This window comes from Malus domestica, chromosome 05, assembly GCF_042453785.1.
Source record: "Malus domestica chromosome 05, GDT2T_hap1".
Classification (NCBI taxonomy): Eukaryota; Viridiplantae; Streptophyta; class Magnoliopsida; order Rosales; family Rosaceae; genus Malus; species Malus domestica.
Genome location: NC_091665.1, coordinates 15,310,163 through 15,365,731, shown reverse-complemented (window position 1 = coordinate 15,365,731; position 55,569 = coordinate 15,310,163). Strand labels below are relative to the sequence as shown.

The 55,569-nt window shown below is 34.7% G+C and overlaps 2 protein-coding genes and 4 long non-coding RNA genes across 10 annotated transcripts; 2 read left to right on the top strand and 4 right to left on the bottom strand.

Moving 5' to 3' along the window:
- Positions 1-2,507: 2,507 nt before the first annotated feature.
- Positions 2,508-3,795, top strand: LOC139195902 (uncharacterized). Its single transcript, XR_011580975.1, has 2 exons — positions 2,508-2,818; positions 3,197-3,795. It is a non-coding gene; the product is annotated as an uncharacterized lncRNA (long non-coding RNA).
- Positions 3,796-4,357: 562 nt separating this feature from the next.
- Positions 4,358-5,701, bottom strand: LOC114825212 (uncharacterized). The gene is made up of 2 exons (XR_003773866.2): positions 5,210-5,701; positions 4,358-4,897 (listed from the first exon to the last, which is right to left on the bottom strand). It is a non-coding gene; the product is annotated as an uncharacterized lncRNA (long non-coding RNA).
- A 10,251-nt stretch (positions 5,702-15,952) lies between these two features.
- Positions 15,953-25,895, top strand: LOC103425866 (uncharacterized). The gene is made up of 15 exons (XM_008363970.4): positions 15,953-16,421; positions 16,794-17,199; positions 17,297-17,474; positions 17,569-17,708; positions 18,149-18,998; positions 19,156-19,256; positions 19,812-19,956; positions 20,053-20,121; positions 20,218-20,263; positions 21,337-21,701; positions 22,761-22,840; positions 23,564-23,699; positions 24,467-24,641; positions 25,256-25,338; positions 25,433-25,895. The coding sequence occupies exons 1-15, from the start codon at positions 16,322-16,324 to the stop codon at positions 25,556-25,558; spliced, it is 3,000 nt and encodes a 999-aa protein (XP_008362192.1). The 5' UTR covers positions 15,953-16,321; the 3' UTR covers positions 25,559-25,895.
- Positions 25,896-25,979: 84 nt separating this feature from the next.
- On the bottom strand, positions 25,980-27,654 carry LOC139196400 (uncharacterized). Its single transcript, XR_011581272.1, has 3 exons — positions 27,447-27,654; positions 26,885-27,365; positions 25,980-26,795 (listed from the first exon to the last, which is right to left on the bottom strand). It is a non-coding gene; the product is annotated as an uncharacterized lncRNA (long non-coding RNA).
- Positions 27,655-36,299: 8,645 nt separating this feature from the next.
- LOC103437345 (uncharacterized) lies at positions 36,300-38,606 on the bottom strand. 2 transcript variants are annotated; one of them, XM_008375815.3, is made up of 4 exons: positions 38,387-38,606; positions 37,606-37,958; positions 36,934-37,041; positions 36,300-36,859 (listed from the first exon to the last, which is right to left on the bottom strand). In XM_008375815.3, exons 2-4 carry the CDS (start codon positions 37,936-37,938, stop codon positions 36,581-36,583), a joined length of 720 nt encoding a protein of 239 aa, XP_008374037.1. In that variant the 5' UTR covers positions 37,939-37,958; positions 38,387-38,606; the 3' UTR covers positions 36,300-36,580. The 2 variants fall into 2 exon arrangements, with proteins under 2 accessions (XP_008374037.1, XP_070678391.1); XM_070822290.1 differs by lacking the exon at positions 38,387-38,606 and adding an exon at positions 38,221-38,323.
- Positions 38,607-51,247: 12,641 nt separating this feature from the next.
- Positions 51,248-55,086, bottom strand: LOC114824795 (uncharacterized). 4 transcript variants are annotated; one of them, XR_011581269.1, is made up of 6 exons: positions 54,854-55,043; positions 54,634-54,757; positions 54,441-54,536; positions 53,185-53,260; positions 52,216-52,293; positions 51,248-51,463 (listed from the first exon to the last, which is right to left on the bottom strand). It is a non-coding gene; the product is annotated as an uncharacterized lncRNA (long non-coding RNA). The 4 variants fall into 4 exon arrangements; XR_011581270.1 differs by lacking the exon at positions 51,248-51,463 and having other exon boundaries at positions 52,040-52,293; positions 54,634-54,736; positions 54,854-55,086; XR_011581268.1 differs by lacking the exon at positions 51,248-51,463 and having other exon boundaries at positions 52,040-52,293; positions 53,519-54,536.
- Positions 55,087-55,569: the final 483 nt, after the last annotated feature.

Below are 55,569 nucleotides of genomic sequence, written 5' to 3'. Positions count from 1 at the left end.
ACACAAAATAGATCATTGATAAATTGGTATTGAACTTTATTACTATGAGTCTTTTTGGACTCGTTTTTGCACACATTCCGTCTATATATTTTAAGCTGTTGGATGAATAAAATTATTTATACCTAGTTTTGCATTATCGATTCGCTTAATTGAGGCCGTTTGATGAATTAATATTTTTTACCATATTACGTACTACCAGCCTTAATTATCGTAGTAATTATTTTGAAGAAATATATTATGAGTTTAGAAGATGAGGCTGAAATGTGTAGAATGCGCTCTGGTAGACTTTATCGCATTCAGTTGAGTTAATCCCTTGATTCCTTGAATAGAAAAAATCAATGTGATATGGGACACACAGTAATTGGATCATACTCATATTGGGAGGCTTTATCCCTGGATAGATAGTGTAACTCACGTGGAAACAGTGCACTTTGTGTATTTTGTCTTCAAGTTTATCCCATGTTCAGCATGCGTGGTTACTGGATAGATTTGCACTAAGTGTTAGTTCACATTCAAGTTACTTCATCAGAGATTGAGTCAACATATCAAGATGATATTCTATAAGCTAAGATTACAATTGGACTCTACACAATGATCAAGCCGTCAAGTAACATGGTGCTCTATAAATGCAAGCTTGTTGGGAATATAGAAAGAACCTTCAACTCAACATACAAACAAATGTTGTATGCGAAACCCTTTCACACCCCTCAGAAAAATACTAATTGCTATACTAACTCGTCAACACAAATTCAGTTTGGTTAAACATCACTGGATTGACAAACCGACACAAATTCAATTTGGCTAAACATCATTGGAGTCTTATAATCAGCATGGTCTAAGAGTTTCTTCAATTTGGTTAAATAGTGTTTTCTCCTCTTTTGACTGATTATCTATTCCAAGTCTTAGACAACAAAGAGTTTTTTATTCTTTCGCCGATCGATGTCACTTCATCATTTTTCTCGCTGAAGTGGGTGTTCTATGATTGGTTACTCAAAAGTATCATTTAGAGTTCAACATTCAAACGGTCGAACAACATTCACCATAAAGACGCTCATCTCCTTTGAGTATTTTTGTCCCTATAGTTTGATACTGATTCGACGCACCTATATTTTTACCAATATATGTGAAGCGGCTGAACAAGATCCAGAGGTTCGTAGTAAGTTGCATAACCTTGTGTTCATGTTATAGAATCCAAGGCTAAGATTGTTTGTCTCGGCGGCCGAAGTTGCTCGATGAAGAAATTGGTAGCGTGGTTCATGACTCCACCACATCCATCTTATTCGCTTGGTAGCGAGTTGGCACGCCCACTGTTGAGCAAAAATTGTACACCTAGTGTAACAAATGATCCACTCGGCACAATTTCACCCTCGTTTATTTTTTTGAGTAGGGTTATATTAATTTGAGTTCGACCCATTCTAGACTATGAGTCTATTAATTACAATCCTTCTTTAAAAAGGAAATACCCTTTAATTCTAATATGAATAAAGTGTAGCTTGGGAATTTGAGTGTTTGTTCAATTTTATGGTTGTACTTAGGCAAAGGCCTATATTGCTTACGTACCCTTTTGAGGGATCAAGTCACTTGTAGTTCCTTGGAATGGATTTGAAATTCATAAAGTGAATGACCAAAAAAAAAAAAAAAGGATTTTGTGTTTGGTTTAGTTAGATGCTTTTAATTTGTTTAAGTGAATTTGGTTGAATGAACCAGGGATTCGATTTGGATTTGATGGTGAATTTGGTTAAGGTGAACCAGGGATTCTATTTTGTGTTCGGTTTATTTGGATACTTAGGGATACTTTGGATGCAATCCCTAATTCTAAACATTTTTTTATTAAAACCTTAATGGTATTCAAAGTTTGATCAAAGTTTCTTGACTTTGTACACCTCATTATATTACTATTAATATTTATATTTTTATAGTTTTGACATTAATTGTTTGATATTTTATGAGATTTATAATCCTATAAATTTAAAATCCCTCATTATAATACTATTAGAAATGGTTACAATAAAAGAATTCAAACATTTTGATTGAATAAATGGATAAAAACTATGTAAAAGTAAGAAATAATAAATGGCAAAAGAATGTATCCATAGTGTTAAAAAAATTGGTACATTTTACAAAAAAATTGGTACATTTTACAAAAAAATTGGTACATTTCGTATATGTACATTAATAAAGAAGAATGGGTACATTATAAATAAATTAGGGTACATATAAAAGATTAAAAAATTATGAGTACAAATGAATTTTTAAAAAATATAGGCCCTAAAAGAAATTAATACATGGGTACAAAATAAAACTAAAAAGAAAATACTACAAATTTAAAAAAATGGAACTTTAATGAAAAGAGCTTGAATCAAGATTAATTTAATAAAAAACCATCCTAAAGTTTTCTTTAATAAAAAACACCTCAAAATTAATCATGAGGACAAGAGCCCCAAATTTCATACGGGCTGGATTATAGAGCCCAAAATGAACAAAATTAAGTTTCCAAAATTACCCCAACGGAAGCCAGCCTTAGGTGAATTAAATGAAGGATTGTTTGGTACGGATATTCTAGCAGATTCAGAGATTGCCTTGTCATGGTTTCCTTTGAAACCAGTTCCACCTAAAGTTTCAACCAAAATACCAGATCAAAATTGCTCTCGCACCAGCCATCGTTGCAAGCTCGCTCGCTCCCTAGAGTCTTCCATTCGTGGTTGCCGCTATTTTCTACGATCTTCAATTTCAATCAAGATGGTGCTTCAGAACAATAATCGATTTGCTCCATCCACCAGCTGAGCTTGAGAAGAGGAAGCACAAGATCAAGAGGCTTGTACAGACCCCCAACTCTTTCTTTATAATATGGATATTAATCGATGGATGCTTACGCTTTTGGGTTTTGTATTTATTCTTATTCCCTCGTATTTATTCTTATTCCCTCAAATTTTGGGTTTTGTATTTTTTTTTTTTTTTTTTTTTTGTCGAAAGATGAGTTTTGTATTTAGTTTGTTTAGTTTTGAATGTTAAGTGTGATGATACTAGTTTCGAATGTTTTGAACTTGAATAGGATGTCAAGTGCCAGGGGTGCTTCAACATGTGAATTTTTATCCTTTTTTGCTGTTTTTGTTTAAGTATTTATTAAATATGTGCCAGGAAATAAGAGTATTTATTTGTTGTTTAAAAGTGAATGTAATCGAATATGTTTGTGCAGAACCACTATGCTCAGTCACTCGCAAACAGTTGTGGTGTGTGGGACCTGCCAGACTGTGTTGTGCCAGCCTATTCCAAAGGGGAAGGGACAGAAGGAACACAGTTCAAGAACTTGAAATCAAATTGGTAATTTGATGTAACGTGTCTCATTCCCTTCTTTCTCCTCCTCAATGTCGCTTCTTCATAGTCTACAAATCTCTGTCCACGCATAATAAGGCCCCGGTAATGTCGCAGACCACATGGGAATAGCAGCCGAGTCCCACCACTTGGAGTGGTCTATTGGTATCCCAAACAGCTGAGGAAGATCTGGTAGCAAGCGGAAGAAACCCGAGATCATCATTAGGATGCTCTGCATGCATAACCATTTAATTGAGGATACACCAGGAAGGATATACATGATGGGAAAGAGAAGGGGAAGCTTATCAAGCATTTGAGTGTATCTCATTACCATGATTCCAGCTCATGTTATAATACCCATTAGGAAATTTAATCTTTAGATTGAATAAAGTAAAAGAAAATGAAAATATAGAATGCAGAAGAAGAAAAAAGACATATAGAACATGGGTCCACTAACTATTTATGAAATTGAACACGAGCACACTATTTTTGAAATTGACTATTTATGAAACTGAACATGAGTACACTATTTCTGAAACTGACTATCTATAAAACTAAACATGGGTACACTAACTAAACACAGGTACACAATTTCTAGAACTGACTACACTGTTTCTGAAAATAATTACACTATTTATAAAACTGATTATTTATGAAACTGGGCACGATTACACTATTTCTGAAACTGACTATTTATGAAACTGAACACGGGTACACTATTTCTGAAATTGACTATTTATGAAACTGAACACGAATACACTATTTTTGAAATTGACTATTTATAAAACTAAACATGGGTACACTAACTAAACACGGGTACACAATTTCTAGACCTGACTACACTATTTCTGAAACTAACTATATTTATAAAACTGACTATTTATGAAACTGAGCATTAGTACACTATTTCTGAAACTGACTATTTATTAAACTGAACACGGGTACATTATTTCTGAAATTGACTATTTATGAATCTAAACCAGAATAATACATATAATATATAGTATAATTTATATATAACAAATATAGTATTATAGCGCGTCAATTGAAAGAAATCAAATTGCGAATATAATTTCATGGATTTACAACTCAAATGCAACTAAGACTATTTATGAAACTAAGCCAACACTATTTATGAAACTGAACACTACTTATGAAACCGAAACAACACTATTTATGAAACTGAACATTTTCAGATGCAAGCTTTTTGGACATCTTAATGACCTCTTCCTTGGGACTGAGAAGTAATTGCCTCTGGCAGTCCATAGCGGACTTATCCCTTAAATCTCGGCAAAATTCTTTTCTTGGATAATCTTCTCCTGTTCCAAATCACTAAGGGCAGCAAGATAAGCCTTCTCCACCTCAAGACCACGGGTTTTCTCTGCATTCATTTTCTCATCCCAAAACTTCTGAATGTTTTCCCTATCGAGCATTTCGGACCTGATAACTTCCATCTCAGCCTTCCTTGCAGAATACCAAGACAAATCCCAGAAGGAAGGAATTGGAGAAGGCAAGAAATCAGTCTCTCTCTCCTCAATTCAATTATGCAGCTGATGCACATCTTCCAATCCCTTCCTTCTTTGAGCTACACAAAGTCGAAACCAAGAAACTTTTTCATGAGTAAATATGCCTCGGTTGTTGTTTAGCTTGGTTCAACGAGTAATACATTTGGTAAGTAAAGAGTAGATAATGTAATCAAGCTTAAGAAAAAGGGGTTCAAAGGATACAAAAATATTCCAGCAACAAACTCGTTACCTCAAGCGCAAATATAATTTTACTTTTTGTACTTCTCATTATGAAAAATTAAAAACTCATGGTTCATGCGTATTCTGTACTAGTATATAACACGAATAAATCGAAACCTACTGCAAAACATTAAGAAAACAAAATGGAGTACCTGAAGGGGAGGTGTAGTGGTCTCAAACAGCAAAGCATCAGGCTTGTTAACAAGAACATAAGATTTAGTCCACAAACAGCTCAACCCACACGGACACGAATACAAATTATCCAAATTATCAGTAATCCAAGTCCACACCTTCACCAACACGCTAACATGCTCCAGTTTCGACTCCCCCCATTCTGATTCGCAGTGAATTTGTTGCAGAACTGCAGCTGCTTGTGCTTCTCTTTCAAACGGGAGCAACCCACTTTGGCACCCCACTTCCTAAATGCGCCGATTAAATGGGTAAACGGGTCAGGTGCGGAATTCGAGGAAGCTGCATAAGAAGAGGATCGAGAATGCGCCGCTCATCATGAAGGCAATGTTGAAGGAGTTGAAGGGCTTTAATTGCATACATGGGTTGGTTGCAATCGGCGGCAATTTTAGCAGTTGTTTGTTATCTTTCTCCTCTCTTAAATGATCCAGCTATGAGATTTTCGAATGCTTCGCAAATTATAGTTTCATGACATGAATAAACTAACGGACAAATAACAAACAGAAAAAATAAAAAATCATCGGGGGTAAAATTGGAAACACATTAGATTATTTTTGCTGGGCCATGTTGATTGGACTGATTAAGTATTGGGCTTTGTCCTAACCATTAAATAAACTTATTATATGATTTTTGGTTAAAGTCTAAAGTTTTGAAGCCCTTTTCATTAGTTTTCATTTTAAAAAAAATGTTGCAAATTAAAAGTGGGTACAAACTAAAAATATAAATATATGATACAAAGTTTAGGCATGAAACAGAAATATACCATATATAATTTTTCTATCATTAATTAAATATACAATGTCACGTGACGGTATATATATGGGTACAAATACAAATAAAACTTAAAAAAATATGGGCACAAAAAGAAACTAATATATGGGTACAAATTAAAAATAAAAAGAAAATTGGTACAAATTAAAAAAATATTTGCAAATTAAAAATAGGTACAAACTAAAAATAAAAATATATGATAAAAAATTTAGCCATAAATATAAATATACTAATTGTAACATTTTTAACACTAAAAGAATATATTTAAAAATATAAATATTTTATTATTCAAATAATTAATGATGTTATTAATACCCAAAGACCTTGATAAAAAATTAAAAATGAATAGAATTTTAATCAATAGAGTAATAAAAAGAAGGATTTGAACCTAATTTCTCCTTGAATTTATTTAGATTACCTACATACTTAATTTGCCCTAAACCCTTCACTAAATTTTAGTAAACCCTAGATTCAGAGATAAGTTTAATCACCTTATTCTGTGAGTTACGCAGGATGAGGAATTTGAATCGTGGAGAGACATCATGGACATACCCTCCTTCACCAGTTTCTTTCTTTTTTCGGCCCCTCCTTCGCCCAAATCTTATAAATCGCGAAAAGCTGGCCCCATTTCTCAAAAATAGAACTTCTCAATCAAACGAAAAGAAAAAAAAAAACGTAATGTATATCATTGATTCAATTACAAAAACAAAAGGAAAAAAAAAGTATGTAGGTACTTAAATAATATTATATGCTTACTAATATTTTTCGTGCACCATTACGTTTCTTGGCTTACAGCAACAACATGCATATGTTACTGATGAGAGACAAAGCCAACGAGAGCAATGGCAGGATCAACAACGTATGAGACATAATTCAATGAGTTCAAGGCAAAGACACGTTTATTTAGCATGGTGACGATCCAATTATCGTGTTCAACAAATTCATCGTTCAAACATAATGTTATTTGGTGGCGGTACCGATCAAGTTCAACACCCTAACATAGTACAATTCAATGAAGGCAGTAGCAATCATGTTGAACGACTCAACATAGTGCCGTTTGGAGAAGGCAACAACAATCAAGTTCCAAGAACAATGCGCTTAACTCATATAAGGCAAATTGCCCGATCAAATAGGAAACACTTGCCTTAGGATGGACTCATTCAAAGTTTCACTAATAATGGTAATTGCATAAACTACCATAGTACAACTTTGAAAAAGATAACTAGCAGTATCATCATTACTGTAAACACCACTTATTACCTTCCATTTCATTTTATTATAACAGAAAATACAACAACGCAATCATTCAATTTGAATACTCCAATGAATCATTTTTATCCACCCATCATCAATGAAGGTATCAGTTTTTGAATATTAATACCTACAATTTCAACTATGCTCACTAAATCATAAAACACCTTTAATGTTTCCTTTTTAAGCAGATGATTTGAATCTCATTAATGAAAATGAGATCCAGCCTAACGAGGACGTACCACCTCAATAGCATACTATGAGAACAATGCCAATTCATAATTGTGCTAGAAACCTTAATGAAAACATCGAAATCCCAAGATTTCACATGCCAAATCCAACCACATGTCCAGTGTTAGGGATTTTACCACACACGCAAATGGGTTAAAAACTCCTATATTACTTGCAAGAATGACAAGGTTATTGTAGTATAAACGGATCTCGCAATATCGCTCTCCACAGGGATTATTAAATAATTCGAAACAAACCAAATTCCAATTAATTATTGTAAAATAGATATTTGAGATAATTGATTTTTATGACCTAATTTAATAAAACGAATTTAATTAATAAAAATAAAACAATCTGCAATATTAAAGGTGAAAGAAAAAGAAAAGTTTTGGAGAAATCAAATTAAGAAAGCACTAGGGTTTCACTATCACCTAGCAATCCTATGAACTTTTACCAATCACTTATGATCTACACATGCCACTTTGAAGGTTAGGTTTTCCTAATTTATATTCTACTTGGAACCTCCAACATAGAACGTATATCTACCATGCAACCTGTCCGGACGTTCGGATCAAATTTGAACATGAGAGACTCATTATGGTTTATGAAAACCCTTTGAAAAACCATACAACCTTTAAGACGTGGTATTCATCTTAAGTGAAATTACAATTATTAACCACAAGAAGCCAGCGTCAATTTCAGGGAACCTTCCGACCAAAATTGCATCAAATTACTTTTCTAAAGATCCTAATGGTGATAAGATATTAAGACAATTAGATAGTTTTAACCACGGTGATTAAGAATTCAAAGTATGCAAGCAATCAATCATAAGCAATTAAATAAAAATTACATATTCATGCTAAGGCTCCAGGCTTAGCCCTAGCAAAAGGAATTAGTGATGCATATTCATAATTGAAGTCATATAAAATATTATTAAGAATAAAAGGAATGAAAACACCTTAAAGTAGAAAATCTCCAAGAACCCTAGCAATTAATCTCTGTCTCCAAAGTTGCATAAAAGAAAGCGTCGAGAAAAACTGTGGATGACAAAGCAATATATGTTGCTATGCCATCACACAAACCCTAAAAACCAAGTCCTTTATTCCAACCAGGAAACTAAGAATAATAATAAAATATCTTAGAAAATAAAATTCTAATTAAGCTAGGAGAATCTGCCAAGTAATTGTCCAGCCACGTTTTAGTCTCAATATCCTCCAAATCTGGCCCATGATAGCTTGTTTTGAAGATTGGGACATTCTGAACATATCTCTAGAAGGCCACGAACCCATCCGAGGTCATCTTGGACTCCAAAACCGCAAGTCAAGCCCAAAATATCACTATTCCAACACTGCGCATTGCTCCTTTATTTTATTGCCAAAAAATCATCGCTTGGTAGACAAATCTGATATTTTGATACGATCAAGCTAACTGACTCACGAACGTCCTCCAACTAGAATTACTCTAAAATTCCTCTATTCAATCATGTTTTGCTCCAGAGAAAGTCGGTTGTCCTATATTGAAAATATAAATCAAAGTATCAAAATTCTACCAAATAATTACCAAAACATACTAAGAATAGGGTAAAATATACAATATGAAATTGACTCATCATCCAGATTGTCATGCTCGTTTGTTCTCTCATGAAACATCTGAAATGTGTTGCTTACGTGGAAAGCTTGCTCTACCATTGACATTGTCCCCTCCTGAGATGACTGAGCTCTTTTGCAACCAATCTGCCGAGGGAAGACATTTTAGGCAGAATATCCGAGCTTACAACCACATTTTTGCCTTCACTTTAATGGGAGTTCATGTTGACGAAAACCTAGCAACAGGAAGATGGGTATTTACACATTTCGTGCTTAAGGTTCCATATATCAAAAGATTGGAAGTCTCTTGCCTATTAGAGATAGTAGACCGAGATTCCTACAAATGTATATATATGACACATCTCATGAAATAGACTCAGATGAGAGAAAGTGAAGCACAAAACAGAGATGTGGTTGAAAAAATCCAACAAATCTTGAATCAATATAATCCATTTGTGCAAACATTTCACCACCTTGTGCAACGTCAAGATTTGCAAGGTTGTAGATTGATTATCAAGGAACAGCCCGCGAATCAACGACAATATTGTATACCGTCTGCATCTTAGGTTGCTGCAATCATAGTAGGTGGTGAAGGATCAGAGAACATTAAAGGTTGAGACATTGTTGTGCAAACTACAGATGGTCAACTTAAGAGTATCAAAGACTGTGTAGGCTATTATGACCCCTTACAATATCCATTGTTGTTACCTTATGGAACGTATGGATGGGATGTGAATACTTGAAATAACAACCGCAAAAAAGTGACGTTTGTGACTATTATTCGTATGTTCTTCAGGTAACCTAAGACCTTCATCTCTATCAATACAATATTAATTTTTAAAACTTATATTATGTTGAACAATGAATTTTATCATTTTAGATCCGTCAACACGATAAATCGCTTCTACTTTGTGGTGGCCGCCTATTATAGGTATATGTAGTTGACAACTGCGTAAAGATCGAATCACAAAAGCTTAGATGGATGTGTGATAATCAACACACAATTCAATTTGAATTTTATCGAGGACTACAAGACTCATTAATTGCAGGACAAAATAATGCAGGTAGGAAGCTAATCAGTTTATAATTAAAACATATATTCTTCATGTTCATGTTCAGTCACATTAAATGAGACTTATTAATGGGTTGAAACAAAACAAACATATTTAGACTTATTAATGACTTATAACAAAACATATACAGGAGATGTTGGTTGTTCTAGGACTATATTACCATATCTTTTGTTGGTAGTCCCCGTGACATGTATCAAAGGTATCAAGATACAATGACTTTGGTTCAAAAATATGGAAGACCAGATATTTTCCTAACAATGATATGTAATCTAACTTGGGAAGAAATAAGTGATGAACTAGTACCTGGCCAAGCACCACAAGATCGACCAGATTTGTTTACAAGGGTTTTTCGTGCAAAATTTGAAGAGTTGAAGAATGATGTTATAAAAAAAAAGGTGTTTTAGGTAGAGTTCTTGCATATGTATATGTCATTGAGTTTCAAAAGTGCAGTCTCCCCCATATTCACATGCTTCTCATGTTAGAAGAAAATGATAAGCTTAATAGTTCAGATGATTATGATCAGGTGGTACGGGCTGAAATACCAAATCCAAATGAAGAGCCTAAATTGTATGGTGCCGTGTTAAGGCATATGATACATGATCCATGTGGAATACACAATTCACGGTCACCCTGTATGAAACGTGGTAGTTGTAAACGAAATTATCCTAAGCCATTTGCACCAACTACAGTTCAAGGAAATGATTCTTATCCAGTCTATCGTAGAAGAGGCAATCATGATCCAGTCCCATTAGATCATAATGCATGTATAATGGTGGATAATCGGTAGGTCATTCCGTATAACTCATGGCTATCCTCAGATACGATTGTCATATTAATGTTGAGATTTGTTGCAGCATTAAGAGTGTTAAGTATCTGTACAAATATGTTTATAAAGGTCTTGACTGAGTAGCTTTTGAAGTCCATCATGAACCTATTCAAGATGAAATAAAGCAGTTTGTTGATGCAAGATGGGTTTGTGCACCTGAAGCTTTATGGAGAATATTCAAATTTGTAACTAATCGACTTTATCCATCAGTGGAACGATTACAAATTCATCTTCTTGAAGGACAAACTATTCATTTTTACCCTCACCAAAGAGTAGTAGATATTTTGGCAGATGACACAAACTCGATGACTATGCTGACAAAGTTTTTTTACCAAGAATACCACTTGCCCGGAAGCACAACGATACTTATACCGGGAGTTCCCTGAACAATTCAAATGGAGTCAAAGAGATAAACTCTGGAGTGAGAGGATGAATAACCATAAAGTTATTGGCTGGATATATGCAGTCTCGCCGAATGAGGGTGAAAAATTCCACTTACGCATCCTTCTTAATCATGTTAGAGGATCAACATCATTTGAGAATTTAAGAACAGTTAATGACATCGTACAACCAACATTTAAGAAGGCAGTACAACAACGAGGTTTGCTAGAAGATGATGATAGCATTAGACGATGTCTTTGTGAGGCCTCTAACATTCGAATGCCGTCAGCTTTGCCAAGGTTGTTTGTTACCATCTTAGTTTATTGTGATCCACATGGAGTAAGAAGATTGTGGGATGAATTTCATTCATTTATGGTAGAAGATTATTATGTTTCAAGTATTACAAATAATACTTCTATCTTGAACAAGCTTTTGCAAGACTTGAATGGGCTATTAGTGCAACATAGTAAGTCTGTATCTGATTATGATCTACCCCAAATAACACAAGATTATGTTAAAGACAACACACTTCCAAGGATAATACAAGATGAAGTTTCACTTGACATCTCTGAAGCAGACCACAATGTGGTACAAAATCTAAATGAAGACTAAATGGCAGCATATAACTCGATTGTGTCTGCTATTGAACAACGAGACAATGCCATATTTTTTTGTGAATGGTCCCGGAGGGACAGGAAAGACATACTTATATCGTGCTTTGTTAGCAACCTTAAGGAGCAAAGGTCATATTATATTGGCAACAACAACATTTGGAATTGCAGTAACCATATTGTTAGGCAGAAGGACAACACATTCTAGATTTAAAATTCCCCTCAGTCTAGATGCATCTTCCACGTGTTCTATTAGTATTCAGCCAGATTTGGCAGAATTGATAAGAAAAACATTAGCTGTTGTCTGGGATGAAGCACCAATGGCACACAGGTTTGCATTTGAGACTCTCGATCAAACGTTCAAAGATATAATAGGCGTTAACCTGCCATATGGAGGAAAGGTCATGATCTTTGGAGGAGATTTTCGACAAGTTGTTCCAGTTGTTCCAAAAGGTACAAGGTCTGAATTGATGTAAGCAAGTATGATTAATGCTTCATTTTGGGAATACGTGAAAATCATTCGTCTTAGGCACAACATGAGATCCATCAATGATTAAGATTTTTCAGAGTTCTTACTTCATGTCAGTAATGGGGAACAAGAAACTATGATAGACGACATGATGCAATTACCATCATCTATGGTCATTCCATGGAATGGTGAAGAATCCATTGTCCAATTGGTTAATGAAGTTTTCCTTGATTTAGAATGTCATGTATGTGATGCAAGATACTTGGTAGAAAGAGCAATTATAACACCAAAAAATGAGGATGCTGACAAACTCAATAAAATGATCATCGATAAGTTTTCGGGGACTGAACATATCTTATACTCTTTCGATTCAGTTGAGGACGATGTGAGAAATTTGTATCAACAAGAATTCTTGAATTCAATCTCATCTGGTGGAATGCCCCTTCATTAGTTAACTTTGAAAAATCCAAAGATGGGTTGTGCAATGGTACAAGACTGGCTTGCCATGGAGCTTACAATAATCTAATTGATGCCAAAATCTTATCTGGACAATTTGTTGGAACTAGAGTGTTTTTACCAAGAATCTCTTTAAAGACCACATAAAGCACAGGACTCCCATTTGAAATGATGAGAAAACAGTTTCCAATGAAATTGAGTTTTGCACTAACTATAAATAAATCACAAGGCAGACAATACCAAATGTGGGTATTTATCTACCATATCACGTATTCAGTCATGGACAATTGTACGTGGCTTTATCAAGAGGAGTTTCAGCGTTTACAACAAAAGTCTTGGTAAAGAAAGGAGAATTACACGGTCACGAAGGAGTCTTCACAAGAAATATTGTGTACAAAGATATTTTGCTTCCCTCGAATTCAACATAAGGTTACATTCTTTCTTTCAACGTTTAATTCCCTTTTTCAACTTTTAATGCAATTCAATTACAAAAAATGCTAATATTTGATTTTAACCAAACACATTATATTTTCAACAGGACAGAACGATATGAATTCATGATATGTTTTGTTGTCAAGTGTATCAGGGTCAATTGAAGTTCTTGGATTGTTTTTATACTTTTTATTTAGATTTTAGTTGCAACTAAATTATAAGGATCTTCTTTGTTACTTATTACTTTTTTTTTTAACATATTCTAGACAAAATACTTCTAATTCCTGCCTGTATTATTAGAGATGATAATCGCCTTTATTTTATGTCTTTATACATTGAACCAATCCTCGCATATAAATACATCTAAAATGTGTAACTGTGATTAAAAAAGTATCTTTTGCACGCACGTGAGAACACCGTAATAGGCACTGCTGTGTGTGAGAGAGTATCCATGTCAACAGCTTCAAATTTATTGCTTCTAATTATGTGTAGCCATCTTCTAGATTTCATGCTTCACTTTCATACTTAATATCATACTTTCTAAAGCATATACTGTTTGCACTCAAAATATACCCATTTTTACTTATTTGGGCAATTTGGGTAAAATATGGCATTTGGAGGATTAATATGCAAGAAAGCTAATTTGGAAAGATATTTAGATGCAAGTGGAGGAGTTTGACACTATAATATTGTTCTTCCAATTTGTTTGGGTGGTGGAGGTTTGTCAAGCCTTTGTTTAATCAACAAATTGCATGCTTGCAAAATGGTTGGAAGGCAACATACGGATGTGGATGCAAAGAACATGTGAAAGAAGCCAACTTGCTTCTTTTAATTGTTAGTCTATTACAAGTGGGAAAATATGTGCTAAAAACATGTGGTGGAGATGCAAATTCCCCTTTTAATATTGTTTCTACATGCAAGTTGGCAAATGCAATGCAAGCTACCCAAGCAATGAAATGCAAGCTGCCCAAGTTTCTTTCGGGCAAGTACAAAACCTCAGCAGGAGGGTTTCCTCCAGACCTCTATATAAAGGAGCCCAAGCACAAGGATTATGGACACTCAATCAAACAAACAAATGCAAGCATAAACTCTGCTTAAAGCCAGATTTGCCTTCAAAACGAAGCTGTAGTCAGCCCATCCACGACAGTCCTTGATAAACGAGAAGTCCGAAGTTACTTGGGGCGCAAGTAATCGACCTACCCTTTAGTTTTATTTCTATTATATTATGATTATCATAGAACGCTTGAGCATGGAATGAATTCTGATGGGAAGCCTCAAGGCCTACACATAAGGCCCCACAAAGGCACCCATTTGGATTCATTCCGTTTTGCGATCTAGAGAGTTTGAGTATAAGAACGAATTCTGATGGGAAGCCTCAAGGCCTACACCTAAGGCCCCACAAAGGCACCTATTTGGGTTCATTCTACCTCTCGGACTCGGGTAATCAGAAGTATAATAGTTATAAAACTCCTGCAATCACAAGAACAAATATGATGTGTTCGAGCACTGGTTTAGTTATTGATGGGAAGCCTCAAGGCCTACACCTAAGGCCCCACAAATGCACCTGTTATAACTAACACGGTTTCTCAGATATATACATATATACAACTAAAACTCGACATCCATTTTACATCTGCCATGCTGAAGATGGCAGTGGCACGCCTGAGCACCTAAAAGTTAACCTTGATTGTGAGCCTCAAGGCCTACACCTAAGGCCCCACAAAGGCACTTCTCAAAGTTAACTCTGTCCTTCTCTTTCAGCCTTACCCGACGAGCCTTGCCCGAAGAGTCTTGCCCGACAAGACTTGCCCGACGAGACTTGCCCGACGAGACTTGCCTGACAAAGCCCGACAGTGAAGCAGAAGCCCGACAGCAGCCCTCAAACGGCGCCAACCTCCCGGGGAGCTGTGTGCTCGTCGGCCAGGAAACATCCCCGACGGAAATTCCTGACGCGAACATATACATTGACAATTACAATGGAAAAAAACTAACACAATACACATTTAGGGGCGTGTAGTACCCCTGATGCAAAAACGCACATTAGTGCGTGAGAGGCTAATTTATTTGTACATGGATGGTTTAGATTTTTTTTGTTGATTAATCTCCACCCTTGACTTTGTTTGCCACTAACACTCCATTTTCCTTGGATGAAGGGACCACTTTCATTTATTAATAATACTAGAAGCAGTACACAGTACACACACTGAGTGTGTAATTCAAAATTTTAAAAATGAATTTTTTTGAAGGTCAGAATTGTAAAAAGAATTTTTCTGATGGTGCTCCCAGTGATACTCGGCCAGTTGGCAGTGATGAAGGGGGTCGAGCACCATCAATCGTCGGTGAAGGATGGTGAAATTGGAGAGCGAAGAGGGAGGAGTTCCAACGGTGAGGCTTGAAAATTGGAGCAAGAAGGTTTTGTTATTATTTTTTAATTATTTTATTAATAAAAATCGTTGAGTAAAATCGTAAATATCCACAATTACCGCATAAGATGGTATAAAATTATAGTATATTTAGATGGTCTTAATGGTTAAACTCACATTAAAATGCATGAAGGGGGGCCCACACTTTTGTTTGTCCCACCAATTGCTTGTATCATGGCAACACGGATAGCACAGAGAAGCCAGAACCGGTCCAGGACGGTTACACACATACGGCCCAACGGTTAACGAACTCACCAACAGCTGACCAAAATTGAAAACAAAATTATTGAACGAAACAAAAATCCCCCAGGTTAGTCTTTCTTCTTCTTCGTCGTCGTCGTCGTCTTCTTCTTATTCTCTCTGTAACTCCGTAAGCAATTTCTGAAAGCTCGGCAAACCAGACAAAACCCTAGCAGCCTGGGTCCACGCTCGACCTTGCTTGGCGCTGAAGCTTTTGAATTTTCAAGGGATTTGACTCGGATTTTGCGGTAATTTGATTTTGGTCGGAGTTTCGTTGTGCTTTTAGTGGATTAGGGTTGGGATTCTAGGGTTTCCGGGAACAAAGATGAAGGCCTTGAATAGCATAGAGGATCTGGTCGAGGAGATTAAGATTCGAGTGGTTTGGTGGGCCCTGTTTGTCTTCTGTGTTACATACTTTCTTTCCTGTAAGTGCTCCAATTTCATAGAATTTGGGTTTCTGGATTCTGTGTTTATATTTTTCTACAAATTTGATGTAATTTATGAAATTTGACGCTTTCTCGAGAAGGGAGGGGGAGGAGTTTGATGATTTCTCATTGTATGGAAGTTGTGTGGTTCAAAAAGATCTTTTTGTTCCAAGAATTAGGAATCAGTTGCTAACTGACGATTCTCCGTTTCGCTTCGAAGAGAAAAAAATTAAGTGAAAATGCATTGATTTTGGTTATATTTTTCCTGATTTCTTCAACATGTATATAGTAAACTTAGCGAAATCAATGTGGTTGGATTTTCACTCCCAGAAGTGTTTTTCCTGACTCCATTTCTTTTGTCCTTCATTGCAGATTCGAGTAAATCAATGTGGATGAATTTACCCATATCAATTTTATTGGTTTCAATGCTACGGATACTAATGAATAACGTGGAATTCCGTTGGAAGAGTCAAAAACTTGTTCGTCCACAATCATATTTGTCTCATTTGGAGAAGAAACAGTTGTCATTGAATGATCCACGACTCTCTACTGGGACTCCACCACCAAAATGGAAAAGGAAAATTGGTTCTCCAATCGTAGAGGATGCAGTTAAAGATTTCATTGACAAACTTTTGAAGGATTTTGTGATTGATTTGTGGTATTCAGATATTACTCCGGACAAGGAGGCGCCAGAGCAGATACGCGCGATAATCATGGATGCTCTGGGTGAAGTATCCGGAAGAGTTAAAGAGATAAACCTTGTTGACTTGCTAACAAGGTACCCCTTCTGTTTCTTGTAGAAGTGAACCATTTGCAAGTTGTTATGAAGCTTTTATCGTTAAGGCAACATAATTAATGGTTGTTTTATGTTTCAGGGATATTATTGATTTAATAGGGGATCATATAGAACTTTTTAGAAAAAACCAAGCTGCTATAGGTGTTGATGTTATGAAAACGTTGTCTTCAGAGGAGAGAGATGAAAGGTTAAAACATCATCTCATGGCTTCGAAGGAGCTCCATCCTGCAATGATTTCACCCGAGAGTGAGTACAAGGTGTGAGTGGATTGTTCTAACAGAAATTAGTTTTATTTTTGGATTTTATCTCTTGCATATGTCTTCCATAGGCTGATGGTTATATCTTCAATAGGTTCTTCAGCGGCTAATGGGTGGGGTATTAGCTGTGGTGTTAAGACCACGAGAAGCTCAATGTCCAGTGGTTAGATCTATTGCCAGAGAACTTCTAACAAGCTTAGTAATTCAACCTGTTTTGAGTTTTGCAAGCCCTGGGTATGTTATATTATATTTATGATTGAGTTATCATTCTTTTGTTGTGTTTTCTTATTATTTTTGCCTAGAGGGTGTTAAATTCTTTTAAAGGGATTGTCAAGCATCAAACTGACCTTTTGTATCTAGCATTTAGTATCTATTGAGACGATGGCCTGGGTTAATCCTTATTTCTTGTCCTGGTTTTTTAAAATATGTTACAAAACTGTGGTACAAATCTTGTGTTGTAATATTATTGTTGTTATTATCCTCCTAAACTATTTATGTCATTGTTTAGAGCTTATGGAACATGTGATCATACCAATGGTTGTGCATGCGTAGAAACATTGTAATAATGAAATTCGCCATCAATTTAATTGGATGAAATGTTACATACGTTTACATTTATCTTCCCTCTGTTAAAGAAACCTAGCCATTTTAACTTACAATTTCTCTTTAATCAGGTATATCAACGAATTGATTGAATACATTTTGCTAGCCATTAAAGAGGAAATCAGTAAAGTGGTAAGTGGGGACCAATCAGCTGCAGGGGTTGTACATGATCAAGATTCTCCACTGAGGAAATCTGCAACCTTTAACCAAAGCACTGTTATGACATTGGCTAAAGGTGACCACCAGAGAGAAGCGTATTCAGATTATAATAAATTCCAGGAAGATCCTTTGCAGCCACGGCCTGCTGATTGGGCACGAGTTTTAGAGGCTGCAACACAGAGAAGGACTGAAGTTCTTGCTCCTGAAAATCTTGAAAATATGTGGACAAAAGGGAGAAATTACAAAAAAAAAGAGCACAAGAAAAGGATAAGAAGAGTTCAGGAACCTATATCTGAGTGTTCTGGAATAGATAGTGCTGTACCTGCTAAAAATCTGGGCAACGAAATGGTAGCCGACAGGCATGAAATTTCTACAGGAATGGAAGATAGATCTATTGTGAAGCTAAGAAGTGAATTAAGTTTAGATACTCAATTAAGTGGTGGGACCAAAATGGAACTACACTACTCTTTAGATCCCAGCGAAGAATCATATGCGGATCAAGGGCATCTTGTTAATAAATTGGAGGACATTGGAAACCTTGCTGCTGATGGAAATAAAAGCAGGCTTAAAAGATCAAATAGCACTTCTGCTTTGAAAATCCAGCCAGACACAAAAAGAACATTGACAGAAGGTGGAGGGTCTATCATATCAGAATTCTATAGCCCTGAGTTTGGCAGGCATAGAGAAGACCATATTAGTAAGAGTGCCTCGGATATGTTAGTCCACTGTGTGGGACAACAAGTTCCCAAGCTCAGGTGCCGGGTAAGCATTTTACATTTATGTAAATTTTAAAATTTTTAGTAGATATCGTAGGTTTTCATGATGCCAACCATTGCAGCTTCTTCAGTGCTGGAATATGTTGAATCACACGTTTTCTTTGAATCTGAGTTGACTTTTTGTTCAATATGTATGTCTGTAGGTTATGGGAGCCTACTTTGAGAAACTTGGGTCAAAATCTTTTGCAGTTTATTCAATTGCAGTTACAGATTCAGAAAACAGAACTTGGTTTGTGAAAAGAAGGTTTCGTTCTCATCTATTTTATTTTTTTCAATTTTCTTTTTATTACGCAGAGTCACATGTCTGCACAACACATGCATGCACTCACTTTTACAAAAACAAATTACGGACACATAGTTCGTATACAGAATCCATCTTTGTTGAGGATGTCCTCATTTAGAGAAAAGTAAGGACCAAATTATTGAGACCCCACCTTGCAGTGTAATCCCATGATGCAAACACGTACTTCCTATACAGAATCTTTTAGACCCTAGATCATCGTGTTCATTTCTGTATTCACAAGGAATACTGTCTTTGACTATTTGATTGATGACAATTAGATGGCTAAAGGGATTTATAAGTGTTAATTTATCCTTGCTTGGATGGGTACCATTATTTGGTCCTTATTTTTGATAAAGTGAAGGCATCCTCATTAGAGAAAGACGAGTGTCTGTTTGTTCTTACATAGTTTAAGAAAGTTCTTGAAGTCTCTATTTCTACTTGGTCCATATTCCATATATGATTTTTTCTTGTTTATCCTTTGATTTTTGATTTTTGATTTTTTATTTCTCTCTGCAGATATAGGAATTTTGAACGACTGCATCGCCATCTTAAAGACATTCCAAATTACACTTTACATTTACCACCCAAAAGAATATTCTCGTCAAGCACAGAGGATGCTTTTGTTCATCAGCGATGTATTCAGCTAGACAAATATCTACAGGTATGATGTAGGTTCTTCACTGTATTTTTTCTATCCCTCCCCCATTTCTCACTGTCTTTTCTCTTGTCGTTGCTTTAATTTGCTGTATTTTCCCAGGATCTGTTGTCAATAGCTAATGTTGCCGAACAGCATGAAGTCTGGGATTTTTTAAGTGGTTCATCAAAGGTATTCATCTTCTTGACATAGAATTTTTGAGTAGATGATCGTCTCTGCTATCTCTCTCTCTCAGCAGTATCTTTTTTTCTTTTGTGTTGCTTTTAGAATTACTCTTTTGGAAAATCTCCTTCAGTGATGAGAACTCTTGCAGGTATGTGGTTTTTTTTAATTTTTTGTTTTGCATACTACGTTCATATTTTTTGGGGTTGTCTCTTTTTACTCTCAAATTTGTACCCACTACACCCAATTCCATATACACAATTCACACACCCACACCCATATTGTGGCTGGCAATGCAAGTTATCAACTTAGTTTGATTCTTGATACAATATAATTGTTTTTAGTTTTTGGATGCTCCCTATCAATTTCTGCTAGTTGGATGAGAGATACAGAAATTTGTTCACCTTTTCTTTTTTTAAACATTAAAAGTTATTGAAATAATTAATGATTGCCAGCTTGAGGCACATTAAGAAATTAAGCGATGTCCCAAGGAATAAATATTGTTGTCAAGTTATACCCAGTTACATTATGATAGATTGTTAGTAGTCAGTCCCAGTATAAAAACTAAGTTGTGCTTTGATATATATATATACATAGGACTTATAAGGCTGTCCATAATTTGAGAAAAAGGTGTAGTGCTTTGTAATATATGGTTACTTAGGCCGCAAGGGTAATCATGCTGAAAGGTGTTTCAAGTTATCTTGTGGAGGAAGGTTGGTAGTGCGAATTAGTGATTGAGTATAGAAGGTAAATCAGGCTTTAATGGGGGTTAATCAGGAGGACTTTACATGGATGGAGATCTGAGATGAACAGGCTCCTCATAAATTAGGGGTTAACCGAGAGTTGCTGTGCTACCTGCAAGATTTAATTTTCTGAGGCCCAGAACGGTTTTTAATTCATATGTTGTGGACCATTCAACATTGTTTATAGGATATTCTTTAGAAGGCAATTGTTCGAACTTTTTCTCTTCTATTAACTAAGAACAAAAGTCTCCATTACCAAAGTACATATCAGAAAGCAATATATGACATATGTTAAAGAACTTCAACAAGGCATTTTCTAAGATTCCAAAAACTTTTGGTCGACACTCCTGAATGCTTATGGTCCTAGATTGTAATATATGTGCTTGTTTCTTTAGCAGTTTTGTTAATACTATTGAGATTTCTCATATTTTCTTATTGCCTTGTAAATTTTTTAAGTTCATATTTTATTTGATTCAAGCAGTCAATGTGGATGACGCTGTGGATGACATTGTACGCCAGTTCAAAGGGGTTTCAGATGGGTTAATGCGTAAGGTTGTTGGTTCTCCCATGTCTGAGGCCTCGTCTTTATTTCCTGGATGGAACTTGTCCGGGAATGCAGATGAGACAGGTGTCCTTGCTTTTAGGCAAAATACAGCAGAGTCGACAAATAGCTTTTCAGATAACGAGGAAGGTACCCTAGAAAATGGGTGGCATTCAGACAATGAATTGAACTACAAGGGTTATCCACCTCGGGTTGTACATACAAGGACCTTAGGTTTGGAGAAGAAAGCTGATTTAGTTGGCAAGGGTGGCTTTCTGGAGGATCCAATTGGAATGCCACCTGAGGTATTACTACTGTCATCCGAGTTCATTCTATTTAAGAATTATAGTCACTATCATGATACTTGATATCCGAATATACGTTAGTTGATTACAGTATGTAATTTCTTATTGATTCAAGTTTCTTTTGGTATGTAAGCCACTAGAGTGCTAATATTGTTTGATAAGGCTGAATGTTAAGGTACAACATAGATCAGGTTAAAATCATCTTGAAGTATGCCGTAGTTGACTCAATTTGTTAGGAAAAAAGCTCCGGCTATATGCAATAGCATTGGCTTTATGTCTGACCTTTTTCATCACTCTCGATATCTTGTGTCTCATTCTCCTATTTTCATCATCTCCTCTTCATGGCATGTTTCATTTTCTTTTTCTCACAAATTATTCATAGCTTTAATCATTTTATACCATGAATTATTTACTAGGTTTATCTTGTTATCCACTTTTTCACTTTGTTATTTTTTTTTAACAATGTTCTCTATGCAGACTTTGGATCCTCCTGTTTTAAGCTTAACACATTCTCTATCTTTGGTTAGAAAGTATAGGTCTCATTCTCCTATTTTAACACATTCTCTATCTTTGGTTATAATGTAAATACCTAGGACACGTTTATACTGAATGAATATTAAGTATACCAAGAAATTTAGCCCAGTAGATAATAGATTGAATTTAACAGCTAGACAAGTTTTTCACAGCTTGACCAGAATAATTAATCTAGTTCACCTAGATTCTCAAAGTTTCCAACCTTGAGATGGGTTCAACCATACTCAAGGTTCTAACTGACGATTGCCCATGGAAATTCAGTATAAAGACGAAGTTAGAAATGCGATTCAGTAAATTTATATGGACATGTAAATCATAAGAAAATAATATCTTGACTAGTGAAAGGTTGCTGTCAAAGTAATTGTGAATTGCATGTATTAATTTTAGATCTTTCAGTGAAAGCTACTGGTTTATCTGACAATCACAGTTTTAGTCAATATTTTTTTTTAATTACATATCACAGCTCCTTTTAGAGACATCTTTGATTCTCTCTGATATTCATCTTTACAACTTGTTTTCTTTCAGTGGACTCCACCCAATGTTAGCGTGCCTCTGTTGAATCTAGTGGACAAGGTATTTCAACTTAAGAGAAGGGGCTGGCTGAGGTGAGCTGTTCATACTTTGATGGTTTAGGGAAAATCCTGATGAGGCATGATTCTGTATTCATTATTGACTCGATCAATGCTTTTGATATCATTTTAGTTTGCCTGATTGTACTTCAGGTATGTCATCGTCTCCTGTAACTTGATCTTGGATAAAAGATTAGGAACATGCATGATTGTTATCCCGTTTTTCCAATAAACAATAAAATATTCGGCCATCCAGCCTGTTTTCTTGAAAATGTTGAAAGTAACCAACACCATATGCCATCCGGGCAAAGTTTTTGTAGATTGGTTATTCGATGTCCCATTTCTCTTTATTGTGCTTATATTTCTTTCGGTTGCTCATCTCACCCAATTATTTCCTCATTTATTGAATTTATTCTTTCAAGTTAACGACTTTTTGCTTTCTTGTTAGTGTATGAACAATTTTCTATAATTCTTTAGTATGTTCTATTCCTGAGTTTGTTCTAGCGTGGTTCTTCTTTAATTTTACTTTTCTTTTTCTCTTTTATTCAATAACTATGGTTTGCTGAACGTATTATATTCTTTTCCCTGGGTATATATGAGTAGCTGTTTATAGCTTTATAAGCTTATTTTCTTTATTCCTTTTAGTATGCGGACAATGTCCCAATTACGGGTGGAATTTTATATAAAGAGTAGTGCTGGAACGTGTGTAATTAGATTAAATAACTGGTCTTTCGCACATGCTTACTTTTGTCCATGCAGACGACAGGTCTTTTGGATGTCAAAACAAATATTGCAGTTAATGATGGACGATGCTATTGATGACTGGCTTATGAGGCAGATTCATTGGCTTCGGAGGGAGGATATTATTGCTTCGGGAATCTATTGGCTTAAAGATGTAAGGACTGAACCAATTATAAACATCTTCATTTTACTGAAAAAACATAGACAACCTTAGTGGTGTAACAGTTCAAATCTTAAATGAATACTGCAATAGAATAGTTATACAAATCGTTTGTTGGTGCTTATTTGTCTACCACATTATATCATGGTAACTGTGTTTCATATGTGAATGGAGTCGCCTTTTCTTGGGCATTCCTCAGTATGTTTCTGAAAGGGAGAGGGGTGAGGCCCGTTGGGTGATTCCGTTCTTCAGGTTCAGTCCCTGTGCAAAACTATGCCCCACTATTAATTATTTATATTGTATTTTGGTTGTATGTGACTTAAGAACCCGACAGAAAATAAATCTACATTGCTTAAAGGGACTATTGCTGAGCATTAAAAGATAAAACTCCTACTGAAAGTCCGTTTTTGTTTTTAATTTACCGTCTGTATTGTCTGCACAAATCACACATAGAGGTGTTATTTATTTCTTTGTTTCTTGAGAATTGTCTTTCTCAAAGCTTGAAGACTTTTTGCTTACATTTGAAATGAGGGACATAATGTACTCCTGTTTGTTCAGTTTTAATTTCTGTGAATTCCGAGTTCTTAATCATCATCATAACTTTGGCATGTCTTTCCTAGATTTCTTTTCAATGTATAATTATCCTTGCAGTCAAAGGGAAAAACAATATTTAGAAATTTGAAAGGAAAAGAGTTGCTTATTTTTGCTTTCTAATCTTGTGTTTTTTTCTGACAAAAAAATAAAACCATGTGTTTTTTTAGGTTCTGTGGCCAAATGGCACATTCTTCCTTAGAGTCGGCAATGTTCAAGACGGCAATCAAAACCCTTTTCAAAATATAAGTCAATTTGATGGCAGTAAGGCTGGTAAGCCGGGGTCTTTTGAGCAGCAGCTTGAGGCTGCTCGCAGAGCTAGTGATATCAAGAAAATGCTCTTTGGTGAGTAGTTGACGTTATCTATTTTCTGGTTAGTGTTCCTGTGTTTTAGTTTGAAGTGGCTGCCTTAGTCTTCCTGGTAATGTTACTGCCTTGTGTTTTATTAGTCAAACATCTGTGTTCCAGAAGTTGGTACTTAATTTTTAGGCTCAGGTAAACTATTTTTCTGTGATTACATAATCAAAGGTAAGTACTATCTGTTGTTTTCTCTGTAACTTATTGTACTATATTTATTTAAAATAGCAGCCCTTTTGTACGCTTAAAACTTCGGATTCTAAGAGTTGTATGGTTTGAGATTTCGACCCTGTTTTTTCAACTGAGAAATATTGGTGTTGCTTTTAGATGTAAATTTATCATCACTTTCCATGCGAAACTTTACAATTTGACATAACTCATGAATCTTCTGTTACTTTCTCAGTATATACATTTTTTCTGGCTTGATTCAGGTGTACATGCATTTTTCTTACACACCCACCCACACACACACAATCATATTTATAGTATTCCATGATTGTTCGACTAGTGTGAGTACTATAGAATTATGTGTGTAATTAATTATCTAATAAATTCCTTTGACTAATACATGAAAAACAACAAACTGATCCCCACTTTAACAGATGGAACTCCGGCGCCCTTGGTTAGCTTAATTGGGCATAAGCAGTACAGACGTTGTGCAAGAGACATCTATTATTTCATTCAGGTTAGTCTCTCATCCTCTTATATTGTCTGCTGAAATTTAGTTCGTCATTTCCTTCAAGCCAAACGTGATGGTTCCGAATTATTCTGGTGTGCAGTCTACCATCTGCATAAAGCAACTTGCATACGCAATACTTGAACTGTCACTCGTTTCAATTTTTCCTGAGCTGCGGGATCTTATTGTTGATGTTCATCAAAAGATGGGTGTTGATCAAACTGTATAGTGGATCGATATATTTGTGTCATCCTTGCTCTTGATGGTAGCTGGTTATCTTCCCAATGATCACAAACCTCAATATACCGAGGTATATTTCAAGATACGAGACTCAATTTTCTCAGGCGTTGCCCTGTAGTATTGGTTTTTGTAGAATTTCTGAAAATTCTTTTCGGAATGTGAGAAATAGTGGTGTTTTCACTTTCTCTCGCATTTCAACTGTACAAAATTGTAGTTGTAGGGTACAGGTGTCGTCTTCTTTGTGTATAATTTGTGTTTGAAGAAAATATGACCAGTGATGGTGCATTCATCATTACATAATGCAGCAATGAGTATTGATCATTGAACTTGTCATTTTACGTTACTATTTAAGTAATCCAATTACCCAACTGTCAACTACATCGAACATAAACAATATCAAAAACAAGGAACACATCGAAATATAGTGTATGCATTTTTTTGGTCGACAGATATAGTGTTCGTATAACTCTAGCCAATTGTGCGTACTCGAACAACATCCGGAATGACATATAAAGTCGATCAGTCTTGTTATCAATAGATTCGACAAAGGACGACAAGAACCCTAGACCCCTCGACAGGAAGACTCCGTATTGCCTGCTCAGTCCCAATTCATTTGACACCCTTGTGCAACCCAAAACAGTAATATCTGTTTCTGAGGGTGAAACAGAAGAATCAATGCAGGTGCTAAACAGAATGCAGCAGCATTCATGTATGCGATTGCCTCTGTATTCACATTGCAATCAGGGAAGTGATTTGTTTCGCATTTGGCATCACTCCCGCCAACAACAGAATCTCAAAACCCCACTACTCCAAACCGAAAGATTGATGATTTGAAAATGGGACTAAGCAATACTGTTTTAATGATATATATATATATATATATATTATATAGTGCTAAGGCTGCAATGTTTAGCAGCTGTGACCTTCATTCCTTCATTCTCTACACCGATTTCTTATTCTCTGTTTGCCGAATTTCTTTGCACAGAAACACGCAAATTAAAAACTTTAACATAGCGTCAAAGGCCTAGGTTCGATTAACAACAGCCAGGCATTTGTGAAAGCTGTTTTTCAGGGGAGATTTCAAATACTTGAAATCCCAGAAATCGATTTAAGGCTTCAAGGATGTCTCGGTCGAGCAGCAATGAAGTTGGAGCTCCGAAGTTCAATGGAGAAAACTACGATTTTCGGAGGATAAGGATGACAACCATCTTCGAGTCCCAGGTTCTCTGGAAAATGGTTCAAGATGGATATGAATTGTCAGAGTCGGATGATGAAACACAGGAAGAAGAAATCTCAGTTGCTCAGAAAATCTCACTGAGAGAGAATGTGATGAGAGATGCCAAAGCTCTGGGTATTATGCAAGGAGCAGTTTCGGATGCAACTGTTCCCAGATATCAAGCGAAGAAACAGCTAAAGCTGCTTGGTAAGTTCTGCAAAGAGAATACAGAGGTGATGAGAAGGAGACTGAAGTAAAACCCCAATCTCTTAGACGTGATTTTGAAGATACACACATGAGAGAGGATAAACCCATCAAATATTACTTTACTAGACTGTTTGATATTGTGAATCAAATGAAAACTCTTGGGGAAGAACTACCTAGGAGAGATTAGTACATATACTTTTAATTAGTTTGACAAGACCCTAGGATTCAATAGTGAATATGATAGAAGAAAATAAAGACACAGACACACTTGATGCGCAAGAAGTGATGGCTTCCCTGAAAACTTTTGAACAAAGACTACAAATGCATGTTGATGCAGCCACAGAAAGGGCTTTTCGGTCTCTCAGCACCAATCCTAGAGAGGGCAACTCAAACAATTAGTCTAGTAATTTCAAAGAGGATGTGAAAAGGAAAGGTAAAAAGTCGGAAGAAATACCAAGCTTGCCTGCAAGAAACCATGTTGTTGTAAATAATAGTGTAAAAGGTACAAATCCTCTCTGCATAATCTGTGATAAAGTCATCTTGGTATTTGTTGGTTCAAGGGAAAAACCAAATATCACAAGTATAGCAGATTTGGTCATTTGTCCAAAAACTCTGGCTCTAAAAGGAAGTCAACTCGTGAACTACGCACACAAGGCTGAGGAGGAGACGAATGTGTTCTATGCCTGCAACGTCACTACAATTGAGAAGAACAAGGATATGTGGTTCATTGATAGTGGGGGCAGCAATCACATGACTGCACATGAGTCTTTACTCATCAATATTGACAGAGACTTCACTGGTAGAGTTAAAATGGGTAATGGACAACTTGTGAGAACCACTGGTAGAGGTACCTTGGTGATTGAAACAAAGAAAGACAAGAGATACATCAAAGAAGTCATGTGATACCTGGACTTGATGAGAATTTGTTGAATGTACGCCAAATGATACTGCATGGCTTCTTACTATTTTGTGATTTAATGGTTGAAATCTTCGATGACAAAAGCTTGGAAAACTTAGTCACTAGAGTTGAAATGACTGAAAATAGGAGCCTCCCACTGGTAGTAAGTTATCATAATTCTATCTCAGTGAGAGCAAGTGTCACAGAGACCATTGGCTGTTGATGTGATATAAAACAGCACTCAAATTAAACCCTCTTATTGACAATTGTAGTAAAGATGTAAGTAGGGATCGTTCTAGGCCGGGGATTAGGAGTGATTGCTAATCTACTTAAAACTGACTTAAAAAAACATAAAATTAGGCTCGAAAACACTTAATTAGACTCAAAGAACTCAAAATAAACTAAAAAGACTCAAAATAGCACAAAACAATCAAATAAACTCAAACTAGACACTAAGAGGTGATTTGGACGAAAATTGATTTTAACTTGACTCAAAACACTTAAAAACACAAATCGGACAGATTCTAACTAACTTGACACAATAAAGTAAAGGGGAATTGGGTTTTGGACGAAATTAAAGTTAAAACAAGTAGATTGTAAACTTAAACAAAGTTTGGACGAAATTGGGTGAATTAATGGATGATGGGCTAGCTAGAGGGTCCTTCTCCACACATGACACATATGCATACGAATTGATTTCCAGTTACTCTTTCAATAAACCATGAACAACAATGCCCCAGATTAACCGTGTCATCACTAATTAACCCTGAGATTTTCCTTAAGTCATTGAATTGGACGGACAATGCATCGGCAACCAAATTATTCTTCCCAAGTTCCCTACATGAACTGCATAATAGAGACACAAGCAAAGATCAATTAGCTCTGTGAAAATCATAAGCATTGACAAGGCATTCGTAACTATGACATCATGATACTCATGTCAGGAATTTAACTTAACACGATCGTGACCAGCGACCTTCACTACTTGTGAATATAAGTTTGTAACGATTATGTGAAACTCCCTTATATCCTAGCATCAAATTCATGCATGCAAACTAAGTAGGCCTCCTTAATAAACATACAAGAATAAGTTCTGAATCAAACATTTAAGTCAATTGCATTCACAATTCACAAATTATAACTGGAAATAACCAACTCATATTGCATATATAATCATGGTTTCAAAGTCTCCTCTAGCTAAAATGAGTTTAGCCTCTCATGTTCATAGCAAAACAAAGAGAATTTAAATTAAACATTGAGAACTAAGATAGATTACACCTAAGAACGTCTAGCAATCCAACTTGAATAGCCAATATGTCCAAGGCTGCTCCTTCTTCTTCTTTGCTGTGGCGCAAGGTGTGGGTGAAGGTTGAATTGATGAATTGTATGGAAGAATGGCTAAAAGTGTGAATGATAGTGAATGGATGATTTGAATGGTGCGGCAATGGCTTTTATTTATAGCAAAGTATGTCAAAACCCTAGGGAATTAAGGTTAGGGTGCGGCAGAAAATAAAAGGAAAGGAATAATAAAGTTTTAATTATTGTAGAAGGATTTTAACTCTAAATCCACAAGGAAAAAGGCTAAGTCAAATCAGAATCCAAGGGAAAAGGGAAAGAGGATATGCGGCAAGGGTTTAGGAAAGAGGAAAGGGTATGTGCAACAAGGAAAAGGAAAGGAAAGTGCATGCCTTGCACAGCAAGGGAAAGGGAAAGGGAAAGGTGTTGCGGCATCCCTTTGTTGCTGGGATTAGGTCTTCTAGAACCTTACATTAGGTGTCCTAACATCTTTGGGAACTCTCCTTGTGGCTGGAACCTTTGTAATTTAGGATTTAGGAAAGGTTAAATCAAAATAAGGTAACTTGACTTAATGTTTCCTCTTTTCTTGCTGAGTTTCCTTGTCTTCTTTTGCCTTGAATTTATTTCCTTCATCTCTTTGCTCATTCCTAACCTCCTTTGGTCTTCAATTTCGTCCATCCTTCTTCTCCAAGCATGTGCTATCTATTCCAAGCCAAAAAATGCTCCAAAAGGCACCAAAATGCACTTTCTTGCTACTTTAGCCTTTTGAATCTACAAACACACGAAAATAGCTTAAAATACATAAATAACTATGAACTAACAACATAAATGCAAGAAAACAAGCTAACTAAGTCGCATAAATATGCTCCTATCAGCTGTGGCATATAAGATATGGTCACTTAAATTTCCAAAGCTTGAGAGATCTGGAGAAAATAGAAATGGTTTAAGGAATACCAGAACTGCAAAAAGACAAGGAAAATTGTGAAAGATGTGCTTTTGGCAAGCATCATAGAGATAGCTTTGAAATAGGAAAATCTTGGAGAGCTAGACAACCTTTTGAAAACATTTACACAGATATTTGTGGTCCAATACAAACTGCAATAGTGACTGGAAACAGATATGTCCTAACCTTCATGGGTGATCATTCTAGGATGTGTTGGGTATATTTCACGAGGTATAGGTATGAGGTTTTCAACATTTTAAGAAGTAGGTGAGTATTGTCAAGCCTCGATCCTGAGAAACCTCCAGGACCGACATGTGACATCAATACCTATTTAACTATTATGCCTCGCTTTCGAGACATGATAAAAGACAACCCAATGCTTCAAAAGCATAGTAACTTTTTCTTTCATTTCATGATTGCATCTAACCTCTATATTAGACTACATACGTACCCCAATACGAGATCAAGCCATTTGTAGTTCACCCTTTGTTAAACTCCGACATTTCTTATGGTGCTTCGTAGCAAAAGAACATAGAGTTCTAGATTCACTCAATAGAACTCGACAAGCATGATTCTAGACTACTTAACGAAACCATTTAACAATCAAGATTGCCATTTCATCTTTCACATATATCACACTATTTTCCAACAACAATTTCATAACCACAATAGATAATCGATTCAATAAATCAAAGATGCACAAACATTTAACTATGTTAATCAACCATTAAGATCAAATATCATTTCATTAAGTTTAATAAACCTAAACTCCCATAAGGTTTGCCGTAATTCTCTATTAGGATTCCAAATAACATCATTATAACCTTAAGTTACACACATAAGCATAGGTTTGAGCAATTTTTACTCACAAGAACCTAGGGTTCCCGTACCAACTCAACAAAACCAATAGGAAATGGGATTCCAAACCAATTCAACGAAATCGAATCAAAGATAGGGTTCCGAACCACTAAACGAAACTAAATAGGGAAATGATTCTGGACCACTCAACAAAATCCAATAAAGACAGAATTTTGGACCACTCAACGAAACCGAACACGAAAAGGGATCCCGGTCCGGTCAACAGAATCCAACAAAGATAGGTTTCCAGACCACTGAATGAAACCGAAGAGGGAAAGCGATTCCAAACCACTCAACAAAATCCAATGAAGATAGGGTTATGAACCGTTCAACTGAATTTGAACAAAACAATGTTCCACTCAACAGAACTGAATAGGGAAAGGGATCATGGACCACTTAATGAAATCCGAACATAATACGGTTCCGGACCACTCAATGGAACCAGATAGGAAAAGGAATTTTGGACCACTCGATGGAATCTAAACATAACACGATTCCGGACCACTTAACGGAACCACGTAGAAATAGGGATTCTGGACCACTCAACGAAATCTAGGCAAAAGCGGAAGACGGTTCTTGAGCACTCAACGGAACCAACTAGCATTCTAAAAACCTAATTTTGAACAACTCAAAGGAACTAGATAGGATTGAGTTTGGTATCACAACTCTCCTTAACCATGGGTCAACAATCCTCTACTAGCCCTCTTATTTCACAAACATTTCAATTATCCATAGCAAAACACATTTATAAATCTTTGCTAGCACAAAGATCAAGGCGCTTACAAACAATTACCGCCTAAACAAAGTCCAAGTTCGTCTTAGAATTCTATTGATAAAACACTTAATTCTAGGTTATACACGTCAACTACAACATTCAATAATGATTTTAGGATATATTGACCAAAAGTTTCAACTCTGAATCAATGGTAAGGTCAACAACCCAACGTAATTCAATCTTGATGAGCTGCACATTAAATTTATGATGCACAAGTTCCCAAGATCCTCCAATAATATGCACAACAACATAGTATAATTTCATGATGATCCAACAGTTGGAATTTCATCTACCACAAAGGTCAAGTGAAGGACCTTTACGAAACTAGGCTTAAACAGTGGAATTACGTCAAGCAGATGCCAAAAACAGATTCAGGGCATCGAAAATAGCCTAAGAAGGCAAAGTAGGTCATTGTGACCATGCGCCACCGCTATGCGGCGACCAACAGCCACAACTTGCAGGAAACCGACCAATACCAAAATTGACTCATAATATGTCAAAATGAAGCTGGCGAAGAGTACAACAATTTTTATACCTTTGCGGGAAAAACTACCTCGATTTTTTTCGTGACTCAAAAGTGTCCTCTTGTTAAACTATGTTCCAAGATGACATATTTCCTTGCAGGCAAAAAACTCTTGGTCATCATACACAGGGCTAGAAGTGTTACTTGGTCCAAGGGCAGTTTTGTGGAGATTTCTTATACACGAGGTAAATTTTTTCATAACTTACCTGTTGAAAGTAACACTTTTTTTAAGTTCCAATTCTTTCTTAAAACGTGCAATGAATGAAAAGATTGTACATGCACCATGTACCTCGAGGAAAACTGACAAGAAGACCACATTAAGCACATTAATAATTTTGTTCGACAAAAAAAAGCACGTTAATAATTTTGTCAGGGCATTTGCAACTGCAATTGCTGCCATCAAGCGAAGGCTTGGGAACCCATTGGTAATGTGTAAAAAGGTGAACCTTCTCAACTAGACTTAGCATTCATATCGTGTTTCCCGTGTTCATGTTGTTTTCGTGTCATACCCGATATCTTAACGGGTCGTGTCCTGTAACACCTGTTAAAATAAATGGGTAAAATGACCTGACCTGAAATCGACCCGATAATATTAACGGGTAATATGACCTAACATGTTACCTGTTAAGGAAAATATATTTTAAACCAATAAATAATCAAATAAAAAACATAATACTTTTTTTAAGTGAAAAAAAGGTTTGCAAGCCCACCCCCAGTGGGAATAATTGAGCTTATAAGAACAGCAATTTGCTAGTTCCTTTCCATAATAATTATTAATTACAGAGGAAGATTGTCATATAGACAAAATGATATGATTTAGAAGCACACTTGGGTTATGGAATGACACTATTACATGACTATTACACAACTTTAGATCTCAGAGCTCACAATGTAATTATGCAATGCAGAGTATCTCAGGGAGCTATAAATAGGTTCCACATCAAATTCACCAATGCATATTTCAAATGATAAGAAATTCTATTTGATAAAATTGTGACTGAACATGCAGGAAATTCTACCTCAAGCATCTACAATAAACTGGCGCACAACAGGATGGTTGCAATTGAATTGAATATGTTACCGCATCCAGAATAATTATAGAACTCTCCCTGTTAAAAAAAAAGGACAATAGATTGAGTTCACAGCGTATGAATGAAGAGACATCAAATAAAAAAAGATGGCACAAGAAAAATGTCACAAAATTCTTCAGTTTACGACACAAACAAGACTCTAGGTCTGGGGCATGCAGTGTAAACCTAACCTTCTTATGGTCTTCCAATTCAATACAGCATATAAGGTAAATGTTTAAAGACCAATATCCATAGGCAAACGAAATATAACAACACTATAATGTTTTGCTGCTTCATTTCAAATTGACCACATAATGGCTATGTAATTCATGAAAAATGTACTCATAGAAGGAAGAAATCTCTGAAATGAAAAACCAAATAAGGGGATAAGTATGATACTGATAAAACTAAACGAGCTACTATGCACGGAGATGTGCCAAATTGGTCCAACACAAGACTGTGAGATTGGTAAAACACTTGTGTTTTAAACAAATTTACATCAAGCAGTAGGGTGCACATCATGTACTTAACAAGCAGTAAACACAGACTCAGCAAATGAAATGCAGAAATTCAAATACCCCCTGAGCAGATTTCAACAGAAAAAGTAAATCAGATATCAGTAGCTAAAATCCAGAATCCCCATATCAATTAACAAGTCATATAATCCAAAGTTAAATCACTGCATGTTGGAACAAATAAAAGATTATCAGATTTTAAAAACAAAACATGGGTTTTTTTTTCAAGAAATGAAAATTCATAATTTCGAATGAAAAATAAGAAATAAAAACATAAGTTTTATGAAGATACAACATTAAACAAATGAAAAGAACAGAGATGTAGAGATGTAGAAACAAAATCGAACCTGGAGTGGAATCTGGAGAATGCAAAGATGTAGAGACGACCAGAGTATAGATGACAAGATCAAGAATGATTCCGTCCAAGCATCCACTGCACGAAGGAGGATAAAAGAGATACTGAGAGAGGTTACCGGAAGAACATACGACGGGAGAGAGGGGCTAGGAAGAACAGGCGGCGGGTTGGGAGAGAGGGTAACGGGAGTAGGGAGATAAAATGGTAAATCGTCAAAATGGTCCCTGAGATTTGCATAACTCATCACTTTGGTCCCTGAGATTCCAAATCGATAAAAGTGGTCCCTGAGATTATCCACCATCCATCATTTTTTGGTCATTCCGTTAAAAACTCCATTAAGTGTCCCGGAGCTCTTGGCTGGAACTTTGGGCAATTTTCAAAGCTTCGTAACTCAATCGTTTCTTAACCAATTTCGACCCATATTATATCAAAATGAAGATAGAAAAGTGTAGAATAAGATTATACCTATTTAAAAGCCCAATGCTTGCCAGAGATGGCCGGAAAATAGCCTCAAAGTTGACTGTTCCAAGTGAAAACTTGAAAACTCGCCGGAAACTAGGTAAATTTTAAACGCTCATAACTTCTTCAATACTCAACGAAATCAAGTAATTCGAAACGAAAATCATACTTCTCGACGAGACAAAGAGAATGGTATCTTTTTTTATGGTTAACTTGATGTGGTTTGGCCAGAAAACGGCTCGAAAGTGGCTAACTCGAGACCAAGATAGCCACTTTTGAGCCGTTTTTCGGCCAAACCACAGCGAGTTAGCCTCCAAAAAAGGTACCATTCTCTTTTTCTCATCAAGAAGTATGATTTTGTTGAGTATTGAAGAAGTTATGAACATTTAAAGTTTACCCAGTTTCCGGCGAGTTTTCAAGTTTTCACTCGGACCAGTCAACTTTGAGGCTATTCTCTGGCAACCATTGGGCTTCGAAATAGGTATAATCTTATTCTATACTTTCCTATCTTTATTTTGATATATTATGAGTCGAATTTGGTTAAGAAACGATTGAGTTACGAAGCTTTGAAAATTGCTCAAACTTCCGACCAAGAGCTCCGGGACACTTAACGGAGTTTTTAATGGAAGGACCAAAATGATGGATGGTGGACAATCTCAGGGACCACTTTTAGCGATTTGGAATCTCAGGGACCAAAGTGATGAGTTATGCAAATCTCAAGGACCATTTTGGCGATTTACCCTAAAAATAAATAATGACCAAAACTTTTTTCAAGTTTTTACTCGGACCAGTCAACTTTGAGGCTATTTTCCGGCCATCTTCGGCAACTATTGGGCTTTGAAATAGTTATAATATTATTCTACATTTTCCTATCTTCATTTTGATATATTATGGGTTGAATTTGGTTAAGAAATGATTGAGTTACGAAGCTTTGAAAATAGCCCAAACTTCCGGCCAAGAGCTCCAGGACATTTAACCGAATTTTTAACAGAATGATCAAAATGATGGATGGTGGACAATCTCATAGACCACTTTTCTCGATTTGGAATCTTAGGGACCAAAGTAATGAGTTATGCAAATCTCAGGGACCATTTTGACGATTTACCCTAAAAATAAATGATGACCAAAGCTTTTTGTTTTAAATTATATAGAATAATAATACAAAACTATATAATATATATTTAATGTAGAATATATTGTATATATTAATATGGCTATTCTATTTTATAATAAATCTTTTAGTAATTAAAGTTTAAAATTATCAAAATAATTTTTTTTCTTATCAGGTTGAAACAAGTTACCCACGTGTTACCCGCGTGTATACCCATTATTAACGGGTTCTTACCGTGTCACCCAATAATGACCCCGATTAGTTATCGTGTTGACCCAAAACCCGTTATATTCGTGTCGTGTCATCGTATTGTGTCATAAACTGCCAGGTCTATTCTCAACCTTAATGAGCTACTCCCATGAAATATATAGAACACAGGCACAAACTCACACACCCACATACACTAACTTCATATATACCTACATATATTTTTTTCAGTACACAGTTTTGGCACGGTGATTTTGGTACATAATGAAAACGAAAGACAAAGGCGACAAATTAGCATGAAGTAATGACTAAATTTGTTAAACTTATCAGGTTGTAAAACTGGGTTACAAATCCCTTAACCATTTGAGCACGGAGTTTTTTGGATTCTAGGCCCTCTTTACTCGGGGAGTACCAAGCAAGACGTCGCACATAGGTTTAACTATTTAGCGCCTAGAAAATGTGAACTGGTAAATATCTATCATACAAGCAGTTAGACACCATTTGACGAAACACTTCGATACAACCACCACATTCAAGCTTGCAAGCTTGAACCCATCACCACATATTAAGTTGCATTGTTACTGCAGAAGATTGGAGAATAGGGCATAGAGTGAGTACTTCCGAAGATTTTTCACCTCATACCAGGAGTTAAGCACTTGAAGATGCTTGTCTGTTCCTGAGAAGGCCAACTGTATGCTTAGGTTGCAGTCAAAAGATCCACCACTGCCTTTACATTTTGAATTTGGAACAGCACAATCTTCATCGTTGAGGCACACAGAATAGTCCCCGGAGCATGCCTTGCACCCGAATTTCTTCCAATACAAATTAAGAAGAGTCCCCCTTTCGAATTCAAGTACCTGCAAAACGAAACACAAGTTCAATGCTTGCTGATGCTTAGAGAGAGAAAGAGAGAGAGAGAGAGAGATTGTACCAAGGTGAAGCTTGTTATGGTGTGTGAGTCATCAGCAACCAATATTGGGGGTGATCTTGCTGCATACTTCCGTCCGGCAAAAGCTACCATGTACCCACCAGCCTTGATCTGTAGAGGAATTTATGGAAAATCATCAAAATTAATTTGACTCATGCAGGAGATAAAACTACCACATTCACTTTAGAGGCTATATGTATGTATATATAGATACCATAAGGTGTTATGTAAGGGAACCCTCAATAGAAGGGGACTACATATATGTAAATTTAGGGTTTCCAGTAGGTTTTGAGTCTTTTCAACCTTTATAGAAGCAAGCGATATTTTACTTTAAAGCAATCAAAATTGCAGGGAGGAAAATTCAAAGATTTTGACACGCCTTAGCAATTTCATAATCCATTTCCACAACCCTTATCTTAGGGCTACCATAAACCGGAAAAAACTTTTCGATTCCAAACATACATATAATTGCAAATTCAGAATTTGGTGCCCGATAAACTCCGAATGTGACAGAAAGCAGTTGAGATTTTTCTCAGTGCAACTATAGAAACATGAATTGTATCTCTGCTTCCATAGCATGATCGTATAACAATAATTACCAATTAAACAAAATAAAAAGAGGCTACATATCTTAATTCTAACCAGATAATCAAGCTAAGTAGTTGGATTACACACCGGACTGAAGGTGCTGTTGTTGATGCTTAGGAAAGACATCTCATCAACTTTAGGCCTAAACACAGCAAGCTGGGCATCATTTCCGGTGAGCGAAAGCCGCTTGTCACACGGAGAAAGTTGAGTCTGATTAAAAAAGAACTTGTCTTTTTTTGAAAATGCAAGGCCAAAAGTAAACCCATCTAATCTCTGGATTTTTGCATCTGAGCATGGATCATAAACACTGTTTGTATCAGCTGCATCTCCAACAAATACATACATCGTCATCATTACCATCATCAATGGTGTGACCATGATCGTGTTCTTCTTCTTCTTCGCCATTGTTATCTTCCCCATGACGGTCAGATCTTGATCACCTTCACCAATTCAAATCGATTAAATGATGAAAATAACAGGAGGAATAATGTTGTAAAGAAATATCCGTGACTTCTTCAAAGAAGGAATACATTTGTGACGGTTAACACAATGTGCCTTGCTGTTTAATTATAGCACAGTGCTCCTAAGTCATAACATTGATATCATGAACAATCCAGGATGAAAAAGACAAGAAAACTCGTAGAATTTTATTTTTTATGGTTAAAAACATCTGGAATTTAAAATGCTTGAACGCAATGATACCAAATTATGATACATTGCAAGATTCTCAAACAATAGAGGCCGATTGAGCCAGTTGATTAGAGCAATGTGAATGGACGTCTTTGCACCTTGAAATTCTCCTATAAGGCATGCATGGATTACAACAAACTCAACAAATATATAAAAAGGACTAAATTATAAAACGTACCGATATGCAAAATGGTGAAGAATGTTGTTCCAATGCCTCACAAAGTTTTGCAGCAACAATTGTAAGGAATTACATGTGAAAAATAAACAGACATTCAAAAGTTCTCATAAGGGTTTCCACGAAGAACCTCGGATTGCGCTCCTTTGGAATTGTTTTCATTCGATACACGCCAAACGGTTATTTCGGCAGACTACCTGGATCTTGTCTATGAAACGGTTATGGAAGTTTGGTAATGCGGGGCAGGCATACCAAATTTTTAAGGAAAAAAAAGGGGTAATTTCAAAATTTTCCCCTACATTTTAGGGGTTTTTTTTTTTATTTTTTTATTTTCACTTTGATCCTTTATTTCATCTCAAGTTGGTGCCTGAATTTTTAACAATGTATCTAATAAGAACGAAAAGCGACTTTTTTTGCTTTTTGTTTTTTGATGGATTGGAACAAAAGGTGATCGACTTTTGATGGAACATTTCGATAACTCAACTGTTTGACCAAAATATCTTTTATCTATTAGCACGAATCACTTCTATATTCGTCTTGCTGATCAATGATTATTACAATATCGGATAACCTCATGATATATTTAATTCCGCCGATAGATGTTTGCAAATGAAATCATTGTCTCTTCAACACGGCCGCTGATTCAGTAGCATAGGCTGCAATAAAAGCTCGGTGTCATTATGTTAATAAAAAATAGCTTGGTGGTATGTTAACGAATTGGTACATATTTATGCTAAAAACAAACAAAATCAACCAACCAGTCAACCTAAATATGCCAGTTTGGTATGAAGTTGTGTTTTATAACTGCCACTAAAACTGACTAAATTTCAGATTCACTAAACACTTTATCAACCTAGAACCCAATTAATTCTTTCATCCATCTCTTTCTCCCTCATCTCTCTTTGTGGTTGGAGTAAACACTCACAGTTTGGTGCCGGTGTGAAAAGTTTCATTGTTAATATAGTTGACGCCGTACATGGTCAGTTCGCACGAAAACAACCGACTTGTAATGTGCATGCCACTAATCATGTCAACTTTTTCGAACTTCAGGTGGGATAAAATAGTTGGAGGATCAAAGTGGAACAAAAACTAAAATTGAAGGACAAAATTTGTAATTAAGTCTAATAATAAGTAAATAATTGAATATATGTACTAAAAAAAACTTAAAGTGATTTCCCACCCTCATTTTTATTTTTATTTTCTGCACTGGGTTCCCTCTTTGTTTATTTTTTTTATAAGGCTTTTTTTTTTTTCAATAACCTAATTTCAACGGCTTAAGAAAAATATGAGTTCATAAAGAGAAACGAGAGTGAAAAAGTTACATCCCATACAAATAATGGAAAACTAACTAAAAACCCCAAAAAAAATTCATTTTAATCATTAGGACAAAATTTTGCAAAAATGCCGATCTTGCCCCTCACACATATATACAAGATTGCTCAGTATTCAGCAATGTTCATAGCAAAGTTCACATGATTTTTCCAAAGAATGCATCCAAAAAAAGAGAAAAGAAGACTGACATTTTCAGATCACATTGGAATACAAAAACCAAGGTGGCAAATATTGCAGCAGCCAAGACAACATGGATTCACATGACCTTCATTAAAGCAAAGACAAGTCAGCTAGATTCTAGAACCAGTGCTGACAGCTTTCAGAAACAGTGTGCTGTCACTACTCAAAAAGTTGTAAATAGATGGAAAGTTAGTTTGTTGTTTAGGAATTAGATTTCTAAATAAGGGAGCTTTTTCTCCCATGTAGAACACACGAAACAACACAGCAGAGACACACCATACACACACCATCCTTCAATCCTCATACACTCAAGTATCCAAAACCTTCCAAGCATCCTTTGTAAACATTCCTTTGTAAACTTCTCTTTGTAAACATTCTATATATCAATAAAAGTTCAAGTGTACATATTCAAGCAATCTCCAAGTCTTAAGTAAATTTTCTTTTCTTTCTTTAGTGTGTTTGTTTAATTAGACTTCTAGTCTAAAACAGGGAAACACTATTGTAGTTATATTATTAACCTGCTAAACTGACGATCATACTTTGTTCAAGCACCCTGTTATAGTTGAATGCTTGTCATACAAGTAACTAGATATTAACCAAGGTATCTCTGAGTTCTTCGGAGTTCAGCCTTTAAGGCCTTATACTTGTACTATGAGTGGCCGTCATGCTGAAACATGTCGAGTTCCATGTGCAGGGTTTTATGTCTAGTTGTTATAATGTTCATCCGACTATTTAACCGGGCTTCCGTTGCGAATCTGGTATCAGAGCTAAGTTTAGCATTTTAATAGTATAATTATAATAGTAAAGTACCTTGAGGACGGAAGTCATTAACACAACTAATATCACATTTGTTTATTGTGTATGAACAACAAATATTATTGTCCTTGTAGACCTTGTCAGCCACAACCACCAGGTATTTATTGTCCCAGACATCCAACTATAAATAGCATAAAGAGAAGATTAGCATATATATCCAAAAGAATTACCAGTAATTTGAAGAAGCAGAAGTCTTGTCTTGGTTATCTTGAATATCCTTCATTTATTCGTAAATATAATAACACAGAACTGCAGCATAAAGTTTTAGAAGCAAAAAGAGCAACAGATCAAGTTTTAGAGACCTTGAGAGAAGAAAGAGAGTTTCTAAGAAACTAGTTAGCCGTAACTCTAGAGAAAGATAGATTATAGTTTATGATAGATTATCTTAATTTAGAAATTAGTGAACCTCAAAAAAAAAAAAAAATCCTTAGACCAAAATAGTTTAGTTTGTTATTTTCCATTTAAAAAGCATAATCATATTTTGTATAGTGAAGAAAATCCACAAGCCAATAGTATTATGGATCTTATTATTAGTCAAGCAGAAAATATAAAATTAGAAAATAATAAGCATAATCATTTGTTAAACCAGTTGTTAGAGCATTTTCAGAAAAATTCCATAAAAACAATTAGACAAAATTTAGACTATATTACATCTCAATTAAAAGATAATAATAAAAATATTCAAAGGTTTCCTAGCAAAAGAGAGATAAAATAGCTTGTTGACCTCATAGATAGTAAGCCGAAAGAGTTGAGTGAACAAATACAATTAGAAGTTCAAATTAGAAGTTCAAAAATTAGAAGTTCAAAAAAATTCAATTAGTTCAAAAAAATTCACTGGAAATAGTTGAGCAGTTAAAATTAGAAGTTCAAAAAATTCATTGAGTGCCAAAAGAGTTGAGTGAACAAATACATAACTTGCATAATAAAATAGATAAATTATTAGTTTAATGACCGATTCTAGAACTAGCAGAAAATATATCCAAGCTTTGAAAGAAATTAGTAAGTTAGATAAATAACCATTAAGTTTAACAGATTTTTCAACACAAGTATCTAGTAGTAATATTCCCATTAGGCAAAATAATTTAATTATTCAATTAGTTTTAAGTTTGGCTGAAAAATTAGATCAAGTTGAAGAATAAATAGCAGAAATAAACCAAGTTTTACATAATGCATCTTCATCACTTCCACTATCTTTGCTAGATAAATTAGAAAATTTAACTTTAAGTGCAAATAATAATATTAGAATACCTACGCTAAATCCTTTTGATAATATAAAATTGAACTCTTTAGGAAAAAAAGGAAAAGAAGTAGTTAAAGCTGAAGATATTTATCCTAATGAAGAAGAAGCACAAGAATTTATTAGAAGAGGTTTTGAGAGAACACAGAAAAATAAATATAATTTGTATCAATTAGGTTTATTTGAAAACAGAAGTAGAATTGTAAGTAGCATCAGTCAACATGAAGTTAGCTGTATCAATAAAGAAGTTATACTTAATTTAATTAGTAAAGAAGCAGTTACTCATTTGAGAAAATCACATTTTAGTTAGATTCATATAGGAACAATATTAATTGGAATAGCAGGATTAACAAAAGCACAAGTAGGTACAAAAGCATTAGTATACATATATGATGATAGATGAGATAATCACCAACAAGCAGCAATAGCAACAGCTGAAGTAGACTTAAGTTCAAACTTAGCAGTCATAGGTTATATTCCAAATTATGTTATGACAATTAATGAATTTAGTAAATATATTAAAGTAAGCATAAGAACAAAAAATTACGATATGAAAGGAGAGTATAAAAATTTATGTATTAGCTTAATGTATATTGGTAAAGTGTCTGATAGATATAATCATAAGTTTAATTTAGAATTTCAAAATTTAGTGAACCCGGGTTTCAGATTGCGCCGTTGGAGAGGGTGGAGAATGTGGAGAATGTGGCGGTCCGGGTTTCAGAGTGAACCCGTCGAAATGTTTGGCGGTTAAGTCCGGTGGGCTCGAGGAGAGGCGAGCGACGATCCAATCTTGGGGTAGACTCAAGTATTCTCGGTGGTGGGATAGCCACACAAGCCCAAAGAATTCGAGATGGCTTCAGGAAAATCTTACAAAAAAGCAGTGGAAGACCTCTTGAAGATAAGGATTTTTTATTATTATTATTAATGATATGATGACTGTCTACCATCTGCCAGCCAAAAGAAAGAAAAACAAGGATGGGGAAAGCAAAAGCAAAAGAAAAACAACCAGGCCGAAAGCAACTAGGCCATCCCTTCAGCATTAAAGGAGCCACGTGCTCCACCGAGGCCACGAGTGAGCTGCGGGAGACAAAAGCAAAAGCAGAAAGTAGAAAGAAAAGCAGAAAAAAAAAAAAAAACAAAAAACAAAAAAACAAAAGCAGAAAACAAAAGCAATCAAATGAGCTGCAGGAAACAAAAGCAAAAGCAAGGAATAAACACCCCACCAGAATGATGTAATTTATTTTATCTTTCGGAGACATTTGTATAAACCCCATCAGAGGGTAATATGGATAAATCCCATCAGAGGGTAAAAAAAAAAAAAAAAAAAAAAAAAAAAAAAAAGGCAAAGCCCAAAATAAATGGGCTGGCATGTTGTGGAGGACGAAGGCCCATAAGCCCAAAATAGCACCAACCAGGTGACCAAAAGTATGCCCAGTACTCCAAAAAATTATTCGGCAACTTGCCTCTATTATCACCAACCAAGTGATCAAAAATACACCCAGTACTTCAAAATTATACATGAGCACTACTCATGTCATTCGTACATAGACATTCATGAGCATCACTCATGTCATTCATACATAAACATTCATGAGCATCACTCATGACAATCATACATAAACATTCATGACCATCATTCATGTCAACATTCATGAGCATCACTCATGTTAACATTCATGAGCATCACTCATGACAACATCCATGAGCATGACTCATGTCAATCAACATAAACATTCATGAGCATCACTCATGTCAATCAGCTTCAAAAGCTTTATTTACAAAAGCTCCAGCTTCGAAAGCTTCATTTACAGAGCTCTAGCTTCAAAGCTTCACTTACAAATCTTAAGTGCAAGGTATACAAATACCGCCTCCGAACAACCGCCACTTCGGCCCATACATGGATTCAATTTGAAGTCTCCAGCCAACAGACTCTATTGACCGAAGACTTGGGGGACTACATTATGTACCATATATTGGGCCTCAACTGGGCCTCATGAAAAATACTTGGGGGACTCTAGCCCATTATTTATGTATTAAGGAGCGAACCCTTATTCTATAAAAGGGACTCCCTCACTTTCATTGAAAGATCACCCATGATTTATGTATTGAGGAGCGAGCCCTTATTCTATAAAAGGGACTCCCTCACCACCATTAGAGAGCATCGCCGTCTACTGAGCAACTGTCTCACTGCGAGCATCAACTCTAACCCATCACTTATGTATTGAGGAGAGAGCCTTTATTCTATAAAAGGGACTCCCTCACCTTCAAACGCCACAAGCCGAGCCAACCAAGGCAACACAAGCTACAAGCAGAACGGCCTCGCAACATGTGCTACTTCTAGTTGAGCATCATTTCAGATTGGGCACCGCCTCATATCAAGCATTAGTTCTAGACGACATCTAGTTACTTCGGCCCACACATGGACTGAATTTCAAGTCTCCAGCCAAAAGACTCTCTTGACTGAAGACTTGGGGGACTACTGTTTATACCATATTTAGGGCCTCGTATTTAGATCTCGTACAAATACTCAGGGGACTTAAATGTAATTATGGGATAAAGGAAGGGGCAGATATGTAATAAGTGAGAAGTCCTTATTCTATAAAAGGACCCCTCACCCTCACAATTAGGGGGGCCTCACTCTCACTCTCGGAGGCCAATTCCTAGGCCTGAGATCCCCTCTCTCATCCTCAGAAGCTCTCAGAAGCTTTCACCCTCTCCCTCTCTATTCCCTCAAATAAATACATAATCAGTGTGGACGTAGCCCAAACCTTGGGGTGAACCACGATACATCTTGTGTTATTTACATTTCATTGCAGATCCACGGTCGGATTTACGTTGTTCCAAGACCATCCGGTTTTGTACATCAACACATTTGATAGTAAACATGTAAATATGATAGAAGCAAAACCCGTAGATAATAACTTTTTAGAAGGAACTCAATGGACATTACCTAATTTACAAGTAGCAAGAAATAGACAACCAGATAAAGTACAAATATATGAAACTAGTATAGGTCAAACAATAATTAGGTTTAGTAACTACAAGCAACTAGAAAAAATAGAAGAGGATGAAAGTGAAATTGAAAATGAGAGTATACATATGGCTTTTGATAATCTAGATATTAATTTAGTTGAGAAATTTTTTTATCATATTGTAGATAAGCTTATAAAAGATATTGACCATTTAGATGAAGAAAAGTACTTAGAAAAATATAAGACATATGATTTAGGACTACACAGAATTTCAGATGAAGAGATGAAAATTTTAATTTAGAAATAGGAGTAGAACATATTTTAGGATCAAAAGAATATAATAATTTATTAGAATTGAAAGAATAATGTAATCCAGCAAAAGAAAGTAGTACATTAGGAGTAGAAAATTTAGGATACGCAAGTAGGATTGATCAACAATTTTTGAGACCAACAAATGAACAATATAATGAAAAAACAAAAGTAGATTACATAGAAGAAATTATGATAAAACCACGTAGAAAAAATAGGATTCCATATTTGAGAGGGTTAGAACAAATAAATATAGCAGGTAACATATTAAATTTAGATAATGTAGATCCACAAGATTGGGAAAGAATGATTGAGAGATGGGAAAAGGGCTGCGTACATGCAACATTAATGTTAGATTTTAGTAATTCACAAAATATGTTAGATTACTTTGAGCATACTTTGGATGATTTAGTTTTTTATTATTTTCAGTCATGGAAAGTCCAAAATCCAGAACAGCATCAGGCAGCTAAAACACATTTTAATATTGATGGTTTTGTTACTTTAATTAAACAAGAATTTTTAGATCATAATAGATTAGATGGCATAAGCGAATAAGAACAAATAAAAGCAATTACAAATTTGTGATTTACAATATATAGCTGAGTATACTACAGATTTCTTTAAATATTTAGGAAGAACAGGTAGAATTAGTGATATTAATTTATTAGATACTTATATGACAAAAATAAAAGGACCAATAGGAGAAAAAATTTGGAATGAATGGCAAAAGCATTCAAAGAAAAATGATATTGCAATAGGACCTAGAATTTAACATGTATAGGATATACTTAGACAAGAGTAGTCAAATAAAAGCTAAGAGACAAATTAGGAAGCAATTTTACATGAGTTGTAAAAATATAGACTTACCACAACAGTATGGTTGTCATAAGAAAAATAAGCATAAGAAAATATACAAAAAGAAATATAAGTCATATAAACCATACAAACAGCACAAGAATTTCAGCATAAGACCTTCAAGAACATATAAGAAGAGAAAATATATTCCAAAACAATTTAGAAAAAGAAGTGGTAGACCTTGGATTAGAAAATATAAAACACCAAAAGATAAGAGTAGTTGTAAATGTTATTCATGTGAAGAGTCTGGACATATTAGATCTAAATGTCCAAAATTAGGTAAACAGCCAAGAGAAAAAACACATTTGATAAAGCTGTTTAAGTTAGAAGAAGATGAGGATATTCAGTCAAAATACAGTTTAGATGATTTAAGTGATAATGAGAGTATTTATAGTATAGAGAGTATTAACATGATAGATTCAGATTCGGAAGATTCAAGTAGCACAAATAGTGATTTAGAAGAGTATATGTGTGCATTCATAGAAGAACAGCATGAAGAAGAATATAAATACATTAATTTAGGTTGGTCAGAAAAATATCATAAGTGTAGTAAATTAGTTGCAAATAAATATGTAATACATATTCAATATTATGTGAAAAGTGTTATAGTAATAGATTATTAGAAGTTAATTCAGCAGAATCACAAGAAAATACTGAAATATTAGGAAATATTGTTTATAGTATGGAGAAGTCAAAAAAATAGTTCTTTAATTACCATAAATTGTGAAATAGAATCAGCAAAAGAACATAAGATACAAACAATAATTATGATAGATATAGGGAGTACAAAGAGTGTCATAAGAAAAGAGTTAGTACCAGAAAGATATAGACAAAAATTAACAAAACCAATAAGAATAACACAATTTGATGAGAGACTAGTTTACTTAACATATTGCATTAATAATGAGTTTATTAAAGTAGAAAAACAACAATTTAATTTACCATTAACATTTATTTCACCAGTAGGATTATATCCATTCATTTTAGGTTTAAATTTTTTGAAAAGTTTGCAAGAGTTTTTATTTATGAACCCTAACATAACATTTTTCAAAAGAGACATTACAATAACTGATCAAAGCAATATTGTAGAAGCATACAAAAGTATAAGTATATAAGAATCTAGTAGTCAAGATGTTATTATTTTGAAAACTCAAAAGAAAATGATGAGCATAATAACATAGAAGAATTTGATGAAGAAATATTGAACATGAATATCCGATTTTAGAAGAAGGAAACCATATAGAAATATTACAGTTAAGTAAACCAAAGAGTTTAGAAGAATTATTACAATTAGCAGAACAAACTAGAATTATAGGAAAAGACCCACAGTTACATTGGAGTAAAAATAAAATACTAGCAAATTAGATATAATTAACCCAGATTTAACCATTAAGATGACTGATATGCCTTGTAGTTTAATAGATAAACAAGAGTTTGAGCAGCAAATAAAAGAGTTGTTAAATTTAAAAGTAATTAGACCCTCTAAGTCTAGACATAGATCAACAACATTTATTGTGAGAAAACATTCAGAATTAAAGAGAGGTAAAGCTAGAACATAATTACAAGAGATTAAATGATAATACATATGAAGATAGTTATAAATTACCAAATAAGGATGAGCTTATAAATAAAATTCAAGAGAGTAAATATTTTAGCAAATTTGATTGTAAATTAGGATTTTGGCAAATACGATTAGCAGAAGAATCAATTGAGTGGACAACTTTTACTTGTCTAGAAAGACATTTTGAGTGGCTTGTTATGCCATTTGGACTTAAAAATGCTCATTCGATCTTTCAAAGAAAGATCGATCAAATTTTCAAGAAATATGATAATTTTTGTAGTGTTTATGTAAATGATATTTTAGTACATAATAAAAATAGAAATGAACATAGGAAGCACTTAGAGATAGTTTTACAAGAATTTATCAATAATGGAATTGTGATTAGCAAAAATAAAATAGCATTAGAAAAGCAAGATATAGAATTTTTTGGAATGTATTTCAAGTCAGGTACAATACAATTACAAGATCATATAGCTAAAAAGGTTTTAGAATTTCCAAATAAGTTAGAAGACAAAAAACAGTTACAGACATTTTTAGGATTGTTAAATTATCCAAGAAATTTTATCTCGGATTTAGGAAGAAAAATAGCAGTTTTACATAGTAAAACTAGCAAAACAGTACAAAAATATTTTAATAGTGAAGATATTAAATTAGTTCAAAATATAAAGGAAGAAATTACTAAACTTAAACCATTAACCTTACCGTTAGATGATAGTTACAAAATAGTTGAAACACATGCTTCATTATTAGGATGGGCAGGTATACTATACCACAAAAAGCATAAGAAGTCACCAAAGTCTGACGAACAAGTTTGTAGATATTCATCAGAAAAATTTAGTGATATAAAATCAAGATTACCATTAACAGATTTAGAAATTTTAGGGATAATTAATTCATTTGAAGCATTTTCTTTATTTTTACATAATGAAGTATTTTTCGATTAGAACAAATTGTCAAAATATAGTTTCTCATTATAATAAGATACATGCTAATAAACAAGCAGCCCAAAGATGGGTTAATTTTGTTGATTCAATTACAGGAAATGGTTTTAAACCAATTTTTGAACATATAAAAGGTAATGACAATACATTAGCTGATATATTATCAAGATTAATTTGTTGAACATGAATGGAATATCGTGGACCATCATCGAATAGCACAAGACCACAAGGCAGAAGAGCATCTTTCAGTAGCATAATGATGCACCATCAACCTCCACCATTTAGTGGATTACAAAATAACATAAGCAGACCAGCATCACCACCAGTACCTACTTTCAACTTTAATGGCAATATTGTTGAAGGAATCATAAATCCAACTCTGAGGTATAGGTCAAGAGTACTAAGGTTTTCTGATAGGCAATAGGTTCTCTTGGATAATTTTTGGAACATCCAAATTAAACAGCCAACCATGAAGTTAGGTCATGAAAAGTTAATTAGAGCCTTAGAACAAGAGTTTGATAGCTTTAATTTTAATTTCCATCAAAGCCAGCAGTATATTCATTCTCTTGAGCACAAACTTTAAGTCATTTCTAGAAATCATGAGTCATTACTTAGGAAGTTTACCAAAATGAACCAAGAACTCCAATCTCTTAGAATGCAGCAAAAGACAAGTGACATTCTGAACAGAGAATTGAAAATAGGTCTTGAAATTGATCAATATAAAAATAAAGAAAAAGAGGTTATTGAACCCATAGAACAAGAGGCTAATGAACCCATAGAACAAGAGGCTAATGAACCCATAGAAGAAATTAAGATTGAGCTCTTAGAAGAAGACATTGATTGAAATGGAGCAGCATCAGCTTTCGAGTGACAAAGACAAACAAGAAAAATATGAAAGTTTTCGTAGGAATATATTTTTAGACGTAATAATAGATGATATCCTATTAGAAGAAATTTCAAATGCAAAATTAAGAACAATGCCACCAGATATGCAAAATGAAATCCTGAGCAGAGCATCACAGTACATGAAAGAGTTACAATTACAGTTACAATGCGCTTTGTATCAGTCCATTTTTTATCCAAAACTAGGGATGAATATTATTACAAAGATATATCAACCATGTTTTTGTGATAGTATAGAGAATTATATTTGTAAACCAGAGGTTAACATAGTTGTGATCAGGATTAACATGAGAGATTATAGACCATGTCATTTTAGTTATGAGCATCAGAAAAAGCATAATATGGTAGAAGTTACCCCTGCTTTACTATTAGAGTTTGATTATCTTGATTAAATATTCATTAACCGTATTTCCCAACTAGAATCATTTCCTGAAAAACTTATAAAAGTAGTAGAAGATTATCTGGAAAGGTGGAAAGAAATTTGCATAAACTTTATTAGTAGTCCTTCAAATTGGTATGTACATATGCATAAGGAGAAAGCTAGGCATATAGCCATGATTAATGAAGAGTCATTTAGACTATCCTCTATCTCCTCACATAATTGGACTCTTTCATACAAATATATTTTAAAATTTAGAGGGATCCAAATGTTTGCCTTAGATGAGTTTGAAGATTTTAGGTATGATATGGTACTAGCAGCAAAAGAAGAAGAAATGTATATTTACAGCAAGATAAGAATCAGTCATCAGCCCTTCTGGAAGCCTTAAAATTTCAAAAAAAAAAAAAACAGCAGAAATGTATTACAAGGTGAAATAAGATAGAGAAAGAGATGCAGAGCTGGTAGAAGGCAATGAATAGTACTAGAACAATTTGACAAAAGAAGAGCTGCATAATATCGACAACATGATGGAAGCATGAAGAGTTGGCAGCAAATTAGCATAAGTTCAATAACATCATGTAAAATAATGTATTTCCAGATAGAAATGTCAACATCATTACGGACCCCGTTACAAAAATAAAAATGGCATAAGAGTAAATAAAGAAAAGAGTTTGATCCATTATGGACTTTTCATACACAAAATGTCATTTTGATTAAGAATGAATAGTGTTAGGCCATTTTCGATAAAACTCCCTACAAATAATGGATTTAACAATAATAGGAAGTGTGGTGAGTTTTTTTTTTTTTTTTTTTTTTTTTTGAGTACATTGATATTTTTACACTAAGGAAATGAGGAGTTCGGCTAAGCCACACAATGGGCAGCCTAATTTAGTATCAAATTCGCCATCCACGAGATTCGAACCTAAGACCTCTCACTTCCAATTGAAGAGAAATACTACCAGACCGTGGTACTGAGTGACAGGTAGTGTGATGAGTTATTAATAATGGATTAAACAATAATGTGTAGTTTGGTGAGTTAATAAATTTTCTGTTGTGATAGGTTCCCACTTTAACTCAAAACTAGCCTCTCCGCACGCACTAACATGCGTGCGAGAGGCATTTTTGCATCACAGGCGCTATGCGCCCCTAAAGGTGTATTGTGTTATTTTTTTCCATTGTAATTGTCAAGATATATTTTAAATGTATTGTGCAAAGAGGAACTTTTTTTTTTTATCATGCACGTCCTAAAAAGTTGTCATGTTTTTCGTTTTCACTTTTCGTAAAGTAATTATTTAAATGTTATTTATGTAATTGTCAAACAACATGGGATTTTGGATGCAAGTTCCTACCTAAAGTTCATGAACAATAGTATGTAGATGTGAATAAAAAAAGAGTATATGAAAACATTAAGTACTCGTAGCAAAATACAAAACAACTTAAATGTCAAAATATAAAACCTAGATCACAATATTTACATTATTCACAATACCCATAAAGTCTATATGTCATTGTTTATTTTGAAAAGAAAATTGACTTCAATGCTGCAATTTCCACCCATTTGTTCCTAATTGATGCTTCAAATTTTCATTGCCAATCTACAAACAATTGTGAGAAAATTAAAAATCAAATAAAAAGAGTTAATTCATAAGTGAGAAATGCATATTGAAAGGTTATCGTTAATAAAGTTGTTACCTATTAGGAATCACCATAATTAGCTGGAATGAAGCAAGACTTCTTTGTATACTACATTTCGTGTATAGGTCTTCATCTATTTACCTAACTATTGTGATAGTTAAAATATATTGGGATCTTATCTATTGTTAAGATGTTTGGTACGCACCCCTAAAAATGGTTTTGCTTTAAGATGTTTTGCGTATGTAAAAACACGGGGTATTTCTAAAAAATTAGGCCAAAGTAGGTTCTTGGAGCCAAGTACAAATGCTGAATTTGTGCCAATTTAAGTGGTGTGCAAATTTTGGCTTTTAATTTAATACAAATTCATTTGAGGTCAGGCCATGAAAATAGCCTCTTTTTTTTTAATTAATGGTTGTTCACAAATTTGTCACTTGAGGTGGAAAGAAAAAAAAAGTTGTGTGTTTTCTTACACCTAATGCTAAAGTGCAATGAAACACAAAATAGGCTAGGAAATCATTCATCATATAAGAAAGAACTTCGTACTTAAGCAGGACCATCCAAATAAGATTTCAGGCAAAGAGAATGGTGATACACGAAATACATAGTTATTCTGATTGTATATAGGAATGATGAATATGTATTCGTCCATAAAAAAATGAAAAATAGGAGAAAAGTACCAACTAACAGAATCGAAGGGAGCTAATGTATTTACCCTCTATTCTTTATTTGTCCCTCTTCTTTCTTTGCATTTATGTTGGCGTCTTCAACAGCATCATACAATCTCAGTTTCCTGTTGAGAAAAAACGGAGGCATATATATCATCTTATCCTCACAATACCACAAAATACAGCTCACTACATATTGGATTCTCTTTGAACACTTTATTTTACCAAAATCTGTTAAAGATGAGTTAATTAAAACTATAATTTGTTCTATTTTTGTAGACCTGTATGTTGAGTTGGTTAGATTGGGGATTCCAATTTTTGGCTGGAATTTGAATGTATAATTGTTGGATAAGATCTAAGTCTTATTGATAATAAGGCTCATTACATGTATCACACATATGTTTTTAATGATAATAAGGAACATGAGGCTCCCCTAATGTAGTGTTATGAAGAAAGTGGAAAAGATAAACTAAGTTCATGAGGATATAGATAGAATAAATATTCATGGATAAGATACCTTAATGATGTTCACGGTTTTATGTCAAAATGTGCATTTTTCTGGATAGGTCTTCATCTATTTACATAACTATTGTGATAGTTAAAAGTTGCTTAATATGCTCTAAAATTAATGTAATTTAGTAAGGCAAAGTAAAAGCCAAAACCAAAATGACATAGTAAATTCAGTGCATAATATATGTCCAAAAATGCAAATAGATGCTTGTAATTTAATTGTTTATTATCTGTAAATGGCATTGAAAGCATTACTTATTTGGAACAAAGCAATAATACGAATAAATGGCTAATAGTTAGGTATACAAGAGCCATAAACCTTTCTCTACATACAAAAAAATCTAACGATGGGAAAATTAATCCACAAATACTTAATGCTAGCCTCTTCAATCAAATTCTACTTAACCCAAGACTAATCCAATCCTAATCAGCAAACATGACTTGAAAATTTGTTGGCTTTCTTTATCGTCATGTATGGCAAATAGACAGCAAGCGAATGCTCAAACCTGGAATGTGTAACCACTTGTATTCTCCATGTGTATCACTCCCGAAACATGTTAAAAGCTTTGGCAAGTAAGCAAACTGCAACATCGATACAATGACAAACAGAACTTCAATTACACATTGCCAAACTGTCCAAAACTTTACTCAATAAGAGAACAATTAAAATATATCATATTCTAATAAAAAAATTGTAAGGCCACATCCACATTGAATCGTGCATCTTTAGCAAAAACTTAAAAAAAAAAAAAAAAAATCAGATTGCAAAACTGTCTATGTAAATACTTAATGTCATTGTAAAAGAATATACTATAATCGAACGAAGAGCATAAAACTCACCAAGTTGATTCAAGTCATGAAGCCTGAAATGCAATGAAATCAATTCATTTGCAGCAAACAACATACACATATTTCTTTCGACACAAAGGTATACAAAAACCAACCTACCTATAAAACTCCTACGTATCAATAAACTGTACCCAACACCAATGGGCCACCAGTCTCAGCGACAATGAAGCTGAAGCCGCCAATCTCCAGTGGGATGAAAACTCAGGATGAAAAGTAGGTTCCTAAAGCTGTAAACATCTTTAAAATGAAACGGTGGGAGAATTTGACTAATCTTGTCTTTTTTGCAGATTTTCTTTCCTTGTTCTTCCATAAAGATTCCAAATCTTATAAATTCACCGCCCAAAAACAAACTACTAATCGTAGTAGTACATTACACAAAACAGAGAGGTTTCTACAAATTGGTCCAAAACCCATTTAAAAAATCTGGTAAATATAAATAATTTCGAATAGTTCAAATGACAATCGAGTTAAATACTCCAAATTACTATATATATGAAAATAAGGTCGTGATGAACAATTCAATTAAGCATAGAGTACCTAGATTGAAGCAGAAAGTGAAAATCTCTAGCGAAAACCCATTTCAAAAATCTGGCCAAGATAAGGATAATATTGTTCGAGAAAATTATCCAATTTATCTAATGTTTTCAAAGCTACCTGCCAATGACAAACACAAAAATAATACAAAGTTTAACAGGAATCAGAACATATGTATACATATACATAAGCATATCAGTTCTTCCAACCTTCCAGTAGACACAATATAATTAAATTTACTTCCTGCAACTACTCAAAAACCACAAAACAATCAAATTTATTTGCTACTCAGTAACCCAATTTCCTAGCAACCAAACAATAATGATAAAATATCCAAAAATTGCTTTTTGGAAAAAGAGAATAATAAAAAATAACTCACATTTTTTCCTTTTACTTTCTCTCCTTTTTTTCTTCACCGATCTCCTCCTCTGCTTCTTAGTCTTCGATTTTCCGACTCCACAAAACCCGAAATTGACTACAATAAACTTAAAACCCATAAAAAACTTGAACAAAAGCAAAAAACCAAGGAAAGCACAGAAAATATGAGAGTGAGTATTAGAGAAAATGCTTACCGGATCGTCCTTGAAAGTTAGGATTTCTGGGTTTTTAGTCTAAAAGAATGAGTGCGCATTCTTCCTCAGTGCAATGTTTGAGAGAGAGAGTGATGGAAGGTACCTAAGGCCACAAAATGAATAGCTAGAAAAATACCACAGAATGAATAGATAGAAAAAACAGTGTGCAGACGATGGGACAAAAAAAAATGGATATTGAATAAAGAGGGATAATACTAACCGATTTGTGTAAATCCTAACATTTATTTTCAGGATTGCTAGTTTCAGATGAAGAAATCATACAGAAAAGGCGTGGAGGAGGGTGTTTTGTACGGAAGACAAAAATGAGTTTGAGAAAATCATCCAATTTTCCCTTTTGTATGCTCTGTGGGGATCGAGAACGTGTGATAAATGGCGGTTCCATGTCGGGTCTGTCAACCGCAACAGTTGCTGCTTTGATCGTGCGATACATGGTTTCCGTCTTTCTATCTGTGAGTGTTTCTTCACACAGGATGTGATCCAAATCCAGATGTGATGTAGCAGTTGTGGAATAATTGATCTAAAGGCTGAAAATGAACTTAAAGTGTGAGTATCTTATCCAATGGTTGTGAATTAATGTCGTTGAGAATTCAGAATTATTACGTTTTTAACCCTATTTTTTAGACAATTATTTTTTGGTTTTTTGTGTACGAAGTGAGGGCATTCTTGGCATTTCTGAATGCTTCACCAAACTGGTCTTCTCCCTTTATATATATAGATTTAGAATCGGTACCTAAATTCGTTTTAGTTCATCCTTTTTGAAGCATAGCGATAAACTTTCCTTGATAGGAGAAGAGGTACAAAAGAAGAGGCAAGCCTCTGCTCAGAGTTACAGTCTTCAAACAGAACATCTACAATAAAAGGTGGTTCTTAAAACCATGAGCAAGGGCTACTAGAAGAATGACTGAACCAAACAAG

Coding starts and splice junctions, on each gene's coding strand:
- LOC103425866 (XM_008363970.4), top strand. CDS start 16,322: ATGAAGGCCTTGAATAGCATAGAGGATCTGGTCGAGGAGATTAAGATT. Junction 20,264..21,336: donor AGTGATGAGAACTCTTGCAG/GTATGTGGTTTT, acceptor TGATTCAAGCAG/TCAATGTGGATGACGCTGTG. Junction 21,702..22,760: donor CAATTGGAATGCCACCTGAG/GTATTACTACTG, acceptor GTTTTCTTTCAG/TGGACTCCACCCAATGTTAG.
- LOC103437345 (XM_008375815.3), bottom strand. CDS start 37,938: ATGGGGAAGATAACAATGGCGAAGAAGAAGAAGAACACGATCATGGTC. Junction 37,042..37,605: donor ACAACAGCACCTTCAGTCCG/GTGTGTAATCCA, acceptor ATTCCTCTACAG/ATCAAGGCTGGTGGGTACAT. Junction 36,860..36,933: donor CCATAACAAGCTTCACCTTG/GTACAATCTCTC, acceptor TTCGTTTTGCAG/GTACTTGAATTCGAAAGGGG.